Source organism: Petromyzon marinus, chromosome 78 (genome assembly GCF_048934315.1).
Source record: "Petromyzon marinus isolate PM22_M1 ecotype Great Lakes invasive population chromosome 78, UKy_Petmar_22M1.pri1.0, whole genome shotgun sequence".
NCBI classification, from domain to species: Eukaryota; Metazoa; Chordata; class Hyperoartia; order Petromyzontiformes; family Petromyzontidae; genus Petromyzon; species Petromyzon marinus.
In genome coordinates this window covers 13,123-77,901 of record NC_133744.1, presented here as the reverse complement: position 1 = coordinate 77,901, position 64,779 = coordinate 13,123, and the positions used below count along the sequence as shown (strand labels likewise).

The following is a 64,779-nucleotide window of genomic DNA, read 5'->3' as shown; positions in this document are numbered from 1 at the left end:
GTAAATGTGGATTCACTCTTCAACACACCGGTGGGCTAAAGTAGTGAATTATTTGTCTTTTGTCAACGTGACACTTTTTTTGCTGATTGGCCGTGTCGGGTGGTGGAGGGTTACGACACATTTATAAATAAACGCGATCTAACCCAAAAACCGTTATTATGTACACACCTTCTGTTGATAGCTTTGGTGATACATATTTTGTACGAGATAATAATTTCAGTATTTTATGTACCATGCCAAATCTGAATTGGATGTTTTGTTTTTACAAACATCTGGCTAGTTTATCAGTTACTCCCGCAATGTACGGTATTGAGAAGTTTTAATTACTTGGGCAGGTTCAATGCTCGTATTATTTGATTTGTTTTTTGGCATTCCTTGTGTATTTGTGCATCATTGTAACCATTGAATTGCAGTGCTTCTTTAAAATGTTTAATTTCACGTCTCAGACTATCACCATCTGACACTTTCTTAGCACGATGTACGAGCGTATTGATGAGAGCGGATTTTTTTGTGCGGAGTGATGGTGTGGCTCTACATTTACATAGGCGTCAGTGTGCCTTTTATTTCGGTAAATGCTGTGTGTCATTTAATCATTGCGACCTTGTCGGAGCAGAGTATCCAGAAATGGTAGAGTTCTGTGAATTTCCACTTCCACGGTGAACTGGATGGAAGCGGGAGTAGCTCTTCGTTTTACATTAACACTTTAAAATGTTTTCCCACCAACGTAGCCACCTCCGCGTGCCGACCTCGACTTGGCGGTGGCTCTGTGATCTTATGTCAACATGCTAATGTCTCACTTTAACAAAGCCTCTCTCTACCCCTGCCACCGATTTTCTATGCCCCACCCCCCTCTCTCTCTCTCTCCCCTTGCCTCCCCTCTCTTATCTCTGCCCTCCCCTGTCTCCCCCTGGCCCTCACGCAGCGCCCCTGCCTATCTCCACTTTCTGCCCCGCCCCCTCTCTCTTCCACCTCCATCCCCGCCCACTTACCCAGCTCAGACCTATATGACCTCTTGTCAAGGCAGCTCTCTCGCCTGTTTTAAGCAGTTTTGCTGCTGTGTCTGTCTCACCTGATGACGATTGCGTGTGCTGCGATCGAAACGTCGTGGTTTATTTTTATTTTATATTTTTTTTCCATCTTCGTGACTTTACCGAAAGAACCAAAGAGTATGGATGGATGTGTTTTGCGAGTTGAGATAATTTAGAAATTATTATAGTGTGCTTCAAGCTTCAAGCAAAATAAAACCCTCTGCTTAGTTTAGATATATGATAGATATATAGTGGTGGTCTGGCCACACGGCAAAGATACACTTAACGAATTTCTAAATCATCTCAACTCGCAAAAACCACGTTTACAAATGTATTTATTTAAACGTAGAAATGTCCGTATCAAATTCCGGTGTCTTCAGTCTGTTTATGACCGAATTCGTCATCGATGTATAACGTTTCACTCAAACTGTTTTGAGTTTTGTCAGGGAATTAACTCGGAAATCGAGTGAGGCTGCTTCATCTGGCTGTGCACGTTAAGTTGCTACTGACATCACCAACTTGCAAACGCATTATTAGATGGGTCATTTACATTTATTCGTGATTTTATCCTGGTAACTTTGAATAGTTTCGAGTCATTGTAATAATTGACTCCTTGGAAAAGTGTATCAAATAATGAAAGTATTAAAGTAGCACACTGAAAGAGAAGTCCATTGAAGTCCATGTTAATTGATTTCCTTGAAAATGTATGTACGGTCATTCTGGCACCTCATCTGCCCTGCCTCTAATTCCGACCTCATGTCCTCTGTCCATGTTTGCGTTTACATCTAAATCCTTCATTCCCCAAGATGCCAATGTCCCAATTCCTACGTGTAGCATTTTGAAATGAAGCTACATTAGATGCGTTATAAATGTTAATTGAATTATATTCGGGGTCTGCCCCTGAGGCCCCACTCTTGACAGGTTAATGGTCCAACGCGAGTTGCCTTAAAGCCTCATACACGGAGGAGATTTTCCACGTGTGACCCTAGGGCAAGGTCTTGAGAGGTCACATGGCATGGCCATCAACCGGGAAACCTCATAAAAACTACTGACAATGGCCAAAGCATTCCCCAGTATTTAACATAGTGGATTTACAGCTGATTTATATTCTTTAAACGGTATAGTTGCGTTTAGTTTATTGAGCATGAAAGTAATGACATATCTTACAAAGTTAATGTGTTCATGTTTGTATATTCTCAGGATTTGGAAATGACAACTACCCATGTAAGTGATGGCTAGGGGCACACATTTCAGTTTTTTTATGTTGATTTATTAACATCATCTCCTTCAACAGGTTCCCAAGGTACAAATATTCTCCTGTTTTTTAGTTGTGTCCCTCCGACATATGTCTGTTAGCGAACTTCTTGAATATGTATTTTGTTCACGTTTAGCCAGATCCAAACTGTGCATTCTTATTTGTAACATTATTATCATTATCCCACTGGATGTCGTCATGACTATTTTATCAGAACATTTTACGTGGTTAATTTTTACACCATTCATATTCATGCATGTGAAATGTATTATAATCTCACAGTGAAAAACCCTCATGACAGTTTCACCATGTATTCTAACATGTATTTTGGTACGTTTTTCATTGAATCCCCGTGTGGTTTTGCTATATGTTTACACATACATCAAATGCGTACGCTTTTGCGGTGAATACAGGAGACCCTTGAATATATCGCAGGTTTATCGTTCACGCGTTAGACCTCTCGCAGGGAAACTTTTTTGTATGCCAATGTAGCGATCGTGGGGGTCAGTTTAAGCTTTTTGCGGGAGATATTTTACCCGGAAGTAACATACCATTGGCTGATACCGTGGCTCAGAGCGGAGCAGTGCGGGGCGCTAGGCAGGTGGTGGCACCTCAACCTTTGCAAGTATCTCACGGACAAACACAACCCCCCCGCCGCCCGCCCGCCCCACTCATATAGCCTTAACAGATGCGAGCATCTATGAAGGCCGGCATGGCACACGAGGGGGTGGTTGGCCAGTAGCACGCCCGGCCGCTTTTCTCTCCCCCAGTAGCGATGTTGACTACACACCGCACCAGGTACTCATTTGAGGTTGAGTCAACCACGGGGACGAGTCCCAGGACCGGTTTAGAGAGGGAATCGAACTCGGGTCACCGGGGTTCGTAGCCCAGGGTGTAAACCGTAGCGCTACCTCTCCCCACTCGCGGACAAGCACACTTTGGATAATCATTATCGGTAAGTGCAGTATTTATTAATGATTTAGACTACTATTTATGGTCTAGGAATGTTTTTTTTGTATTGGGTGTTTACGTATGAGAAAATAAGAATAGGTTTTACCCCTTTTTGGCAATACAGCAGGCGTTAATATGTTCAAACACCAAATACAAATATTTTGCAAGGAATCAAGTCAGCATTAACCACACACGCAACTCGTGGTTGAACATGCAAACACACATGCTCTGATAATTTAGCCTCAAACAGTCCTAGACCAGAGAACTTTAAAAGGCGAACAGTACAAGGACATTGCCACACTCAGACCATGTATAGCTCGGAGTGAGCAGCTACAAAATGGGACCTTTTTTTCCAGTATCAAAGTATGACAAAATAAAAATAGGTCTAAACACCTCCTGTTTATTGCCAGAAAGGCTTAAACCTATTCTTATTTTTACATATTAACTTCAAAAATTTAGTTTTTTTGTTGATTTGGCATACAGTACAGTACTTAATTAAATTATGATGTGTCTATTTTTTGTTGCCGTGTATCAACCCTCATTGTTTAGGTAAAGATTGAGTATTGAATATCGCGGTTTGTCTTTCGCGATTTTTTCCAAGAACTTAACCCCAGCGATATTCAAGGGTCTCCTGTACACCGATTAATTATTAAAGATGCCATAAAAAGCAATTAAAGCTGCAAAACGGAGTTGATGATTGGCAATCGACAAATTGTTTACCCTCAGGGAGAAAGATAAAACCATATATAATGAGAGACACAATGTTAAACGAATAGGGGAATATGGTGAATATATATAGTTAAGAAAATAGACCAACTGGCAGATAAAGAGGTAGTTCTGGATGTAACATTAAAATAATTAAACTCTGCAATTCATAGTGTGAAAACAGGCAATCTCTTAGAGAATGTGATATTAATGTGGAAATCATTAAATATGCACGACCGACTTCTAGAACAACATTAATGTATTACTTTTTCTGAAAATGTGCATGCAGTAACTGAATATCCCAATCATTCATCTATTCAAAAAGGGTAATGCAGTGAAGTTAACTTAATTAATGAAAGATTGTTCATGAGAACCATGTGATGATTGACCACCAACTACTAAAACAAGCTCAGCATTAAACAACGTGGGAGATCAAATATACTCAGTGGTTTTTTCGGTAAAGTCACGTATGTAGAAATACCATAAAATTATATTAAATAATATACCGAAAAAAACAATGAGTAATTTATGCAGTCACGAATACTTTAATTCTTTATAAAAAATATACTCCTGACAATCACTTGCCCCAACATCAAATAATCCCGTTGTTTCACCTATTCACATGTTTAAAACAACCACGTTCGACAAAGCAAACCAAATATCCTCCCCATTCTCCAAGCTCTTCTCTGTAAGCTGCCTTAGCTTAAATAGTTCTTCACCATAGCCCCTCCCTGATCTAGTTCCACACTGGTTTCCTACTTGATTCTTCATCATATTCAGCAATATTCTGGCAAATACCTTACCTGTAATTCTCAAGATACTCCCCCCGTTCCCCCTAGAATTGCCGAGCTCCTTTTAAAGTCCCGTTCATATATCAGCTATCGTCGATTATGAGTGGATTGATTACCTTGTGCAACTCCTCGAACATGCTATGAACTCCTTCCTTTGGCATATCAGCAGTAATACCTCTTTCCTGCTGACTTTCCTAATTTAATTTGCTTTACACACTTCAATTGGATAAAAGCGTAATTCTTCTTCCTGATGTTTTATTTAATTATTTTATTCTAACAGATTTTGAAGGTTCCATATTTAAGTAGTCCTGTACTGTACCAGTTCCTTGGCTTTTCCCCCTCTGTGCTTCTTCAACTTAGCCTGCATGCTTTCCTTCCCATCGCTATTGTCCTTGCCAAGAAGAGTCTGCTTAACTTCTATAGCCCTACCTCTGGCTTATTTGCTTAGAGTCCGAATTTACTGAGCCATCTTCCTTACTTTATGGCTCAGAATGCCTGAAGCTGCCTCAACTAAAGCTACTTTGGGGCTTTGCAAGAGTTTATCTGCCGCTGGCTCCGACTCTCCTTCTCTGAGGTTGACAAGGACTTCAAACGAGCCTCTGCTGCTCACCTGAATTTGGAGTAGCAACTCAGGGGACCTTTGGATTTTCTGTTTAAAATAACGTTGCAGATCCTCTCGCTCGCTTACTCACCAGCATCACTTTTACTTCGTTTGTACGTGTAAAATGTATTGATTATCAAATGATATCGTCATATTTTTGGGTAATTTGATCTTCAGCGATAGTGATGTATGAATGTTGAAATTATTTCGCACTGTACGTAGCCAACCGTGCTCATCGGAGGTGGGTGATGGTTTTCGATCGAGATTGCATTTATCGCTAATGGAAATACGCACACTTTTATCAGCGAATTTGGATTTAATTGGCTGTTTAATATAATTATGCATGTATTTTGAGAGCTGGTGTGTGTTATGGCATTGTATGATTTTGCTTCTTTTTATATAGTACAAAGGCAGTAATTAAAGTTATTTTCTCTTATTAAGACTTCTCAGTAAAGATCCAAGGCAATGGATCTTTTCACGAAGAATTCAAAACAATTTTGCAGAAAGAATGCAAATTCAAAATAGATGAAGAAAGTGGCAAAACACTGGTGTTTGTCTACCCATCAAGCCGTCTTGAGGATGAAATTAAAAGAGCTGAGAAGAGATTTGGTAAGAAATCTCATTATTTACTCGTGGTTAAAATATCAGAAAACACAATACAGTTTACACCATCAATATGCACGTGTTTGTTAAGGTTTATCTCAGTGCAAGTTATTTTAGGCTCATAGAATGATAGGTATTCAAAATTTATCATCGATCAAAATAATTGTATAATTCGTGCAATGTGATGTATGTTGTTTGAGTGATTTGGTTGTGTGTTGATTTTGACGGATGTTGTAACATATCAAAAAATCGATAAGGTGGACTCTCACCTGGTTATGAATGGATATTGAATTAGCACACTCATAATGTTACGTATTCATGTATATGCATACAATTTGTCTCTGTATATAAGTTAAGAAAAAATGTAGAATCAATATTTTTACTCTTTGGTCCTATTCGGTAAAGTCACGTAGGTAAAAAAATAAACAAAAATCACGACGTTTCGGCCACAACACAAGTGGCCTTCATCAGGTGAAGGGACCAACCTGTCCAGAGGACAGCGTTGGAGTGAAGACAGCAAGCGCAGGTCGCATCCTTTAAGCTGTGAGTGGGTAAACAGAAAAAAAAACGCCTTGACAAAGGAATTATCATAAAATGTGAAGCTGTGTAAGCTCGCGAATAGAATCAAAGATGCATTAGCACCACCGTGAGAGTTTGGGATGCCACTAATTGAATGAACATACTGTACCATTAAAAATTCCTTTTAACGTTTGGTTCGATTTAGAACATCTTTCCAATGGTTGCTTAGTTTGAAGCCATCTTCTCGGTTGAAATTGTGTCCGTGTTTGTATATCTGAATTGCCTCGTGAACAAATCTCTGATAGAAACCCGTGGGTTTGCAGAGAACCTTGGTATCGGAGAAGACTATATCGTGATCACCCACAGCATTGTAACAGTGATCAGCCACGGCAGAAGAATTCGTTCGGCCGTGTTTCAAATCTGATTTGTGCTCGCGAATTCCGTCAGAGACATGTCGTTTCGTCTCCCCGATATAGCAGTCACCACAGGTGCAGATCAATTTGTAAACTCCGGGGTACTGTAAGTCAGGAATGACATCCTTCACGGAAGGGATCAGGTCATGGATTTTGTGTACTGTATTGAACCGGACCAGGATTTTGTGTTTGTTTAGAATTTTGGAGATCTTTTTAGTAACGTAGTGTGATGGTTTTGATCGGAGTATCAAGTGGTTGTTTCTGTATGGAGGGAGAACAGCTTGGCGGATGGTACGGTCAGAGTATCCATTCCTTTTGAGGGTCAGATGTACATGTTTTAATTCACTGGTCAAGTGGTGTTGGTCCGAAATGCAATGAGCCCTGTGGTATAACGTTTTGATGAGAGAATTATTTTGCGTCGGGTGGTGGTGGGAATCAGGTTTCAAGTAGGAATCTGTATGGGTGGGTTTCCTGTAGACAGAATGTCCCAATGAGCCATCAGGTCTCCTCTCAAACAGAACATCCAAGAATGGCAGTTTGCCATCTTTCTCCACTTCCATGGTGAATTTGATGGCGGGGTGTCTGGAATTAATGTGGTCTAGGAAAAGGTTCAAAGCTGGGAGGCCATGTGGCCAAATGACGAAAGTGTCTCTTCCACAGGGAAGGTCTGAGGGTGGAAGTCTGGATGGCGTCTGATTCAAATTTCTCCATGAAAACATTGGCTATCACTGGTGATAAGGGGGATCCCATGGGGGTACCCTCATTTTGTTTGTAGAAGGTGCCATTCCAAGTAAAGTAGGTATTGGTGAGGCAGTGTCTGACCAGCGCAGGTGTATCGGGGTCTAGTCCATGTAACAAATTTTCAATTATTCAATGGTATCAAGTGCTGGGACCTTGGTGAACAAAGAGACCACATCGAAGCTGACAAGGATATCGTCAGGGGACAGTACAACGTCTTTGACCATAGAGACCAATTGGGCTGAGTTAAGTACTGCTGAGGCGGTCTTGCCAGTGAAAGGCAGCAAGGTATCTGACAGAAAACGGGCTAGTCTATAGGTAGGGGAGTTGATTGTGGATACGATGGGTCGAAGTGGAGTGCCTTCTTTTTGAATCTTTGGAAGACCATAGAATCTAGGGGGTCTTGCAGCAGAAGGTTTTAGGGAGGGACGTTTAGTTGGTTCGATTAGGGAGGTCGAACTTGTGATGATCTTGTTGGTTTTTATCGCTAGGCTATTGGTAGGGTCATTTTTAATCTTTGAGTAACTTCCATCGTTGAGTAGGTTCTGGATTTTGTTGTTGTACGAATCTTTATCCATAATTACAGTAGCGTTGCCTTTGTCGGCTGAGAGGATGACTATATCACTTCTGTTTTTTAAATTCGCGAGTTCAGAGCGTTCATTTTTGCTGATGTTGCTAATGGATTTCTTAGCATTCTTAAGAATAGTGGCTATTTCAGCTGTCGCAACGTCTGCTTGGATGTGTCCTATGCCTTTGAGGGCTACATCGACCTGAGAAATGATATCATCTACAGAAATATGTTTCGGGGTGACAGCAAAATTTAGCCCTCTAGCCAGTACTGTTTTCAGATTGTCCGAAATCGGGGTGTTACTCTGATTAATGACGATTTTGTTAACGTCTAGTTTTGTTATATGTGGGACTGGGTTCTTATTCGATAGGTGGTTGAATTTAGAAATCAGGTTAGCTTTACATTTGACTGAAAGTGAATCGGCAGAAGAAGCAGTCATGTTGTCTACGTGGTTCTAATCAGAAGGTGACATTTTTTGTGCTAACGTTAAATGAGCTTGTAGGAGAGTCCTGTCTAAAGTATCGAGTTCAAAACGGAGTAGTCTTATCCTCTCTGAGATTAAAGATAGGCTGGCCTTAAACAAAATCTGTTTAGAATTCGGTGAGGATACAGCAGCAGATGTGAATGTGAAAGCGATGGGTATTACCTTGTGATCGTGGCATCTTTTGAGGAAGGTCAGCTTCTCGATAAGCTGTAACTTCTTGTCCCGTTGTCTGTTGAAAGCTCTAACAGATAGGTGAAAGCCCTCCCCATAGAGGTTATCAAATCTAGATTTGAAGCTTTCGTGACTGCAAGGATCCATACTCTTTGGTTCTATTCAGTAAAGTCACGTAGGTAAAAAATAAACAAAAATCACGACATTTCGGCCACAACACAAGTGGCCTTCATCAGGTGAAGGGACCAACCTGTCCAGAGGACAGCGTTGGAGTGAAGAAAGTCAAGCGCAGGTCGCCTCCTTTAAGCTGTGAGTGGGTAAACAGAAAAAACGCCTTGACAAAGGAATTATCATAAAATGTAAAGCTGTGTAAGCTCGCAAATAGCATCAAAGATGCATTAGCACCACCGTGAGAGTTTGGGATGCCACTAATTGAATGAATATACTGTACCATTAAAAATTCCTTTAACGTTTGGTTCGATTTAGAACATCTTTCCAATGGTTGCTTAATATGAAGCCATCTTCTCGGTTGAAATTGTGTCTGTGTTTGTAGATCTGGATTGCCTCGTGAACAAATCTCTGATAGAAACCCGTGGGTTTGCATAGAACCTTGGTATCGGAGAAGACTATATCGTGATCACCCACAGCGTTGTGACAATCTTGTCCAACGTCTAACTTTTTCTAATGTGTGGACCTGACGTCTTCTTAGACAGGAGGTTGAACTTGGAAATAAGGTTCTCTTTACATTTAGCTGACATCGAGTTGGCTGAAGAGGCTGTCATGTTATCTACATGGTCCCAATCAAATGTAGACATTTTTTTTCCGTCAATGTTAAGTGTGATTCCAAGAAAGTCTTGTCTAAACAATGGTTGCTTAGTTTGAAGCCATCTTCTCGGTTGAAATTGTGTCCGTGTTTGTAAATCTGAATTGCCTCGTGAACAAATCTCTGATAGAAACTCGTGGGTTTGCATAGAACCTTGGTATCGGAGAAGACTATATCGTGATCACCCACAGCGTTGTGACAATCTTGTCCAACGTCTAACTTTTTCTAATGTGTGGACCTAGCGTCTTCTTCGACAGGAGGTTGAACTTGGAAATAAGGTTCTCTTTACATTTAGCTGACATCGAGTTGGCTGAAGAGGCTGTCATGTTATCTACATGGTCCCAATCAAATGTCGACATTTTTTTTCCGTCAATGTTAAGTGTGATTCCAAGAGAGTCTTGTCTAAACAATGGTTGCTTAGTTTGAAGCCATCTTCTCGGTTGAAATTGTGTCCGTGTTTGTAAATCTGAATTGCCTCGTGAACAAATCTCTGATAGAAACCCGTGGGTTTGCATAGAACCTTGGTATCGGCGAAGACTATATCGTGATCACCCACAGCGTTGTGACAATCTTGTCCAACGTCTAACTTTTTCTAATGTGTGGACCTGGCGTCTTCTTAGACAGGAGGTTGAACTTGGAAATAAGGTTCTCTTTACATTTAGCTGACATCGAGTTGGCTGAAGAGGCTGTCATGTTATCTACATGGTCCCAATCAAATGTCGACATTTTTTTTCCGCCAATGTCAAGTGTGATTCCAAGAGAGTCTCGTCTAAACACAGCCGCTGCTGCAGGAGCTGTCTCACATTGACATGCTAATCTCGCACAATACAATGGCCACCCTCACAGCTCCGGTGGCACCCGGTTATCTTACACTGACATGCTCATCTTACGTTAACAGATTGACATGCTGAAATTTCTTGCAATACAATTGCCGCCTCTTCAGCACCTTAGTCGTTGGGTATATCAGCTCTCTGATCTTACATTCACATGCAAATTCCGTGGCTAGCCCCGCCCACTTAGCCTCGGGTTGCACCCATCTCAAACCTATATAACCTCTTGCTTCAACAGCAGCTCTCGCTATATTTATCCTGCCTCAGCAGTTCTCCTAACGTATTTTTCACCTGATGACGATTGCTTGCGTTGCGATCCAAATGTAGTGATATATTTTGCGTTATTTTTTTAAATTATTTTTTCTAACTACGTGACTTTACCGAATGACCCAAAGAGTATGAACGCATGATTGTTTATTGAGTTACGCAAAAAAGGCGATGATACCTCGGTTAATCAATTGTTACAAAATGCGGTTGTCCTTCAGAAGTGACCGTTCTTTAATGTTGTGAAATGTGTCTCTGTAACAAGTTCTTAAAGTCCGTAATTTATAGTTTAGTTCCATTTCATTTAGTTTCATTTATGTTGGTAGAGCCCTGTGAGCCATTCGGCTCTTGAATCGGGTGCAACCACAACAAAAAAAAAACTAAAAACATGAACAAGAAAACATCTAAAAGTGACTTTGTGACTGTGCAAACAGAAAATCCAGGAAAAAACATCAAAATATTCCTGAAATAGCACCGTACACCAACGCTGTGTGCAAAAATCCCAGTGGGATGCAAGTCAAACAACAACAACAACCACAAGACAACTTGGATTAAGGCCATCAGTCTAACTCCGTACTACAATAAACAAAAACATGGCCAAACCAGAAATCACCAAAATAAAGCCATAAATGTAACAGTGATCATAGGAACTGTGACCGAATGTTTAACAATAAACGACATAAACAACATGTAACACCAAACCGTAGAGCCACAGCTGGCTGCATGAGTCACTCCACAAACAACAGGAGCATCAGTCAGAGTATCACATTTTTCAATGCACCTTTTTAGATCAGCACACTAAATCAAAATACAGATAATACTTTGCAGCGGCCATCCGGAGCAAACCATTTTATTTTATTTTAGGCCATTGAATAGCAGTGGCAGCTAGGGGTGTACAACTCCTCTAGAGCAGTTTTGAGTGAAGATCTCATAGGTAGTGATTCAAGTTGCAGTTTATTGGCAATAGCATTCCAGACCCTGGGGGCATCAATAGCAAAGGCCCTTCCTCCGGTTTTTGTACGGCAATAGGGAATATGAAGCTGGTAGATGAGCGAAGACCTGAGGTCAAATTTGTTCTTTGAAACAGAGAGGAGATCCAGCAGCAGGTAGTCAGCGGATTTTTTTGTAAGTACATCGTGAATCAATAAGATCTGGTGCACAAGCCGTCGAACATTAAGAGATGTTAAGTTTGACCCAATGTAGAGATCACAGTGGGTGAGTCCTATATGGGCAGTTCAATGCAAATCTTAAGGCCGAGTGATAGATGGAATCAAGCTTCTTCAGTACAGTACTTGGGGCTGATTTATACACGATATCACAGTAATCAAGTAGAGGCAGTATGGTAGCTTTTATCAATTCCAAACGGAACATAGGGGGGAAGCAGTGCTTGTGTCGATACAGAAAATCTATTTTTATTTTTTTTATTTTTACCAATATAATCAATGTGATCTTCAAAATTCAGTTTTGAATCCAGGATGACCCCAAGATACTTATAGATCTTGACTTGCTCTATTTGATCATTATTTAAGGAATGTAATTTGGGAAAAAATAACTTCCTGCTTTAGTCCCGGTGAGAAGCATAGCACCTTGGTTTTGGAGGTATTCAGGACTAGTTTAAGAGCAACTAGCTGATGTTGTAGTTTGTTGAAATCACCCTGGAGCTTAGCAATCACGTCATCCGGAGAGCGGCCAGCAGTAATCAGTATCGTGTCATCTGCAAAAAAGATTTACCCTGGAATGATCCAGGTCAGTGCCCAAGTCATTGACATAAAGAGAGAACAAGAGGGGGCCGAGGATGGAACCCTGTGGAACCCCTTTTGTTATCTTATAGGAAGCCGGCCGCACGAATGGTGATTGACACCTTGCTCGTTGGAGGTCTCTCTAATTTTCATCACCCGCTTTCCCTATTACAAGTGGACCCCACCGTCCATTGTGTTCTGCGTTTACACTTATTGGCGCTATGTGACAATCATTACGACATACATATTTCCAAGCACCAAAGTATATAAAATGTTTCTCTGATGTAACTACGTTCCTGACTAACATGATGCATTACTCAAGATTAAAATGTCATTGTGAATTGATGCTGTACTAAGGCCATTTTCCATTACATTGAAATATCTGTACAATACATTGACATACATGGCTTTTTCTTATAATGCCAACATATAAAATGTACGTAGCATCATTTTAAAATCACGCCTCTTCTGTTTTGACGTGTTGTAAATGTTATTGTGTTTCAGGCTACATTGCTGCAATCGTTTTTTTGGAACAGATACATTCATCTCAGTTGAAGAATTTAATTCCAATTATACATCCTGAACAAAGATATCACGTGTTCAATATTTATTACAACCGTGACACAAACAGCATGCACGCGATTCCTCATAATACAACTGAACTGAAAAGGATGAAGATGCTTGGATCTAACACCGACTAAGCCAACGTATTTTTTTCTGCACAAATCAAATATTTATGTATGCATGTTGAACTTCTTTCGAACCGTATGTAGCCAACAATGCTAATCACAGGTGGGATCGTGTTGTTTACTACGAAGGGCATCGTTGCCTCGACTGCTTGGTTCTCTATCTTATTCAGTGCCAATGCCTGAATAAGATATTAAAGTATTCTACTATTGCCCGCCTGATTCTACTCGATGTTTTCTCTTGGATTGGTTCAAAGTAATTAAAGATTAATTCTGCCAAATAGAATTCCTCATTGGCAACAAGTCCACTGTCGGCAAAGACTCCAGTTTGAGAACTTGCTAAACTCAGACCATCACACTCTCAAAGATTTAGCGAATAATTGGAGCTTCCGATCATTCTGAGATGTTGATCTCTTCCCACGAATCTCAACTCTGCAGGACCCTCATATCTCCATGTGCGTGATATTTCTAGCATCCACCATTTCCTTACCAGCGCTGCCCCTTACACCTTTATTTGTGCGGTCGTCACATTCCCACATGCAAATCGCTCCTCTATCGCCTCCCAACTCGATGACTCATCATGATCCAACATTCCCTGCCTACCACTCCCTTCTTATCTCCCTTTTTACTCCCTTCCACACCCTCTCCTCCTACCTGGTCCCCTCTCATCTCACTCCCCTTCCACGCACTTTCCTGCCTCTCCCGTCTCATCTCACTATAGTCCCTCTACGAAGACTCCTACCTCTCCCGTCTCATCTCACTCTACTCCCCTCCCACTCGCTCTCCAGTACTGCGACCAGTGCTTTATCTTGAAGTTCCCAGTCAAACTTAGCAGTTGGCTTTCCTTCCCCCATCTATCCGTGCTGTCGACTGCCTCTCCTTGTTTTAAGGCCAGGCTTGAGACCTTCCTATTTTATTTTGTCTAACACCTCCTCTTTCTCCCTAGAGAAGAAATGCATGCGCATCTTCTTCCCCAGGACACGTATTTTTCACTGTTTTTGACTTGTATTTGTAAGCTGGATGAATCCAACTTTCATTACTTTCTATGCAGATCGTAATTTAAGTGAATAACATGATATATAAGACAGAGAGGATTTTTTTTTAATGATGACCTTGCTCTATCCAACCAATGACCCTCTTGGACTCTCATATAGAGGTGTTTAAATTAGAACATTCATTTTGGGGGGATTGCTATAGTTGTAAGCATGCAACCACTGGAGCTTCATAGCACTTATGGATAATAATTATACTCTTTGGTTATTTCAGTAAAGTCACGTAGGTGGAAATAAAATGAAATTAATCACGACGTTTCGATCACAACACAAGCAGTCGTCATCAGGTGAGACAAACACAGCAGGAGAACTGCGTCATATATTTTATTTTATTTCCACCACGGTGACTTTACCAAAAGAACCAAAGAGTATGGATTCCTGCAGTCACGGAAACTTCAAATCAAGATAGAATAATCATAGTTATCTTATTCTTGGTTCTTTCGGTAAAGTCACGTAGAAGGGAAACAATGAAATAATAAAAATATAAAACGTGACTTTACCGAAAGAACCAGAGAGTATGGATACCTGCAGTCACGGAAACTTCAAATCAAGATAGAACAATCATAGTTACCTTATCCTTGGTTTTTCGGTAAAGTCACGTAGAAGGGAAACAATAAAATAATTAAAAATATATAAAACGTGACTTTACCGAAAGAATCAGGAATATGAATACCTGCAGTCACGGAAACTTCAAATCAAGATAGAATAATCATAGTTACCTTATCCTTGGTTTTTCGGTAAAGTCACGTAGAAGGGAAACAATAAAATAATAAAAAAATATATAAAACGTGACTTTACCGAAAGAACCAGAGAGTATGGATTCCTGCAGTCACAGAAACTTCAAATCAAGATAGAATAATCATAGTTATCTTAGCCTTGGTTCTTTCGGTAAAGTCACGTAGAAGGGAAACAATAAAATAATAAAAAAATATAAAACGTGACTTTACCGAAAGAATCAGGAATATGAATACCTGCAGTCACGGAAACTTCAAATCAAGATAGAACAATCATAGTTACCTTATCCTTGGTTCTTTCGGTAAAGTCACGTAGAAGGGAAACAATAAAATAATAAAAAAATATTAAACGTGACTTTACCGAAAGAACCAGGAATATGAATACCTGCAGTCACGAAAGCGTTCAATCAAAATGTATAGTTATCTTGTTAATTTGATTATCCGCTGTATTTGATAAACCTGGCTCATGAGACAATTATAGAAAAACTGCAGCATCCGTTGGATCATGCTCACCTACATGTGGTGGAATGAAACAGGTCCCTGCAGGGTGGGCTGGTAGGACAAGTCTCTGCGCTGTCTATTGCTGATTTTACACCCCAACAGCACGAGATGTCACTTCGTTAAAGTATCGAAAGGGGACGGACGGACGGACGCATTAATCTATTGCAGGCTGGTACACTCAGTTCACAACTTCCTTCCTACCAGTACCAGTGTACATCGTGTTGATGCTGAGCAGTGCTCATTAGGAAAACCACATTCCCCGTGAGGAATGCTGTCATTGCCTTTCAAAAGCAAATGAGGTTCCACTCTCCCGATGTGTACACGCAGCTTACGCCTTCGTATGGAATTCCTTGCAATGTGCTGCTAACAACATTGTCGAAGCAAGTGAAACGGGGCTTATTATTTAGTGATACAAAATAAATGTAGGAATCATTAGCGTTATGGGATGCTCTTATCATTAATTACTCTATTTAAAATGATAGTTGTGTCATTATCCAGAGTGATTTCGTAGGTTAATAGATCAAAAAATTGATACCATTTATTTGAAAATAGGCCATTAGCTAGTTGAACATCAACTAACGTCTAAATTGGCAAGGTCCAAGGGAGTCGATCATTTTTAATCTCGTAATTATTTTTTCAAGAAATGTGCTTTGTGAAGTCTGCTATTTTTCTTCACGTACTAAAATGCACATCGTGCTTTAGGTGATGATATTATTAATTGCCATATATATTTTCATTATTAGGATAATGCACGCAAACTCCCTCACCTCATATTTTTGACAATCGTAGGATGCTCTGTGTTTTTTTGTTGTTGTTGTTGCATAATTTGATTAAGCTGTCTAATGCTGAACGAATACGTTATGAGGTCACAATCATTACACACAAAGTGCTTGGCACAAATAAACCTCAATAAAGGAGCATAAACGAGCACGTGAACTCCGGTCATCTTCATCGTGGTTTTTGGATAACCATCGAACATAGACAATAAACGCATCACACGCTTTCTGATGCCCGTTTGTGGCCAGCCAGAACACTCTTCCTGCTGATATTAGGAAGCCATTGGAACTATGCCCTTTCAAATAATCTCGGTTGAAAACTCATTTCCTTAGAAATGCTTTGTATTTAGTTTGCTGTCCCTCTCCCGCACATCCGATTATCACAGTTGCCTACGTACGGTGCGAAAAAAGTTCACAAGTGCATACATGTTGTTACCGTTAGCAATTATATCTCAGAATTAGAATGGTATTGAGAAACGACTAAGTTAATGTCTAAAGGCATGAATATCATTTCTATTATTATTAACATATTAAACTGATTATTCTTGTTATTGGAGTTATTTTTTAGTAATATATGCACATAATTGCCTCGTTATATGCAGCCTTTTGTGCTAATGATGCCCTGTTTATAACGGGCATCGCTAGATGAACGTATTCTCGAGTGTTTTAATTAAGCCTCAAACAGCCCCACGCATTTCGATCGTGCGTGCTAACAAATATTTTGAATGTAATACTGGACAAAGGTACCTCTGTGTGTTACGTTTTAATTTGGCAGTTGACTAAGAGACCTCCACAAATACACATTTACACATACGTGGTAATGACTATTGAAGCTCCCAGTTCTAATTGTCACTAAACCTATTCGAGTGAATACGCTGATAAAGTGCACCTTCTTCCAGGTCCGTAATTGGTTTGGTATAACGAGGTGATACTAAAGTTTAATTAATTTCTGATTTCTTCCAATTTTAACCTTCGCATCAGCATAACACGTATTGTCCGATGATATAATTTTATTCTGAAATTCACAAATCTTGAAATTATTTGGAAGTGTATTTACTCTGTAATGATCATATGCAAAAAAATATGTACACGTTGGAAATAAAATGGTGTGGTGTAATTACAATCATGCTTCAATGGAGTTTTTGTTCTGTCCAATGGGCCAGAAATGTTTGAATGTTTGTTACAAGGCAGTTGTGCAATGTGAGTAAGAGTGAACAGGGTAGTCACCTGGCCGAGCGGTGGTGCGTTTGTCGCTTGTTAGAGAGGTTCGCTGTTTAATCTCAGGACCTACCCAGGTTGAATCCGTGGGAAAGTAAACTATAAAAATTAGGAAACGAGTAGGTTGTAGCTATCAGAAGGGTTAAAACCATTTTAATACACCTTCTGTTGATAGCTTTGGTAATGCATCTTTAGTACCAGATATGCAGTTTTTTTGTATTTAATGAATCAAATCTCACTTGGATGTTGTTGCTCTTCAAATATCTGCCAAGTTTATCAGTTACTCCCGCAATGTGCAGTATTCTAATAGCTTTATTAGATCTTGATTTTAAGCTTTCGTGACTGCAGGCATCCATACTCTTTGGTTATTTCGGTAAAGTCACGTAAGTATAAAATGAATCAGTTTTATTTGCTTGATCAATGTCAACACTTTTGTTATTTGATTTAGTTTTGGCATTGAGTGCCCTGTTGATCCGTGTATCATTGTAACCGTCAAATGGCAGCACTTGTTAATCTCGTATGAGCGTCTTGATGAGAGAGGATTTCTGCGTGGGGGTGATTGTGTGATTCTGCAATCAGATAGGTGTCGGTGCATTTATTTTGGTAAATGCTCTTTTATTTTATTGTTTCGGCTGCGTCCGAGCAGAATTTCCAGAAATGGGAGCGTTTTCTCAACCGCCACTCCCATGATGAACTGGATGGATGGGTTTTCCAAGTGGAGATGATTTCGAAATTCGCTACGTGTATCTTTACCATGTGGCCAGACCGCCAACGTTTTATCCGCATATGTAAACCACATAGCTTGAAGCTAATGCTTCAAATTTCTTTCATTTACAGAATCGCAATTGCAGGAGACAAGGGAAAGCACACTGTTTGTTCCTGCCTTTTGTTTGTAGAAATCACATTTACACAAGAAATATGTGTTATTTAGACAGTGCTCAGCTAGTCGTGGGATATATTTGGTGAACCCTGTGTTAGTTACCAGAGAATCAAGTAATTTAATTGACACATTCACCTGGAACCCTTGTGAACAGAGAAGTCCCATCAAAACTTACCAGACAATAATATAGGGTGAAACTTAATATCTTTAATTACATTTACAAGATGTTTTGAGTTTTTAATTAACGTATTAATTAAACTAAAAATAAACATGCTCTGACAGTATTTTTTGTACTTTTTATTTATTTTTATTTGCATGCTCACCACAAGTATATGTGGTTAATGCAGACATGATTCCTTGAAAAGGTTTCGGTTTGGTCTTTTAACATCTTAACACAACTGTTTTATTGCCAGAAAGGGCAAAGCCCTATTATCATTATTTAATACTGGCAAAGGAGGTCTCATGATATAAACTAGATATCCTTATGTTACCAGGTAAGGCCGACTGAGAAATATAGCTCTTTTTTCACAAGTGACCTGGCCACAAATGATAGATTGAACGAAGTGGCTTTTCAACTGGAAATTTTCAAGGGGTGTGACTGGTAGTACACTGCAATGCTAAGGAGTCCCATTTCCTCTATTTCTGCGGTGATGGTTCTGATATGCATTTTGTCCACAAATGAACGGAGCTAATGGAGATGAACCTCAGGAAACGAGGGATAGCATCGGGCAAGCAGCATGAGAAGAGATCCAGTTGAAACGTATCGGAAGAGCCAGAAGCATCATGAAGGTCAAACTCCCTTGTTCAATAGGAACATGAAAGCAAAGGGACCTTTCACGCTCCTAGAAAAATCGAAATAGACCACTTATCTGACGTGGTGCACGTGCAAACACGGACTGTCCAGAAGCGAACCAGGGCCTCTGATTGGCGTGGGAAGGCCAGGAAGAGGATTGGCTGGAGGCAAATAATTGAAGGGATTGGAGGAGAAATACAAACGTAAAAGGTGGGGGAAACGAGAGTTGACTGACTGATGGGGGTGGGGAACAGTTGACAAACCGTTGGACATGGAGCAAAGGGATTGGCTGAGGAAATAGCGTGAGAGAACCTTCGAGAAAGTGAGCTCCAATGACATGAAATGGGACAGCACAAGGCGACGAGATGGTTGGAGAGAAGACGAAGTATGGAGAGAGGATGCTGTAAAGCAATTCGCTTGTGTCGGTCGTCGTTACACTGCCATTGCCTGCTATAGCAATGTAGATCATGTTTGCGTTGGTCCCTGAAATGTCCACTCATTCATTTCCTGTTTTTGGAAAATCATACAAGCTAAGGTAAGAAGAGATACCTTATATGCGTGGCATGAGGAAAAAATATGTGTAATCTAAATACCCTGCCACATGTGGCAGAGTTAGTTTGAGAGACGCATCAAAGAGAGCACCATGATCACTACACAGCAACTTGATGGATCATATTCTTAGCTTTTTCGGTAAAGTCACGTTGAAGGGAAACAACAAAATAATAAAATATATATAAAACAATAAAAATTCTCACGACGTTTCGACCATAACTCAAACGGTCATCTTCAGGTGTGTTGGTTTGCATAAATTTATTTATTTTTAAACGGCGCATTTATTTATTTAAAAAACGTTAGCGCCACTCGCAACGATTTGGCAGTTTATTTAGGACTAGTCCATCTATATTCTGAAAAGAGGAGGGGGGAGACGAAATTTTTTTTTTCAGAATATAGATGGACTAGTCCTTCTAAATAAACTGCCAAATCGTTGCGCGTGGCGCTGACGTTTTTTAAAATAAATAAATAAATAAATGCGCCGTTTAAAAATAAATTTATGCAAACCAACACACCTGAAGATGACCGTTTGAGTTATGGTCGAAACGTCGTGAGAATTTTTTTTCTTGTTTTATATATATTATATTATTTTTGTTGTTTCCCTTCAACGTGGTGACTTTACCGAAAAAAAACTAAGAATATGAATTACTGCAGTCACGAAAGCTTTAAATCAAAATGTGATGGACCATGTTCCAAGCTCCAAATGCAATCACCCATCTGAGCTGAGCCAGGCCTTCAATGTATGGATGGGTTTCCACCACTTATTTGCTGTTGCCGCGCCAGAACGAACTATATGATACGCTTACCTTCAAGCTACGGACCAAGGAGGGCTAGAAGCAAGGTGTAAATGATGCGTTATTGCACAGAATGTCCGTCGATGCACTGTGAGGACATCATACCTGTCAACCCCTAATCAGTGCCAACATTTTTACAGACCAATTCAGACCGTATTGGTCACCCCATGTCCTTATACATCTCAACGTTCATCCTACAAAGTCGCCATCACAAGGGAGAAACACAAACAAAGGACACTTATTTTGCGAGTATTGAAACGGCTGTAGGCCATATGGACGTAAGAACTCAATTTCACTGTACAATAATATGGGTAAACCATCAGGGTTGACACAGCATCACAGCATCATCTGCACGCATTTCGATTCGTTCACTGCGTTTGTTAGTAAGTTCTTCTCTGCTTCTGCAGTGGAAAATACGTGCAATTTTGAAGGCCCTCCAGCCAGACAGAATCTTCTTTGGTTCTTTCGGTAAAGTCACCACGTAGAATGAGAATAAAATAATAAATTGATAAAATAAAATAACACAATAATATTCTCACGACGTTTCGGCCACAACACAAGCGGCCTTCATCAGGTGAAGGGACGAGACTGTCTGGTAGGACAGCGCTGGAGTCTGTTTTAAGAACCAGGGGTCTGCGCTCAATTTGGAAAGGGGGATTACTCTTTCCCTCTGTTTTTGTGGCCCCGAGGGATCATCCCGGAATGTCAGAAACAGACTGGGCAACACGATGGAAGGAAAGTACCCCCCGTCTCTTCCTCTCTCCTCTCTCCCTCTCTACAATGTGCTTGCTATAATTGTAATCCCCCCGCCTCTCATCCGTAGGTAATGGCGGCTCGTGACATTTCTAATAGGTGGACTGTTGCGAGTTACCTCTGAAAAGATGGTGTTCTAATTAAGAAAAACCTCGTCATGTTATTGGCCTCCCTGTGAAAGTTAAATAACTCTCTTATTTTCCAGTGGAAGGCGTTTATAAACAACTAGCGGTAAGTACCCAGCGTTGCCCAGGCGAAAAATACAGACACACACATCGACTTACACGCACTTTCAATGTACATGAGTTTAGCGGAAGAGGCAAGGAACAGAATTATCATTTGTGCGCACACAAGCACATTTATTGTAATATTTACCAGGTGATTATTTTAAAAATAGGTTTCTACCAACGTGATTGACACAACAGATATATCAACGCAGAGCAAGGTGTATATAAATTGAGAGTTGTGAGCACACAAACGAAAATATGGGAATATTTGCAAAAGCAATTATCAAAATACCAGGTTTGTGTGTACATGAGTTGAGCAAAAGAAGCAAGGAATAGAAATAATTAGTTGTCTGCACGCAAACATGATACATGTACATTCATCGTGTATTTCGGTAAAGTCACGTAGATAGAAAAAGAGGGAAAAGTGTAAAAAAATATCACAATTCCATACAACAACAACCGGCATTCAGCACGAAGTGGAGGTGACGTCACCACGACGCTTGTGCCAGGCCAGGTGCACCTTGAGGCCACGTGAAGTGTCGAACGCCCGCTAGCAGGAGGTGACGGGGCAGACCCGGATGCGACGGGTCGACTGACTGAGACGACTGGCTGATGCACCACCTGTGCCCCCTACTGTGCCAACCTGCTGTGCTTTAGCCACCCGGCGCTCCGCTCGTTGTTCTGAGCGTCACTCCGCCATCCGTTGTTGTTGGAGGACCACTGCCTCCAACTGGCCAGTAGCATCCTTCACGAGCCTCCTCCACAGAGGCCGATCTTTACAGCACTGGTAGCAGTCATCGGCAAGTCCACTCAGCTCCACATCCTCCTGTACCACATCACTCCATCTCTTCTGTAGCCCGTGCCGCGCCCGTTTAGCTCCGACGATCCGGCCGAACAAAAGCTGTTTAGGCATGCGGTGTCTGGGCAAGCGGGCTACATGACCCAGCCAACACAGCCTTGCCTGCTGTAGGAGCTCACCGATGGGACTTTGTCCACATCTTTAAAGGATTTGTGAGCTCACAATCCAGCCTGGTAAGACCCAGGATGGATCATAGTGAGGCCAGCCTAAATGTTTCTAACCGGCGAAGATGTTCAATTAGGGGGGGTCCACGTTTTGCAAGCGTAGACAAGGGAGGAAATGACTGTGGCCGAGAAGACCTGAAGCTTCCACACAGCATTACGCAACCGATGAAAAGACAATGCCGCTCGACTGATTCGGAGTGAGACCTCTGCTGTTAAACCGGAGCCGGTCATGAGCACACTGCCCAGGTATGGGAAACTCTCCACTCTCTCCACAACTGCCCTATCACCAATTGGGAGTTGTGGGGGTGGAGTGTCTGATGGTACTAAATACCCAGGCAGGTGCCTAGTTTTAGTGGGGCTGATGGTAAGGTCCCACCTCTTAGTAGCAAGCTCCAGGTTCAGCAGCAGCGCCTCCAACTCCTCGTTTAAGTGAGCAGCAATTACCAGATCATCGGCATACATAACATAATTGAGCAATAGGGAGCCATTCCTTGACCGCACCCAGGCATCGATCAGCCTCCCATAGTATCTGTACCAGATGGAGATTCCTCAGGTACAGCTATTGAAGGCTTCACGAACTACGTGAAAAAAATAGATACTCTTTGGTTATTTCGGTAAAGTCACGTAGCAGGTATAAAGTAGCATAAAATAAATTAAATCACGACGTTTCGGGCGCAACACAAGCGTCCGTCATCAGGTGGGTCAACCACAGCAAGAAACAAATTTCTGTAGTGGGCAAAAGGGGGTGCTGCTCTAACAAGAGGCTATATAGGTGAGAGAGGGGGGAGGAGCCAGGGAGGAGAGATGGGAGGGTGGGGGGTGTAGGGTAGAGTGAGCTGCAAATTCCTATGCGAGTGAAAAAAAAAATTGTCGGGGCTGGGCAGAGAGTAGGGCTGGGGGTAGGGAAGCTGAAGAAACTGGAGTTGCGGATTTGCAGGCAAACTGTAAAGCAGCTAAGGTTTGACCTGGTTAATAACATCCTTCCAATGATTGCTCAATTTGTACCCATCTTCTCGGTTGAAGTTATGTCGATGTTTATATATCTGGACGGCTTCATGGACAAACCTTTGATAGTAGCCCGAAGGTTTGCAGAGCACCTTGGTCTCGGAAAAAAAAACAATATCATGAGAGCCCACAGCGTTGTGGCAGTGATCAGCCACGGCGGAGGTGTTCGAGCTGAAATTGCGACCATCCTTAAAAATGCTAAGAAACCCATTAGTAACATCAGCAAAGACGAGCGATCTGAACTCGCAAAATTGAAAAAGAGGGATGACATAGTCATCCTCTCGGCTGACAAGGGCAATGCTACTGTCATTATGGATAAAACCACATACGACAACAAAATCCAGGACCTTCTTAATGATGGCAGCTACACCAAAACCAACAAAGATCCTACTAACAACCTGACTACAAAAAAACAACAATATCATAAAATTTTGATTCAAAGCTTTCGTGACTGCAGTAATTCATATTCTTAGCTCTTTCGGTAAAGTCACGTTGAAGGGAAACAATGAAATAATAAAATATATATTATTTTATTGTTTCCCTTCAACGTGACTTTACCGAAAGAGCTAAGAATAACAATATCATTACCAGTTCAACTTCTGTGATCGAACCAGTCAAACGGCTCTCCCTAAAAACCTACTGCTACTAGAACACCCAGATTCTGTGGTCTTCCTAAGATCCATAAAGAAGGCACTCCGCTTCGGCCCATCGTTTCCACTATCAACTCACCTACCTACAAACTGGCCCGTTTTCTGTCTGATACCTTGCTTCCATTCACAGGCAAGACTACCTCAGCAGTACATAACTCAGCTCACTTGGTCTCTCTAATCAAGGGCATTTCACTGTCCCCAGATTATTTTCTCGTCAGCTTTGATGTAGTTTCTCTGTTCACCAAGGTTCCTGTGCCTGACACCTTAGCAATAATTGAAGATTTAGTCTAACATGGACTGAACCTTGAGGTTCCTACTCTGGTTAGGCACTGCCTTACCAACAATTACTTCACCTGGAATGGTACTTTCTACAAACAAAATGAAGGTACCCCCATGGGTTCCCCCCTATCACCAGTGATAACGAATGCTTTCATGGAGAAATTTGAAACAGATGCCATCCAGACATCCACCCTACGTCCTTCCTTGTGGAAGAGATATGTGGATGACACTTTCATCATTTGGCCACATGGCCTGCCAGCATTGAACCAATTTCTCAACCACATTAACTCCATACACCCATCAAATTCACCATGGAAGTGGAGAAGGATGGTAATCTACCATACCTGGATGTTATGTTTGAGAATGTATCTGATGGCTCGTTGGGACACTGTCTACAGGAAAGCCAACCACACAGATTCCTATCTGAAGCCTGATTCCCACCACCATCCGGCACAAAATAATTCCATCAAAACACTACACCATAGGGCCCACTGCATTTCTGACCAACACCACATAACCAGCGAACTGGAACACGGACACCAGGCTCTTAAGATGAATGGGTACTCGGACCACATTATTCGCAAAGCTGTATCTCCAAACATGGAGAAACAACCCCCTGAGACGCTGATCAAAACCATCACGTTACGATACCATAGCAGGCGTTACCAAAAAGATTTCCAAAATCTTAAACACAAGATCCAGGTCTGATTCAGTACAGTACACAAAATCCGTGATCTAATCCCACCTGTAAAGGATGTCATTCCTGACATGCAATATCCTGGAGTCTACAAACTAAGTTGCTCCTGTGGTGATTGCTACATTGGGGAAACGAAACGACGCGTCTCGGACCGTGTTCGCGAGCACAGGGTCAGATCTGAAACACGGCAGAACCAACACCTCCGCCGTGGCTGATCACTGCTACAACACTGTGGGCTCTCATTATATTGCTTTTTTTTTCCGAGACCAAGGTGCTCTGCAAACCTTCCGGGCTACTATCAAAAGGTTTGTTCATGAAGCCATCCAGATAAATAAACATAGGCGTGACTTCAACCGAGAAGATGGATACAAATTGAGCAATCATTGGAAGGACGTTATTAACCAGGTTAAACCTTAACGGCTTTATGGTCTTGCCTTCATATCCGCATCTCCACCCTTTTGCTTTTTCGCTCCTCCTTTTGCCCTGTGGTCCTTTCTAGCTGCTCTTCATCCAGCAGCACTCCACTCCCCACTCCACCCCCCCCTATGTCTGACCTATATAGCCTCGTACTACGGGAGTCCTCCTACCCACTTCCAACAGCCGTTTCTAGCTTTGGTTGTTCCACCTGATGACGGACGCTTGTGTTGCACCCGAAACGTGGCGATTTAATGTATTTTATACCTACCAACCAAAGAGTACAGTTAAGTCTGTGGGTCTCTGTGTGGTGAGTCTGTGGGTCTGTTTGGTGAGTCTGTGGGTCTCTGTGTGGTGAGTCTATGGATATGTGTGGTGAGTATATGGGTCTCTGTGTGGTGAGTCTATGGGTCTGTTTGGTGAGTCTGTGGGTCTCTGTGTGGTGAGTCTGTGGGTCTCTGTGTGGTGAGTCTGTGGGTCTCTGTGTGGTGAGTCTATGGGTCTGTTTGGTGAGTCTGTGGGTCTGTATGGTGAGTCTGTGGGTCTCTGTGTGGTGAGTCTATGGATATGTGTGGTGAGTCTATGGGTCTCTGTGTGGTGAGTCTGTGGGTCTCTATGTGGTGAGTCTATGGGTCTCTGTGTGGTGAGTCTATGGATCTGTGTGGTGAGTCTATGGGTCTGTTTGGTGAGTCTGTGAATCTCTGTGTGGTGAGTCTATGGGTGTCTGTGTGGTGACTCTATGGATATGTGTGCTGAGTATATGGGTCTGTTTGGTGAGTCTATGGGTCTGTGTGGTGAGTCTATGGGTCTCTGTGTGGCGAGTCTGTGGGTCTCTGTGTGGTGAGTCTATGGGTCTCTGGTGAGTCTGTGGGTCTCTATGTGGTGAGTCTAAGAGTATCTGTGTTGTGAGTCTATGTGTGGTGAGTCTAAGAGTATCTGTGTTGTGAGTCTATGGGTCTCTGTGTAGATGAGTCTATGAGTGAGTGAGGCAAGTCAGACCAAGGTCCCAAGGAAATTTAATATCAACGTTACAAACGCCGGGTACAGAAACACCTCCACTATCTCCATAACGCTCCCATCACCCATGGGGCATGGAAGGTGGCGGTGGAGGTTTTGATGATCCAAAATACCCATGCAGGTGCTTGGTTGTGGTGCTGCTGATGGCAAGGCCTCCACAGTCTCTTCGTGGCACGCTCCAGGTTCGGCATTAGTCTCCAACTCCTTTCTTTGAGTGAGTAGCAATCACCAGATCATCAGCGTACACAGCAATGTTGACAAATATGGAGGCCATCCTTTGGCGAGTGTGTAAGTGTGTGGGTGAGTGAGTGTTAGAAACATTTAGGCTGGCCTGCCTACGATCCATCCTGGGTTTAACCAGACTGGATTGTGTGAGGAGCTCACAAATCCTTCAAATATCTGGGCAAGGTCCCATCGGTGAGCTCCTCCGGCGGGCAAGGCTGCGATGGCTGGGCCATGTAGCCCGCATGCCCAGCCACCTCATGCCGAAACAGCTTTTGTTCGGCCGGATTGAGGGGGTTAAACGGGCGTGGCACGGGCTGGAGAAGAGATGGAGAGATGAGGTACAGGAGGATGTGGAGCTGAGTGGACTTGCCGATGACTGGTATCAGGGGTGTCAAGATCGGCCTCTGTGGAGGAGGCTCGTGAAGGACGCTACTGGGCAGTTGGAGGCAGTCGCTCTCCAACAACAACGGAGGGCGGAGAAGCGACGCTCACAACAAAGTGCAGAGCGCCGGGTGGCTAAAGCACAGCAGGTTGGCACAGTAGGGGGCACAGGTGGTGCATCAGCCAGTCATCTCAGTCAGTCGACCCGTGGCACCTGCTGGGTCTGCCCCGTGACCTCCTGCCAGCGGGCGTTCGACACTTCACGTGGCCTCAGGGTGCACATAGCCTGGCACAAGCGTCGTGGTGACGACGCTTGTGCCTGTGTGTCTGCCTGTGAGTGTGTCTGTGCCAGTGTGTGTGTGTGTCTGCCTGTGTGTCTGTGTGTCAGCCTGTGAGTGTGTGTGTCTGTACCATATGTGTGTCTGCCTGTGAGTGTGTCTGTATCACATCTGAGTGTGTCTGTGTGTCTGCCTGTGAGTGTGTCTGTGTGTCTGCCTGTGAGTGTGTCTGTGCGTCTGCCTGTGACTGGGTCTGTGTGTCTGCCTGTGAGTGTGTCTGTGTGTCTGCCTGTGAGTGTACCACCTGTGAGTGTACCACCTGTGAGTGTACCACCTGTGAGTGTGTGTGTGTCTGTGTGTCTGCCTGTGTCTCCAAGTGTAACTCTGTGTCTGCTTCTGAGTTTATCTGTATCACCCATGCGTCTGCTTGTGAGTTTCCCTGTGAGTCTGTCTGTATCTGTGAGTGTGTCTGTGTCTCTGCCTGTGAGTGTGTCTGTGTGTCTGCCTGTGAGTGTGTCTGTGTGTCTGCCTGTGAGTGTGTCTGTGTGTCTGCCTGTGAGTGTGTCTGTGTGTCTGCCTGTGAAGGTGTCTGTGTGTCTGCCTGTATCTGTACCACCCCTGAGTCTGCCTGTGTCTGTACCACCTGTATCTGTACCACCTGTGTGTCCACCTGTATCTGTACCACCCCTGAGTCTGCCTGTGTCTGTACCACCTGTGTGTCTGCCTGTGAGTGTGTCTGCGTGTCCGCCCGTATCTGTACCACCCCTGAGTCTGCCTGTGTCTGTACCACCCCTGAGTCTGCCTGTATCTGTACCACCCCTGAGTCTGCCTGTGTCTGTAACACCTGTGTGTCCGCCCGTATCTGTACCACCCCTGAGTCTGCCTGTGTCTGTACCACCCCTGAGTCTGCCTGTGTCTGTACCACCCCTGAGTCTGCCTGTGTCTGTACCACCCCTGAGTCTGCCTGTGACTGTACCACCTGTGTGTCTGCCTGTGACTGTACCGCCTGTGCGTCTGCCTGCGTCTGTACCGCCTGTGTGTCCGCCTGTATCTGTACCACCTGTGTGTCTGCCTGTGACTGTACCACCCCTGAGTCTGCCTGTGTCTGTACCACCGGTGTGTCCGCCTGTAGCTGTACCACCCCTGAGTCTGCCTGTGTCTGTACCGCCCATGAGTCTGCCTGTGTCTGTACCACCTGTGTGTCCACCTGTGTCTGTACCACCCCTGTGTCTGCCTGTGTCTGTACCACCTGTGTGTCCACCTGTGTCTGTACCACCCCTGAGTCTGCCTGTGTCTGCACCGCCTGTGTCTGTACCACCCCTGAGTCTGCCTGTGTCTGCACCGCCTGTGTCTGTACCACCCGTGCGTCCGCCTGTGTCTGCACCGCCTGTGCGTCCGCCTGCGAGTGTGTCTGCGTGTCCGCCCGCGTCCGTCCAACGCTACCACCGGTGGCTCCAATTGCCGCGTTGGTGTGGCTGCTGTGCGTCTCTCCGCCTGTCTCTTCGTGGTGGCTGTCGTGGTGTTGGTGTTGGTGGTGTTGGTGTTGGTGGTGTTGTTGGTGGTGTTGGTGTTGGTGGTGATCGTCGGTGGTGCGGTACTGCCTCTGGGGGTGCACGATGGTGCGGTGCTGTCTCAGGCTGTCCGGCTTCTCGAACATCTTGCCACACTCATCGCACATGAAGTGATAGGTGGGACAGAGGTTGTGTTTGCGCATGTGCCAGTTGAGGGAGGCCTTCTGCCTGCAGCGGAACCCGCAGAGCTGGCACCTGGGGCAGAGGCAAGGCGGAGAGAGAGAGACACCATGGAGAGAGACACGGAGAGAGACACGTGGAGAGAGACACCATGGAGAGAGAGACACGGAGAGACACACGGAGAGAGACATGTAGACAATGAGAGACACCATGGAGAGAGACACACGTGGAGAGAGACACCATGGAGAGAGAGAGACACGGAGAGAGACACGTGGAGAGAGACACCATGGAGAGAGAGACACACGGAGAGAGACACGTGGAGAGAGAGAGAGACACGTGGAGAGAGAGAGAGACACACGTGGAGAGAGACACCATGGAGAGAGAGAGACACACGGAGAGAGACACCATGGAGAGAGACACCATGGAGAGAGACACACGGAGAGAGACACACGGAGAGAGACACCATGGAGAGAGAGACACGGAGAGAGACACGTGGAGAGAGACACCATGGAGAGAGAGAGACACGGAGAGAGACACGTGGAGAGAGACACCATGGAGAGAGAGACACACGGAGAGAGACACACGGAGAGAGAGAGACACCATGGAGAGAGACAGACACACGGAGAGACACCATGGAGAGAGACACCATGGAGAGAGAGCGACACACGGAGAGAGAGACACCATGGAGAGAGCGACACACGGAGAGAGACATGGAGACAAGGAGAGAGAGACACACGGAGAGAGACACACGGAGAGAGAGACACGGAGAGAAACACGTGGAGAGAGACACCATGGAGAGAGAGAGACACACACGGAGAGAGAGACACGGAGAGAGAGACACGCGGAGAGAGACATGGAGACAAGGAGAGACACCATGGAGAGAGACACACGGAGAGAGAGACACCATGGAGAGAGATACACGGAGAGAGACATACGGAGAGAGACACACAGAGAGAGACACACAGAGAGAGACACACGGAGAGAGAGAGACACGGAGAGACACCATGGAGAGAGAGAGACACACGGAGAGAGACATGGAGACAAGGAGAGACACCATGGAGAGAGAGACACGGAGAGAGACACACGGAGAGAGATACACGGAGAGAGATACACACGGAGAGAGACACGTGGAGAGAGAGACACGGGGAGAGACACACGGAGAGAGATACGTGGAGAGAGAGACACGGGGAGAGAGACACACGGAGAGAGACACACGGAGAGAGAGACACGGAGAGAGAGACGTGGAGAGAGAGACACACGGAGAGAGACACCATGGAGAGAGAGAGACACACGGAGAGAGACATGGAGACAAGGAGAGACACACGGAGAAAGAGACACGGAGAGAGAGAGACACGGAGAGAGAGACACACGGAGAGAGAGACACGTGGAGAGAGAGACACGTGGAGAGAGACACACGGAGAGAGACACACGGAGAGAGACACACGGAGAGACACACGGAGAGAGACACACGGACAGAGACACACGGAGAGAGAGACACGGAGAGAGACACACGGAGAGAGAGACACGGAGAGAGAGACACCATGGAGAGAGACACACGGAGAGAGAGACAACGCGGAGAGAGACACCATGGAGAGAGAGAGAGACACGGAGAGAGACACACGGAGAGAGAGACACACGGAGAGAGAGACACACGGAGAGGGACATGGAGACAAGGAGAGACACCATGGAGAGAGACACGGAGAGAGAGACACGAGGAGAAAGACACACGGAGAGAGACACGGAGAGAGAGACACACGGAGAGAGACATGGAGACAACGCAGAGAGACACCATGGAGAGAGACACGGAGAGAGAGACACGGGGAGAGACATGGAGACAACGCGGAGAGACACCATGGAGAGAGAGACACGGAGAGAGACACCATGGAGAGAGACATGGAGACAAGGAGAGACACCATGGAGAGAGAGAGACACACGGAGAGAGACATGGAGACAAGGAGAGACACCATGGAGACACGGAGAGAGACACACGGAGAAAGAGACACACGGAGAGAGACATGGAGACAAGGAGAGACACCATGGAGAGAGACACAGAGAGAGACACACGGAGAGAGACACACGGAGAGAGACACACGTGGAGAGAGAGACACCATGGAGAGAGACATGGAGACAAGGAGAGACACCATGGAGAGACACACGGAGAGAGACACACGGAGAGAGACACACGGAGAAAGAGACACGGAGAGAGACACGTGGAGAGAGACACCATGGAGAGAGAGCGACAGCATGGAGAGAGAGACACCATGGAGAGAGACACCATGGAGAGAGACACGTGGAGAGAGACACCATGGAGAGAGACACCATGGAGAGAGACACGTGGAGAGAGACACCATGGAGAGAGCGACAGCATGGAGAGAGAGACACCATGGAGAGAGACACATGGAGAGAGACACCATGGAGAGAGCGACACCATGGAGAGAGACATGGAGACAAGGAGAGACACCATGGAGAGAGAGACACGGAGAGAGACACGTGGAGAGAGACACCATGGAGAGAGCGACACCATGGAGAGAGAGACACGTGGAGAGAGACACGTGGAGAGAGACATGGAGACAAGGAGAGACACACGGAGAGAGAGACACGAGGAGAGAGACACACGGAGAGAGAGACACGGAGAGAGAGACACACGGAGAGAGACACCATGGAGAGAGACACGGAGAGAGAGACACCATGGAGAGAGAGCGACACACGGAGAGATACACGGAGAGAGAGACACGGAGAGAGAGACACACGGAGAGAGACACACGGAGAGAGACACACGGAGAGAGAGACACACGGAGAGAGACACCATGGAGAGAGACACGGAGAGAGAGACACCATGGAGAGAGAGACACGTGGAGAGAGACATGTGGAGAGAGAGACACGTGGAGAGAGACATGGAGACAAGGAGAGACACACGGAGAGAGAGACACGGAGAGAGACACACGGAGAGAGACATGTGGAGAGAGAGACACGTGGAGAGAGACATGGAGACGAGGAGAGACACCATGGAGAAAGAGACACATGGAGAGAGAGACACACGGAGAGAGACACACGTGGAAAGACACATGGAGAGAGACACACGGAGAGAGAGACACGTGGAGAGAGAGACATGGAGAGAGACACACGGAGAGAGACACACGGAGAGAGACACACGGAGAGAGACACGTGGAGAGAGAGACACGGAGAGAGACACACGGAGAGAGACACACGGAGAGAGAGACACGGAGAGAGACATGGAGACAACGCGGAGAGACACCATGGAGAGAGAGACACGGAGAGAGACACACGGAGAGAGATACACACGGAGAGAGACACGTGGAGAGAGAGACACGGGGAGAGACACACGGAGAGAGACACGTGGAGAGAGAGACACGGGGAGAGAGACACACGGAGAGAGACACACGGAGAGAGAGACACGGAGAGAGAGACGTGGAGAGAGAGACACACGGAGAGAGACACCATGGAGAGAGAGAGACACACGGAGAGAGACATGGAGACAAGGAGAGACACACGGAGAAAGAGACACGGAGAGAGAGAGACACGGAGAGAGAGACACACGGAGAGAGAGACACGTGGAGAGAGAGACACGTGGAGAGAGACACACGGAGAGAGACACACGGAGAGAGACACACGGAGAGAGACACACGGAGAGATACACGTGGAGAGAGAGACACCATGGAGAGAGAGACACGGAGAGAGAGAGACACGGAGAGAGACACACGGAGAGAGAGACACGGAGAGAGACATGGAGACAACGCGGAGAGACACCATGGAGAGAGACACACGGAGAGAGACACACGGAGAGAGAGACACCATGGAGAGAGAGACACGGAGAGAGACACACGGAGAGAGAGACACGTGGAGAGAGACACACGGAGAGAGACATGGAGACAAGGAGAGACACCATGGAGAGAGACACACGTGGAGAGAGACACGTGGAGAAAGAGACACGGAGAGAGAGAGACACACAGAGAGAAAGACACGGAAAGAGACACACGGAGAGAGACACACGGAGAGAGACACACGGAGAGAGAGACACGGAGAGAGACATGGAGACAAGGAGAGACACCATGGAGAGAGAGACACACGGAGAGAGACACACGGAGAGAGACACCATGGAGAGAGACACGGAGAGAGACACACGGAGAGAGAGAGACACGTGGAGAGAGACACACGGAGAGAGACACACGGAGAGAGACATGGAGACAACGCGGAGAGACACCATGGAGAGAGAGACACGGAGAGAGACACACGGAGAGAGAGACACGTCGAGAGAGAGACACACGGAGAGAGACACGTGGAGAGAGAGACACGTGGAGAGAGACATGGAGACAAGGAGAGACACACGGAGAAAGAGACACGGAGAGAGAGACACACGGAGAGAGACACACGGAGAGAGACACACGGAGAGAGACATGGAGACAACGCGGAGAGACACCATGGAGAGAGACACACGGAGAGAGACACACGGAGAGAGACACGTCGAGAGAGACACACGGAGAGAGACATGTGGAGAGAGAGACACGTGGAGAGAGACATGGAGACAAGGAGAGACACACGGAGAAAGAGACACGGAGAGAGAGACACACGGAGAGAGACACCATGGAGAGAGACACACGGAGAGAGACATGGAAATAGAGATACGGAGGTGTACCGCGTGCGGTGTACAGTGTGTGGTGTACAGTGTGTGGTGTGTGGTGTACAGTGTGTGGTGTGTGGTGTACAGTGTGTGTTGTACTGTGTGGTGTACAGTGTGTGGTGTACAGTGTACAGTGTGTGGTGTACAGTGTGTGGTGTGTAGTGTACAGTGTGTGTTGTGCTGTGTGGTGTACAGTGTGTGGTGTACAGTGTACAGTGTGTGGTGTGCGGTGTGTGGTGTGTAGTGTACAGTGTGTGGTGTACAGTGTGTGGTGTACAGCGTGTGGTGTATAGTGTGGTGTGCTGTGTGTGGTGTACAGTGTATGGTGTGCTGTGTGTGGTGTACAGTGTGTGGTGTGCTGTGTGGTGTAGAGTGTGTGGTGTACAGTGTGTGGTGTGCTGTGTGTGGTGTACAGTGTGTGGTGTACAGTGTGTGGTGTACAGTGTGTGGTGTGCTGTGTGGTGTACAGTGTGTGGTGTGCTGTGTGTGGTGTACAGTGTGTGGTGTGCTGTGTGGTGTACAGTGTGTGGTGTGCTGTGCATGGTGTACAGTGCGTGGTGTGCTGTGCGTGGTGTACAGTGTGTGGTGTACTGTGCGTGGTGTACAGTGTGTGGTGTGCAGTGTGTGGTGTACAGTGTGTGGTGTGCTGTGTGGTGTACAGTGTGTGGTGTGCTGTGTGTGGTGTACAGTGTGTGGTGTGCTGTGTGGTGTACAGTGTGTGGTGTACTGTGCATGGTGTACAGTGCGTGGTGTACTGTGCATGGTGTACAGTGTGTGGTGTGCTGTGCGTGGCGTACAGTGTGTGGTGTGCTGTGTGGTGTACAGTGTGCGGTGTGCTGTGTGTGTACAGTGTGTGGTGTGCTGTGTTGTGTACAGTGTGTGGTGTGCTGTGTGGTGTACAGTGTGTGGTGTGCTGTGCGTGGTGTACAGTGCGTGGTGTACAGTGTGTTGTGTACAGTGTGTGGTGTGCTGTGCGTGGTGTACAGTGTGTGGTGTGCTGTGTGTGGTGTACAGTGTGTGGTGTGCTGTGTGGTGTACAGTGTGTGGTGTGCTGTGCATGGTGTACAGTGTGTGGTGTGCAGTGTGTGGTGTACTGTGCGTGGTGTACAGTGTGTGGTGTACAGTGTGTGGTGTACTGTGCGTGGTGTACAGTGCGTGGTGTACAGTGTGTGGTGTACTGTGCGTGGTGTACAGTGCGTGGTGTACAGTGCGTGGTGTACTGTGCGTGGTGTACAGTGTGTGGTGTACAGTGTGTGGTGTACAGTGTGTGGTGTACAGTGTGTGGTGTACAGTGTGTGGTGTGCTGTGCGTGGTGTACAGTGTGTGGTGTGCTGTGCGTGGTGTACAGTGTGTGGTGTACAGTGTGTGGTGTGCTGTGTGTGGTGTACAGTGTGTGGTGTACAGTGTGTGGTGTGCTGTGTTGTGTACAGTGTGTGGTGTGCTGTGTGGTGTACAGTGTGTGGTGTGCTGTGTGGTGTACAGTGTGTGGTGTGCTGTGCGTGGTGTACAGTGCGTGGTGTACAGTGTGTGGTGTACTGTGCGTGGCGTACAGTGCGTGGTGTACAGTGTGTGGTGTACAGTGCGTGGTGTACAGTGTGTGGTGTACAGTGCGTGGTGTACAGTGTGTGGTGTGCTGTGTGTGGTGTACAGTGTGTGGTGTACTGTGCGTGGTGTACTGTGCGTGGTGTACAGTGTGTGGTGTACAGTGTGTGGTGTACAGTGTGTGGTGTACAGTGCGTGGTGTACAGTGTGTGGTGTACAGTGTGTGGTGTACAGTGTGTGGTGTGCTGTGCATGGTGTACTGTGCGTGGTGTACAGTGCGTGGTGTACAGTGCGTGGTGTACAGTGTGTGGTGTACAGTGTGTGGTGTACAGTGTGTGGTGTACTGTGTGTGGTGTACAGTGTGTGGTGTACAGTGTGTGGTGTACTGTGCGTGGTGTACTGTGCGTGGTGTACAGTGCGTGGTGTACAGTGCGTGGTGTACAGTGTGTGGTGTACAATGTGTGGTGTACAGTGTGTGGTGTACTGTGTGTGGTGTACAGTGTGTGGTGTACAGTGCGTGGTGTACAGTGTGTGGTGTACAGTGTGTGGTGTACAGTGTGTGGTGTACAGTGTGTGGTGTACCATACTCACTGTAGAGGCTTCTCACCGGTGTGAATGCGAATGTGCACGTTGAGGTTGCGTTTGTTTTTGAAGCTGGTGCCACAAGTCTCACAAGTGAAGTTCCTCTCCTCTGGCAACAACAACAACCACAACAACCACCACAGTCAACAACAACCACAGTCAACAACAACAACCACAGTCAACAACAACAACCACAACAACCACCACAGTCAACAACAACCACAGTCAACAACAACAACCACAACAACCACCACAGTCAACAACAACCACAGTCAACAACAACAACAACCACAACAACAACCACCACAACAACCACAACAACAACCACCACAGTCAACAACAACAACAACAACCACAACAACAACCACCACAGTCAACAACAACAACAACCACAACAACAACCACCACAGTCAAAAACAACAACAACAACAACAACCACAACAACCACCACAGTCAACAACAACAACAACCACAACAACCACCACCACAGTCAAAAACAACAACAACAACAACCACAACAACCACCACAGTCAACAACAACCACCACAACAACCACCAGTCAACAACAACAACAACCACAACAACAACCACAGTCAACAACAACAACAACAACCACAACAACAACCACCAGTCAACAACAACAACAACAACCACAACAACAACCACCACAGTCAACAACAACAACAACAACCACAACAACAACCACCACAGTCAACAACAACAACAACCACAACAACAACCACCACAGTCACCAACAACAACAACAACCACAACAACCACCACAGTCAACAACAACAACAACAACCACAACAACCACCACCACAGTCAACAACAACAACAACCACAACAACAACCACAGTCAACAACAACAACCACAACAACCACCACAGTCAAAAACAACAACCACCACAGTCAACAACAACAACAACCACAGTCACCAACAACAACAACAACCACAACAACCACCACAGTCAACAACAACCACAACAACAACCACCACAGTCAACAACAACAACAACCACAACAACAACCACCACAGTCAACAACAACAACAACCACAACAACAACCACCACAGTCAACAACAACCACAGTCAACAACAACAACCACAGTCAACAACAACCACAACAACAACCACCACAGTCACCAACAACAACAACAACCACAACAACCACCACAGTCAACAACAACAACCACAACAACCACCACCACAGTCAAAAACAACAACAACAACCACAACAACCACCACAGTCAACAACAACCACCACAACAACCACCACAGTCAACAACAACCACCACAACAACCACCACAGTCAACAACAACAACAACTACAACAACCACCACAGTCAACAACAACAACCACAACAACCACCACAGTCAACAACAACAACAACCACAACAACAACCACAGTCAACAACAACAACAACAACCACAACAACAACCACCACAGTCAACAACAACAACAACCACAACAACAACCACCACAGTCAACAACAACAACAACCACAACAACAACCACCACAGTCAACAACAACAACAACAACCACAACAACCACCACAGTCAACAACAACCACGTGGTTCTGGACAGTGTTTGTCTCTCCCTGTGTCTCTCTCTCTCTGTGTCTCTCTCTCCCAAAATCTCTCTCTCCCCGTGTCTCTCTCTCTCCCCGTGTCTCTCTCCCCGTGTCTCTCTCTCTCCCCGTGTCTCTCTCCCCGTGTCTCTCTCCCCGTGTCTCTCTCCCCGTGTCTCTCTCTCCCCATGTCTCTCTCCCCGTGTCTCTCTCTCTCCCCGTGTCTCTCTCCCCGTGTCTCTCTCTCTCCCCGTGTCTCTCTCTCTCCCCCCGTCTCTCTCTCTCTCTCTCTCTCCCCGTGTCTCTCTCTCTCTCCCCGTGTCTCTCTCCGTGTCTCTCTCCGTGTCTCCCCGTGTCTCTCTCCCCGTGTCTCTCTCCCCGTGTCTCTCTCCCCATGTCTCTCCCCGTGTCTCTCCCCCCGTGTCTCTCTCCCCGTGTCTCTCTCCCCGTGTCTCTCTCCCCGTGTCTCTCTCTCCCCGTGTCTCTCTCCGTGTCTCTCTCCGTGTCTCTCTCCGTGTCTCCCCGTGTCTCCCCGTGTCTCTCCCCGTGTCTCTCTCCCCATGTCTCTCCCCGTGTCTCTCCCCCCGTGTCTCTCTCCCCGTGTCTCTCTCTCCGTGTCTCCCTCCCCGTGTCTGTCTCCCCGTGTCTCTCTCCCCGTGTCTCTCTCCGTGTCTCTCCCCGTGTCTCTCTCCCCGTCTCTCTCTCTCCCCGTGTCTCTCTCCCCGTGTCTCTCTCTCTCTCTCCCCGTGTCTCTCTCTCTCCCCGTGTCTCTCCCCGTGTCTCTCTCCCCATGTCTCTCTCCCCGTGTCTCTCCTCGTGTCTCTCTCCCCGTGTCTCTCTCCCACTCCCCGTGTCTCTCTCCCACTCCCCGTGTCTCTCTCCCCGTGTCTCTCTCCCACTCCCCGTGTCTCTCTCCCCGTGTCTCTGTCTCTCTACCTGAGTGAACGTTCTCGTGCTGTCTCAGATGCCGAGAGGCACGGAAAAGTTTCCCACAGCCAGGGAAGGGGCAGACGAGGCCCTGGGTCTCCCCATGCCTCCGAATGTGCTTCTGTGTGGGGACACGGGGAGAGAGACACGGGGAGAGAGACACGGGGAGAGAGACACGGGGAGAGAGACACGGGGAGAGAGACACGGGGAAAGAGACACAGGGAGAGAGACACGGGGAGAGAGAGAGACACGGGGAGAGAGACGGGGAGAGAGAGAGACGGGGTTAGAGAGACACGGGGAGAGAGACACGGGGAGAGAGACACGGGGAGAGAGACACGGGGAGAGAGAGAGACGGGGAGAGAGAGAGACGGGGTTAGAGAGACACGGGGAGAGAGACACGGGGAGAGAGAGACGGGGAGACAGACACGGGGAGAGAGAGAGACGGGGAGAGAGAGAGACGGGGTTAGAGAGACACGGGGAGAGAGACACGGGGAGAGAGACACGGGGAGAGAGACACGGGGAGAGAGAGAGACGGGGAGAGAGAGAGACGGGGTTAGAGAGACACGGGGAGAGAGACACGGGGAGAGAGAGACGGGGAGAGAGACACGGGGAGAGAGAGAGACGGGGAGAGAGAGAGACGGGGTTAGAGAGACACGGGGAGAGAGACACGGGGAGAGAGACACGGGGAGAGAGACACGGGGAGAGAGAGAGACGGGGAGAGAGAGAGAGACGGGGTTACAGAGACACGGGGAGAGAGACACGGGGAGAGAGACACGGGGAGAGAGACACGGGGAGAGACACGGGGAGAGAGACACGGGGAGAGAGACACGGGGAGAGAGACACGGGGAGAGATACGGGGAGAGACACGGGGAGACACGGGGAGACACGGGGAGAGAGACACCGGGAGACACGGGGAGAGAGAGACACGGGGAGAGACATGGGGAGAGAGACACGGGGAGAGAGACATGGGGAGAGAGACACGGGGAGAGACACGGGGAGACACGGGGAGACGCGGGGAGAGAGACACGGGGAGAGAGACACGGGGAGAGAGACACGGGGAGAGAGACACGGGGAGAGACACGGGGAGAGACACAGGGAGAGAGAGACACGGGGAGAGACATGGGGAGAGAGACACGGGGAGAGAGACACGGGGAGAGAGACACGGGGAGAGACATGGGGAGAGACACGGGGAGACACGGGGAGACGCGGGGAGAGAGACACGGGGAGAGAGACACGGGGAGAGAGACAAGGGGAGAGAGACACGGGGAGAGAGACACGGGGAGACACGGGGAGAGAGACACGGGGAGAGAGACACGGGGAGAGAGACACGGGGAGAAAGACACGGGGAGAGAGACACCGGGAGACACGGGGAGAGAGACACGGGGAGAGACACGGGGAGAGAGACACGGGGAGACACGGGGAGAGACACGGGGAGAGAGACACGGGGAGAGAGACACGGGGAGAGAGACACCGGGAGAGAGACATGGGGAGAGAGACACGGGGAGAGAGACGCGGGGAGACACGGAGAGACACGGGGAGAGAGACGCGGGGAGAGAGACACGGGGAGAGAGACACGGGGAGAGAGACACGGGGAGACACGGGGAGAGAGACATGGGGAGAGAGACACGGGGAGAGAGACACGGGGAGAGAGACGCGGGGAGAGAGACACGGGGAGACACGGGGAGAGAGACATGGGGAGAGAGACACGGGGAGAGAGACACGGGGAGAGACACGGGGAGAGAGACGCGGGGAGAGAGACACGGGGAGAGAGACACCGGGAGACACGGGGAGAGACACGGGGAGAGAGAGACACGGGGAGAGAGACACGTGGGGAGAGACACGGGGAGAGAGACACGGGGAGAGAGACACTGGGAGACACGGGGAGAGAGACACGGGGAGAGACACGGGGAGACACGGGGAGAGAGACACGGGGAGAGAGACACGGGGAGAGAGACACGGGGAAAGAGACACCGGGAGACACGGGGAGAGACACGGGGAGACATGGGGAGACGCGGGGAGAGAGACACGGGGAGAGAGACACGGGGAGAGAGACACGAGGAGAGAGACACGAGGAGAGAGACACGGGGAGAGAGACACGGGGAGAGAGACACGAGGAGAGAGACACGGGGAGAGAGACACGGGGAGAGAGACACGGGGAGAGAGACACGGGGAGAGAGAAACGGGAAGGGAGACATGTGAGTGTGTAGTGAGAGAGTGGTGATTGGTGAGTGGGGAATGAGTCAGTGGTGAGTGAGTAGTGAGTGAGTGGTGAGTGAGTGGTGAGTGAGTAGTGAGTGAGTGGTGAGTGAGTGGTGAGTGAGTGGTGATTTGTGAGTGGGGAATGAGTCAGTGGTGAGTGAGTAGTGAGTGAGTGGTGAGTGAGTGGTGAGTGAGTAGTGAGTGAGTGGTGAGTGAGTGGTGAGTGAGTGGTGAGTGGTGAGTGAGTGGTGAGTGAGTGGAGAGTGAGTGGTGAGTGAGTGGTGAGTGAGTAGTGAGTGAGTGGTGAGTGAGTGGTGAGTGAGTGGTGAGTGAGTAGTGATTGAGTGGTGAGTGAGTGGTGAGTGAGTGGTGAGTGAGTAGTGAGTGAGTGAGTGGTGAGTGAGTGGTGAGTGAGTGGTGAGTGAGTAGTGAGTGAGTGGTGAGTGAGTGGTGAGTGAGTGGTGAGTGAGTAGTGAGTGAGTGGTGAGTGAGTGGTGAGTGGGTGAGTGAGTGAGTGGTGAGTGAGAAGTGAGTGGTGAGTGAGTGGTGAGTGAGTGAGTGGTGAGTGAGTGGTGAGTGAGTGGTGAGTGATTGGTGGGTGAGTGAGTGAGTGGTGAGTGAGTGGTGAGTGAGTGAGTGAGTGGTGAGTGAGTGGTGAGTGAGTGGTGAGTAATTAGTGAGTGAGTGGTGAGTAGTGAGTGAGTGAGTGGTGAGTGGTGAGTGAGTGGTGAGTGAGTGGTGAGTGAGTAGTGAGTGAGTGGTGAGTGAGTGGTGAGTGAGTAGTGAGTGGTGAGTAGTGAGTGAGTGGTGAGTGAGTGGTGAGTGATGAGTGAGTGGTGAGTAGTGAGTGAGTGGTGAGTGAGTGGTGAGTGAGTGGTGAGTGAGTGAGTAGTGAGTGAGTGGTGAGTGAGAGGTGAGTGAGTGAGTGGTGAGTGAGATGGTGAGTGAGTGGTGAGTGAGTGAGTGAGTAGTGAGTGGTGAGTGGTGAGTGAGTGGTGAGTGAGTGGTGAGTGAGTGGTGGGTGAGTGAGTGAGTGAGTGGAGTGAGTGAGTGAGTGAGTGGTGGTGAGTGGTGAGTGAGTGGTGAGTGGGGAATGAGTCAGTGGTGAGTGAGTAGTGAGTGAGTGGTGAGTGAGTGGTGAGTGAGTAGTGAGTGAGTGGTGAGTGAGTGGTGAGTGAGTGGAGAGTGAGTGGTGAGTGAGGAGGTGAGTGAGTGGTGAGTGAGTGGTGAGTGAGTGGTGAGTGAGTGGTGAGTGAGTGGTGAGTGAGTGAGTGGTGAGTGAGTGGTGAGTGAGTGGTGAGTGAGTGAGTGAGTGGTGAGTGGGTGGTGAGTGAGTAGTGAGTGAGTGAGTGATTGGTGAGTGATTGGTGAGTGAGTGGTGAGTGAGTGGTGAGTGAGTGGTGAGTGAGTGAGTGATTGGTGAGTGAGTGGTGAGTGAGTGAGTGAGTGAGTGAGTGAGTGGTGAGTGAGTGGTGAGTGAGTGGTGAGTTAGTGAGTGAGTGATTGGTGAGTGATTGGTGAGTGAGTGGTGAGTGAGTGGTTGGTGAGTGGTGAGTGGTGAGTGAGTGAGTGGTGAGTGGTGAGTGGGTGAGTGAGTGGTGAGTGAGTGGGAGTGAGTGGTGAGTGATTGGTGAGTGAGTGGTGAGTGAGTGGTGAGTGAGTGAGTGAGTGGGAGTGAGTGGTGGAGTGAGGTGAGTGGAGTGAGTGAGTGGTGAGTGGGTGAGTGAGTGGTGATGTGGTGAGTGAGTGGTGATGAGTGGTGAGTGAGTGGTGAGTGGTGAAGTGTGAGTGGTGAGTGGTGAGTAGTGAGTGAGTGGTGAGTGAGTGGTGAGTGGTGAGTGAGTGGTGAGTGAGTGGTGAGTGAGTGGTGAGTGGTGAGTAGTGAGAGTGTGTGAGTGAGTGGTGGAGTGGTGAGTGAGTGGTGAGTGAGTGGTGAGTGAGTGAGTAGAGAGTGGGAGGTGGGTGGTGAGTGAGTGGTGAGTGAGTGGTGAGTGGTGGAGTGGTGGTGAGTGAGTGGTGAGTGAGTGGTGTGGTAGTGAGTGGTGAGTGAGTGGTGAGTGAGTGGGTGAGTGAGTGGTGAGTGGTGAGTGAGTGGTGAGTGAGTGGTGAGTGAGTAGTGAGTGAGTGGTGAGTGAGTAGTGAGTGGTGAGTGAGTGGTGAGTGAGTGGTGAGTGAGTGGTGAGTGGGTGGGTGTGGTGAGTGAGTGGTGAGTGAGTGGTGAGTGAGTGAGTGGTGAGTGAGTGGTGAGCGAGTGGTGAGGTGAGTGAGTGGTGAGTGAGTGGGAGTGAGTGAGTGGTGAGTGAGTGGTGAGTGAGTGGTGAGTGAGTGAGTGGTGAGTGAGTGGTGGTGAGTGGTGAGTGAGTGAGTAGTGAGTGGTGAGTGAGTGGTGAGTGAGTGGTGAGTGAGTGGTGAGTGGTGGGTGAGTGGTGAGTGAGTGGTGAGTGAGTGGTTGAGTGGTGAGTGAGTGGTGAGTGAGTGGTGAGTGAGTGGGAGTGAGAAGTGAGTGAGTGGTGAGTGAGTGGTGAGTGAGTGGTGAGTGAGTGAGTGGTGAGTGAGTGGTGAGTGAGTGGTGAGTGAGTGGTGAGTGAGTGAGTGGTGAGTGAGTGGTGAGTGAGTGGTGAGTGAGTGAGTAGTGAGTGGTGAGTGAGTGGTGAGTGAGTGGTGAGTGAGTGGTGAGTGAGTGAGTGGTGAGTGAGTGGTGAGTGGGTGGTGAGTGAGTGGTGAGTGAGTGGTGAGTGAGTGGGTGGGTGAGTGAGTGAGTAGGTGAGTGAGTGGTGAGTGAGTGGTGAGTGGATGGTGAGTGAGTGAGTGAGTGGTGAGTGAGTGGTGAGTGGGTGAGTGAGTGGTGAGTGAGTGAGTGAGTGGTGAGTGAGTGAGTGGTGAGTGAGTGGTGAGTGAGTGGATGAGGTGGTGAGAGAGTGGTGAGTGAGTGGGTGAGTGAGTGGTGAGTGAGTGGTGAATGGTGAGTGAGTGGTGAGTGAGTGGTGAGTGAGTGGTGAGTGGTGAGTGAGTGAGTGGTGAGTGAGTGGTGAGTGAGTGGGTGGTGAGTGAGTGAGGGGTGAGTGAGTGGTGAGTGAGTGGTGAGTGAGTGAGTGGGTGAGTGAGTGGTGAGTGAGTGGTGAGTGAGTGGTGAGTGAGTGAGTGGTGAGTGAGTGAGTGGTGAGTGGGTGAGGAGTGGTGAGTGGGTGAGTGAGTGAGTGAGTGGTGAGTGAGTGAGTGAGTGGTGGGTGAGTGGTGAGTGAGTGGTGAGTGAGTGGTGAGTGAGTGGTGAGTGTTTGTTCAGTACACCTCCAAGTCACTCTCACGCCTGAATCTTTGGGAGCAACCTTCATTTCCACAGCAGATGGAGACACAGAGGTCCCCTGGGGTCACAGAGGTCAACAGGTCAGGGGGTCACGGGGTCTAAGAGTGAATAAGTCGTAATATTCGTATTGTTTTTTTTCTGTAAAGTTACGTAGGTAAATTAAAATAAATGAAAACTGAATGTGTTTTATTTTTACCCTACGTGCTTACCGAAAAAACCAAAAGAGTATGAATCCTTGCAGTCATGAAAGCTTCAAATCTAGAATTAAGTCTCAGTAAGTTAATGAGTGAGTTTATGATTGAGTGATTCTATGAGTGAGTCTATGAGTGAGTCTATGAGTGAGTGAGTGAGTCTATGAGTGAGTCTATGAGTGAGTGAGTCTATGAGTGAGCCTATGAGTGAGTGAGTCTATGAGTGAGTGAGTCTACGAGTGAGTGAGTCTATGAGTGAGTGAGTCTATGAGTGAGTGAGTCTATGAGTGAGTGAGTCTATGAGTGAGTAAGTCTATGAGTGAGTCTATGAGTGAGTCTATGAGTGAGTGAGTCTATGAGTGAGTGAGTCTATGAGTGAGTGAGTCTATGAGTGAGTGAGTCTATGAGTGAGTGAGTCTATGAGTGAGTAAGTCTATGAGTGAGTCTATGAGTGAGTCTATGAGTGAGTGAGTCTATGAGTGAGTCTATGATTGAGTCTATGAGTGAGTGAGTCTATGAGTGAGTGAGTCTATGAGTGAGTGAGTCTATGAGTAAGTGAGTCTATGAGTGAGTGAGTCTATGAGTGAGTCTATGAGTGAGTCTATAAGTGAGTGAGTCTATGAGTGAGTGAGTCTATGAGTGAGTGAGTCTACGAGTGAGTGAGTCTATGAGTGAGTGAGTCTATGAGTGAGTGAGTCTACGAGTGAGTGAGTCTATGAGTGAGTGAGTCTATGAGTGAGTGAGTCTATGAGTTAGTGAGTCTATGAGTGAGTGAGTCTATGAGTGAGTGAGTCTACGAGTGAGTGAGTCTATGAGTGAGTGAGTCTACGAGTGAGTGAGTCTATGAGTGAGTGAGTCTACGAGTGAGTGAGTCTATGAGTGAGTGAGTCTATGAGTGAGTGAGTCTACGAGTGAGTGAGTCTATGAGTGAGTGAGTCTACGAGTTAGTGAGTCTATGAGTGAGTGAGTCTACGAGTGAGTGAGTCTATGAGTGAGTGAGTCTACGAGTGAGTGAGTCTATGAGTGAGTGAGTCTATGAGTGAGTCTACGAGTGAGTGAGCCTACGAGTGAGTGAGTCTATGAGTGAGTGAGTCTATGAGTGAGTCTATGAGTGAGTGAGTCTACGAGTGAGTGAGTCTACGAGTGAGTGAGTCTACGAGTGAGTGAGTCTATGAGTGAGTGAGTCTATGAGTGAGTGAGTCTATGAGTTAGTGAGTCTATGAGTGAGTGAGTCTATGAGTGAGTGAGTCTACGAGTGAGTGAGTCTATGAGTGAGTGAGTCTACGAGTGAGTGAGTCTACGAGTGAGTGAGTCTATGAGTGAGTCTACGAGTGAGTGAGTCTACGAGTGAGTGAGTGAGTCTACGAGTGAGTGAGTCTACGAGTGAGTGAGTCTACGAGTGAGTGAGTCTATGAGTGAGTCTATGAGTGAGTCTACGAGTGAGTGAGTCTACGAGTGAGTGAGTCTATGAGTGAGTCTACGAGTGAGTGAGTCTACGAGTGAGTGAGTCTATGAGTGAGTGAGTCTATGAGTGAGTGAGTCTACGAGTGAGTGAGTCTACGAGTGAGTGAGTCTACGAGTGAGTGAGTCTATGAGTGAGTCTATGAGTGAGTCTACGAGTGAGTGAGCCTACGAGTGAGTGAGTCTATGAGTGAGTGAGTCTATGAGTGAGTCTACGAGTGAGTGAGTCTACGAGTGAGTGAGTCTATGAGTGAGTGAGTCTACGAGTGAGTGAGTCTATGAGTGAGTCTACGAGTGAGTGAGTCTACAAATGAGTGAGTCTATGAGTTAGTGAGTCTATGAGTGAGTGAGTCTATGAGTGAGTGAGTCTACGAGTGAGTGAGTCTATGAGTGAGTGAGTCTACGAGTGAGTGAGTCTACGAGTGAGTGAGTCTATGAGTGAGTCTACGAGTGAGTGAGTCTACGAGTGAGTGAGTGAGTCTACGAGTGAGTGAGTCTACGAGTGAGTGAGTCTACGAGTGAGTGAGTCTATGAGTGAGTCTATGAGTGAGTCTACGAGTGAGTGAGTCTACGAGTGAGTGAGTCTATGAGTGAGTCTACGAGTGAGTGAGTCTACGAGTGAGTGAGTCTATGAGTGAGTGAGTCTATGAGTGAGTGAGTCTACGAGTGAGTGAGTCTACGAGTGAGTGAGTCTACGAGTGAGTGAGTCTATGAGTGAGTCTATGAGTGAGTCTACGAGTGAGTGAGCCTACGAGTGAGTGAGTCTATGAGTGAGTGAGTCTATGAGTGAGTCTACGAGTGAGTGAGTCTACGAGTGAGTGAGTCTATGAGTGAGTGAGTCTACGAGTGAGTGAGTCTATGAGTGAGTCTACGAGTGAGTGAGTCTACAAATGAGTGAGTCTACGAGTGAGTGAGTCTATGAGTGAGTGAGTCTATGAGTGAGTGAGTCTATGAGTGAGTCTATGAGTGAGTGAGTCTACGAGTGAGTGAGTCTACGAGTGAGTGAGTCTATGAGTGAGTGAGTCTATGAGTGAGTGAGTCTATGAGTGAGTGAGTCTACGAGTTAGTGAGTCTATGAGTGAGTGAGTCTACGAGTGAGTGAGTCTATGAGTGAGTGAGTCTACGAGTGAGTGAGTCTATGAGTGAGTGAGTCTATGAGTGAGTCTACGAGTGAGTGAGCCTACGAGTGAGTGAGTCTATGAGTGAGTGAGTCTATGAGTGAGTCTACGAGTGAGTGAGTCTACGAGTGAGTGAGTCTACGAGTGAGTGAGTCTATGAGTGAGTGAGTCTATGAGTGAGTGAGTCTATGAGTTAGTGAGTCTATGAGTGAGTGAGTCTATGAGTGAGTGAGTCTACGAGTGAGTGAGTCTATGAGTGAGTGAGTCTACGAGTGAGTGAGTCTACGAGTGAGTGAGTCTATGAGTGAGTCTACGAGTGAGTGAGTCTACGAGTGAGTGAGTGAGTCTACGAGTGAGTGAGTCTACGAGTGAGTGAGTCTACGAGTGAGTCTATGAGTGAGTCTACGAGTGAGTGAGTCTACGAGTGAGTGAGTCTATGAGTGAGTCTACGAGTGAGTGAGTCTACGAGTGAGTGAGTCTATGAGTGAGTGAGTCTATGAGTGAGTGAGTCTACGAGTGCGTGAGTCTACGAGTGAGTGAGTCTACGAGTGAGTGAGTCTATGAGTGAGTCTATGAGTGAGTCTACGAGTGAGTGAGCCTACGAGTGAGTGAGTCTATGAGTGAGTGAGTCTATGAGTGAGTCTACGAGTGAGTGAGTCTACGAGTGAGTGAGTCTATGAGTGAGTGAGTCTACGAGTGAGTGAGTCTATGAGTGAGTCTACGAGTGAGTGAGTCTACAAATGAGTGAGTCTACGAGTGAGTGAGTCTATGAGTGAGTGAGTCTGTGAGTGAGTGAGTCTATGAGTGAGTCTATGAGTGAGTGAGTCTACGAGTGAGTGAGTCTACGAGTGAGTGAGTCTACGAGTGAGTGAGTCTATGAGTGAGTCTATGAGTGAGTGAGTCTATGAGTGAGTGAGTCTATGAGTGAGTGAGTCTACGAGTGAGTGAGTCTATGAGTGAGTCTATGAGTGAGTGAGTCTATGAGTGAGTGAGTCTACGAGTGAGTGAGTCTATGAGTGAGTGAGTCTACGAGTGAGTGAGTCTATGAGTGAGTCTATGAGTGAGTGAGTATATGAGTGAGTGAGTCTATGAGTGAGTCTATGAGTGAGTGAGTCTATGAGTGAGTCTATGAGTGAGTGAGTCTACGAGTGAGTGAGTCTACGAGTGAGTGAGTCTACGAGTGAGTCTATGAGTGAGTAAGTCTACGAGTGAGTGAGTCTACGAGTGAGTGAGTCTACGAGTGAGTGAGTCTACGAGTGAGTGAGTCTACGAGTGAGTCTATGAGTGAGTCTATGAGTGAGTGAGTCTATGAGTGAGTGAGTCTATGAGTGAGTGAGTCTATGAGTGAGTGAGTCTATGAGTGAGTAAGTCTACGAGTGAGTGAGTCTATGAGTGAGTCTACGAGTGAGTGAGTCTATGAGTGAGTCTACGAGTGAGTGAGTCTATGAGTGAGTGAGTCTATGAGTGAGTGAGTCTATGAGTGAGTGAGTCTATGAGTGAGTGAGTCTACGAGTGAGTCTACGAGTGAGTGAGTCTACGAGTGAGTCTATGAGTGAGTCTATGAGTGAGTGAGTCTATGAGTGAGTGAGTCTACGAGTGAGTGAGTCTACGAGTGAGTGAGCCTACGAGTGAGTGAGTCTACGAGTGAGTGAGTCTACGAGTGAGTGAGTCTATGAGTGAGTGAGTCTACGAGTGAGTCTATGAGTGAGTGAGTCTATGAGTGAGTCTATGAGTGAGTGAGTCTACGAGTGAGTCTATGAGTGAGTGAGTCTATGAGTGAGTCTATGAGTGAGTGAGTCTACGAGTGAGTGAGTCTACGAGTGAGTGAGTCTACGAGTGAGTGAGTCTACGAGTGAGTGAGTCTATGAGTGAGTGAGCCTATGAGTGAGTGAGTCTATGAGTGAGTGAGTCTACGAGTGAGTGAGTCTACGAGTGAGTGAGTCTACGAGTGAGTGAGTCTACGAGTGAGTGAGTCTATGAGTGAGTCTATGAGTGAGTCTACGAGTGAGTGAGTCTACGAGTGAGTGAGTCTATGAGTGAGTCTACGAGTGAGTGAGTCTACGAGTGAGTGAGTCTATGAGTGAGTGAGTCTATGAGTGAGTGAGTCTACGAGTGAGTGAGTCTACGAGTGAGTGAGTCTACGAGTGAGTGAGTCTATGAGTGAGTCTATGAGTGAGTCTACGAGTGAGTGAGCCTACGAGTGAGTGAGTCTATGAGTGAGTGAGTCTATGAGTGAGTCTATGAGTGAGTGAGTCTACGAGTGAGTGAGTCTACGAGTGAGTGAGTCTATGAGTGAGTGAGTCTATGAGTGAGTGAGTCTATGAGTGAGTGAGTCTACGAGTGAGTGAGTCTACGAGTGAGTGAGTCTATGAGTGAGTCTATGAGTGAGCCTACGAGTGAGTGAGTCTACGAGTGAGTGAGTCTACGAGTGAGTGAGTCTACGAGTGAGTGAGCCTACGAGTGAGTCTATGAGTGAGTCTACGAGTGAGTGAGTCTATGAGTGAGTCTACGAGTGAGTGAGTCTACGAGTGAGTGAGTCTACGAGTGAGTGAGTCTACGAGTGAGTGAGTCTACGAGTGAGTCTACGAGTGAGTGAGTCTACGAGTGAGTGAGTCTACGAGTGAGTGAGTCTACGAGTGAGTGAGTCTATGAGTGAGTCTATGAGTGAGTCTATGAGTGAGTGAGTCTACGAGTGAGTGAGTCTACGAGTGAGTCTATGAGTGAGTCTATGAGTGAGTGAGTCTATGAGTGAGTCTGAGTGAGTCTATGAGTGAGTCTATGAGTGAGTGAGTCTACGAGTGAGTGAGTCTACGAGTGAGTCTATGAGTGAGTCTATGAGTGAGTCTACGAGTGAGTGAGTCTACGAGTGAGTGAGTCTACGAGTGAGTGAGCCTACGAGTGAGCGAGTCTACGAGTGAGTGAGCCTACGAGTGAGTGAGTCTACGAGTGAGTGAGTCTACGAGTGAGTGAGTCTACGAGTGAGTCTATGAGTGAGTCTATGAGTGAGTCTACGAGTGAGTGAGTCTACGAGTGAGTGAGTCTATGAGTGAGTGAGTCTATGAGTGAGTCTATGAGTGAGTCTATGAGTGAGTGAGTCTATGAGTGAGTCTATGAGTGAGTCTACGAGTGAGTGAGTCTACGAGTGAGTGAGTCTACGAGTGAGTGAGTCTACGAGTGAGTCTACGAGTGAGTGAGTCTACGAGTGAGTGAGTCTATGAGTGAGTCTATGAGTGAGTCTATGAGTGAGTGAGTCTATGAGTGAGTGAGTCTACGAGTGAGTGAGTCTACGAGTGAGTGAGCCTACGAGTGAGTGAGCCTACGAGTGAGTGAGCCTACGAGTGAGTGAGTCTACGAGTGAGTGAGTCTATGAGTGAGTGAGTCTATGAGTGAGTGAGTCTACGAGTGAGTGAGCCTACGAGTGAGTGAGTCTACGAGTGAGTCTATGAGTGAGTGAGCCTACGAGTGAGTGAGCCTACGAGTGAGTGAGTCTACGAGTGAGTGAGTCTACGAGTGAGTGAGTCTATGAGTGAGTCTACGAGTGAGTGAGTTTACGAGTGAGTGAGTCTACGAGTGAGTGAGCCTACGAGTGAGTGAGTCTATGAGTGAGTCAGTCTACGAGTGAGTCTACGAGTGAGTGAGTCTACGAGTGAGTCTACGAGTGAGTGAGTCTACGAGTGAGTGAGTCTATGAGTGAGTGAGTCTACGAGTGAGTGAGTCTACGAGTGAGTCTATGAGTGAGTCTACGAGTGAGTGAGTCTACGAGTGAGTGAGTCTATGAGTGAGTCTATGAGTGAGCCTATGAGTGAGTGAGTCTACAAGTGAGTCTACGAGTGAGTGAGTCTACGAGTGAGTGAGTCTACGAGTGAGTCTATGAGTGAGTCTATGAGTGAGTGAGTCTACGAGTGAGTCTATGAGTGAGTGAGTCTACGAGTGAGTGAGTCTATGAGTGAGTGAGTCTACGAGTGAGTGAGTCTACGAGTGAGTGAGTCTATGAGTGAGTCTACGAGTGAGTGAGTCTATGAGTGAGTCTACGAGTGAGTGAGTCTACGAGTGAGTCTACGAGTGAGTGAGTCTACGAGTGAGTGAGTCTATGAGTGAGTGAGTCTACGAGTGAGTGAGTCTAGGAGTGAGTCTATGAGTGAGTCTACGAGTGAGTGAGTCTACGAGTGAGTGAGTCTATGAGTGAGTCTATGAGTGAGTCTATGAGTGAGTGAGTCTACAAGTGAGTCTACGAGTGAGTGAGTCTACGAGTGAGTGAGTCTACGAGTGAGTCTATGAGTGAGTCTATGAGTGAGTGAGTCTACGAGTGAGTCTATGAGTGAGTGAGTCTACGAGTGAGTGAGTCTATGAGTGAGTGAATCTACGAGTGAGTGAGTCTACGAGTGAGTGAGTCTATGAGTGAGTCTACGAGTGAGTGAGTCTATGAGTGAGTCTACGAGTGAGTGAGTCTACGAGTGAGTCTATGAGTGAGTCTATGAGTGAGTGAGTCTATGAGTGAGTGAGTCTACGAGTGAGTGAGTCTACGAGTGAGTCTATGAGTGAGTCTACGAGTGAGTGAGTCTACGAGTGAGTGAGTCTATGAGTGAGTCTATGAGTGAGTCTATGAGTGAGTGAGTCTACAAGTGAGTCTACGAGTGAGTGAGTCTACGAGTGAGTGAGTATACGAGTGAGTCTATGAGTGAGTCTATGAGTGAGTGAGTCTACGAGTGAGTCTATGAGTGAGTGAGTCTACGAGTGAGTGAGTCTATGAGTGAGTGAGTCTACGAGTGAGTGAGTCTACGAGTGAGTGAGTCTATGAGTGAGTCTACGAGTGAGTGAGTCTATGAGTGAGTCTACGAGTGAGTGAGTCTACGAGTGAGTCTATGAGTGAGTCTATGAGTGAGTGAGTCTACGAGTGAGTGAGTCTATGAGTGAGTCTATGAGTGAGTCTACGAGTGAGTGAGTCTATGAGTGAGTCTACGAGTGAGTGAGTCTATGAGTGAGTGAGTCTATGAGTGAGTGAGTCTATGAGTGAGTGAGTCTATGAGTGAGTGAGTCTATGAGTGAGTGAGTCTATGAGTGAGTCTATGAGTGAGTGAGTCTACGAGTGAGTGAGTCTATGAGTGAGTCTATGAGTGAGTCTATGAGTGAGTGAGTCTACGAGTGAGTGAGTCTACGAGTGAGTCTATGAGTGAGTCTACGAGTGAGTGAGTCTATGAGTGAGTGAGTCTATGAGTGAGTGAGTCTACGAGTGAGTCTATGAGTGAGTGAGTCTACGAGTGAGTGAGCCTACGAGTGAGTCCGTGAGTTACTTTTGCTCCCTCGGCCGTCGTCGCGTTCTGAGTGTTGAATCCGTGGACTCACGACCGCCCAGTCTCCTGCGGAGCCTGCAGTGAATACACACCGCACAGACACAGACAAAGCTCCCCCAGGAAGCCTCGCACAGCGCTGTAGGGGCAAGTGCCGTAATGAGTAGCGACCTCGCAGACAGCTAACCCCCGTGTCCCCGCGTCCCTCTGATACCTCTCACTTGACGTGCCTCCATCGCTGATTTTGCAGAGCGCTGCACACACGGGGACACGGACACACGTTTAGACAGACGGACACAGAAACACAGAGAGACTCAGGGAGACAAAAAGACATGCGCATACGGAGACGCGGGGGACACAGAAACACAGCAGCAGCAAATATAGGAATACAATTCCTCCCTGTGTCTCCCTGAGTCTCACCGTGTCTCCCCGAGTCTCCCTGTGTCTCCCAGTCTCCCTGTGTCTCCCCAAGTCTCCCCGTGTCTCACTGTGTCTCCCAGTCTCCCCAAGTCCCACCGTGTCTCCCCGTGTCTCCCCGTGTCTCCCCGTGTCTCACTGAGTCTCTCCGTGTCTCACTGTGTCTCTCAGTGTCTCTCCGTGTCTCCCCAAGTCTCCCCGTGTCTCCCCGTGTCTCCCTGAGTCTCCCCGTGTCTCTCCATGTCTCCGTGTCTCCCCGTGTCTCACTGTGTCTCCCCATGTCTCCGTGTCTCCCCGAGTCTCCCCGTGTCTCCCAGTCTCCCCAAGTCTCACCGTGTCTCCCTGAGTACCCCGTGTCTCCCCGTGTCTCACTGTGTCTCCCCGTGTCTCCCCGTGTCTCCCCGAGTCTCCCCGTGTCTCTCCATGTCTCCGTGTCTCCCTGTGTCTCCCCGTGTCTCCCTGTGTCTCCCCGTGTCTCTCCATGTCTCCGTGTCTCCCCAAGTCTCTCCATGTCTCCCAGTTTCCCCGAGTCTCACCGTGTCTCCCCGTGTCTCCCCGTGTCTCCCCGTGTCTCTCCATGTCTCTCCCAGTCTCCCCGTGTCTCCCTGTGTCTCCCCGTGTCTCCCCGAGTCTCGCTGTGTCTCCCCGTGTCTCCCCGTGTCTCCCCGTGTCTCCCTAAGTCTCCCCGTGTCTCCCCAAGTCTCCCCGTGTCTCCCCGTGTCTCCCCGAGTCTCCCCGTGTCTCCCCGTGTCTCCCCGAGTCTCCCCGTGTCTCCCCGTGTCTCACCGAGTCTCACCGAGTCTCTCCATGTCTCACCGTGTCTCCCCGTGTCTCTCCATGTCTCCATGTCTCCCCGTGTCTCCCTGTGTCTCCCCGTGTCTCCCTGTGTCTCCCCGTGTCTCCCCGTGTCTCACCGTGTCTCCCCGAGTCTCCCCGTGTCTCCCCGTGTCTCCCCGAGTCTCCCCGTGTCTCCCCGTGTCTCTCCATGTCTCCATGTCTCCCCGTGTCTCCCCGTGTCTCCCCGTGTCTCCCCGTGTCTCACCGAGTCTCACCGAGTCTCCCCGTGTCTCCCTGTGTCTCCCTGTGTCTCCCCGTGTCTCCCCGTGTCTCCCCGTGTCTCCCTGTGTCTCCCCGTGTCTCCCCGTGTCTCACTGTGTCTCTCAGTGTCTCCCCGTGTCTCCCCGTGTCTCACTGTGTCTCCCCGTGTCTCACTGTGTCTCACTGTGTCTCCTTGAGTCTCACTGTGTCTCTCAGTGTCTCTCCGTGTCTCACTGTGTTTCTCCGTGTCTCCCCGTGTCTCCCCAATTCTCCCTGTGTCTCCCCGTGTCTCCCCGTGTCTCACCGAGTCTCCTCGTGTCTCTCCATGTCTCCCAGTCTCCCCAAGTCTCACTGTGTCTCCCCGTGTCTCCCCGTGTCTCACTGTGTCTCCCTGTGTCTCCCCGTGTCTCACCGTGTCTCCCTGTGTCTTCCCGTGTCTCTCCAAGTCTCACCGTCTCTCCCTGTGTCTCCCTGTGTCTCCCCAAGTCTCACCGTCTCTCCCTGTGTCTCACCGTCTCTCCCTGTGTCTCCCTGTGTCTCCCCAAGTCTCACCATCTCTCCCTGTGTCTCACTGTGTCTCCCTGTGTCTCCACGTGTGTCCCCAAGTCTCCCCGTGTCTCCCCGTGTCTCCCCGTGTCTGTGTCTCCCTGTGTCTCCCTGTATCTCCCCGTGTCTCCCTAAGTCTCCCCGTGTCTCCCCGCGTCTCACCGAGTCTCCTCGTGTCTCTCCATGTCTCGCAGTCTCCCCAAGTCTCACTGTGTCTCCCCGTGTCTCCCCGTGTCTCCACGTGTCTCCCCAAGTCTCACCGTGTCTCCCCGTGTCTCCGCGTGTCTCCCCAAGTCTCCCTGTGTCTCCCCGTGTCTCCCCGTGTCTCCCAGTCTCTCCATGTCTCACTGAGTCTCCCCGTGTCTCTCCATGTCTCCCAGTCTCCCCAAGTCTCACCGTGTCTCCCTGTGTCTCCCCAAGTCTCACCGTGTCTCCCTGTGTCTCTCTGTGTCTCCCTGTGTCTCCCCGTGTCTCCCCAAGTCTCCCCGTGTCTCCCCGTGTCTCTCCATGTCTCCCAGTCTCCCCAAGTCTCACCGTGTCTCCCTGTGTCTCCCCAAGTCTCACTGTTTTTCCCGTGTCTCCCTGTGTCTCCCTGTGTCTCCCTGTGTCTCCCCGTGTCTCCCCAAGTCTCTCCGTGTCTCTCCGTGTCTCCCCGTGTCTCTCCGTGTCTCCACGTGTCTCCCCGTGTCTCCCCGTGTCTCACCGTGTCTCTGTGGAGCCACAGACAGAGTGATAATGTCCGGTTCCAGCTGCAGAGAAGGGAGACAACGACCCTCAGTTAACCTCGCCAGTAATGTAACCCATTGCCTGAGTGGGTGGGGAAGTGAGTTGTGAGTGGTGGGTGAATGGATCGGTGAGTGGGTGAGTGAGTGAGTGAGTGGATGGGTGGGTGACTGAGTGGGTAAGTGGGTGAGCGATTGGGTGGATGAGTGGGTGAGAGATTGGGTGGGTGAGTGATTGAGTGAGTGGATGGGTGGGTGACTGAGTGGGTGAGTGGGTGAGAGATTGTGTGGGTGAGTGGGTGAGAGATTGTGTGGGTGAGTGGGTGAGAGAGTGAATGAGTGGGTGAGTGATTGAGTGAGTGGATGGGTGGGTGACTGAGTGGGTGAGTGGGTGAGAGATTGTGTGGGTGAGTGGGTGAGAGATTGGGTGGGTGAGTGATTGAGTGGGTGAGAGAGTGAATGAATGAGTGGGTGAGTGGGTGAGTGGGTGAGTGAGTGAGTGAGTGGATGGGTGGGTGACTGATTGGGTGAGTGGGTGAGAGATTGGGTGGGTGAGTGAGTGAGTGAGTGGATGGGTGGGTGAGTGGGTCAGAGATTGGGTGGGTGAGTGGGTGAGAGATTGGGTGGGTGAGTGATTGAGTGGGTGAGAGAGTGAATGAGTGGGTGAGTGGGTGAGAGATTGGGTGGGTGAGTGATTGAGTGGGTGAGAGAGTGAATGAGTGGGTGAGTGAGTGAGTGAGTGGATGGGTGGGTGACTGATTGGGTAAGTGGGTGAGCAATTGGGTGGATGAGTGATTGAGTGGGTGAGAGAGTGAATGAGTGGGTGAGAGATTGGGTGGGTGAGTGATTGAGTAGGTGGGTGAGTGGTGAGTGAGTGGATGGGTGGGTGACTGATTGGGTAAGTGGGTGAGCGATTGGGTGGATGAGTGGGTGAGAGAGTGACTGGGTGAGTGGTGAGTGGGTGAGTGAGTGGTTGAGTGGGTGCGTGCATGGTTGAATGAGTGCTTGAGTGGTAAGTAGTGAGTAGTTGAGTAAGTGGTGAGTGTATATTTGCACCTTTATATCCAGTAATGGATTCTTGACATTCTGTAGAAACAGAGAGACAGTAAGTCACTAACTCACCAATCACTCACCCACTCACACACCCACCTGCACACCCACTCACCCACTCACACACCACTCACACACCCACTCACTCACCCGAACACACACTCACTCGCCCACTCACTCGCCCACTCACTCGCTCACCCTCCCTCTCGCTCACCCTCCCTCTCACTCACCCGCCCACTCACTCGCCCACTCACTCGCCCACTCACTCGCCCACTCACTCGCCCACTCACTCGCCCACTCACTCGCCCACTCACTAACCCACTCGCTCACCCTCCCTCTCACTCACCCACCCATTCACTCACCCACCCATTCACTCACCCACCACTCACTGACCCGCTCACCGTGTAAGCATTAGTGAGTGGAGGTGGTGAGGGAGGTGAGTGGGCAGGATGTCCGAGTGGAGATGGAGTGACACTCCAGCGGAATGAGTGTCCAGAATCACAGCGCCAGGAGACAGACTGGAGAGACTCAGGGAGACACGGAGAGACACGGTGAGAATCGGGGAGACACGGGAAGACTCAGGGAGACACGGGGAGACTCATGGAGACGCGGGGAGATTCAGGGAGACACGGGGAGACGTGGGGAGACTCAGGGAGACACGGGGAGACTCAGGGAGACACGGGGAGACTCGGGGAGATGCGGGGAGACTCAGGGAGACACGGGGAGATTCAGGGAGACGCGGGGAGACACAGGGAGACTCATGGAGACACGGGGAGATTCAGGGAGACACGGGGAGACTCGGGGAGACACAGGGAGACTCATGGAGACAGGGAGAGACACGGTGAGACACGGTGAGACACGGGGAGATTCAGGGAGACACGGGGAGACGTGGGGAGACTCAGGGAGACTCATGGAGACACAGGGAGACTCAGGGAGACAGTGAGAGACTCATGGAGACAGGGAGAGACTCATGCAGACAGGGAGAGACGCGGGGAGACACAGGGAGACTCATGGAGACACGGGGAGACTCAGGGAGACAGGGAGAGACACGGGGAGACAGGGAGAGACGCGGGGAAACACAGGGAGACTCATGGAGACACGGGGAGACTCAGGGAGACAGGGAGAGACACGGGGAGACAGGGAGAGACGCGGGGAGACACAGGGAGACTCATGGAGACACGGGGAGATTCAGGGAGATTCGGCGAGACTGAGGGGGACACAGGTAGATTCGGGGAGACTCGCAGAGACACGGAGAGACACGGTGAGCCACGGGGAGACTCGGAGAGACTCCGGGAGGCTCAGGGAGACTCGGGGAGATTCAGGGAGACTCGGGGAGACTCAGGGAGACTCGGGGAGACGCGGGGAGACACAGGGAGACTCATGGAGACACGGGGAGATTCAGGGAGACACGGGGAGACACGGGAAGACTCAGAGAGAATCTGGGAGACTCAGGGAGACACGGGGAGACACAGGGAGACACGGGGAGACTCAGGGAGACTCGGGGAGACTCAGGGAGACATCAGGGAGACACAGGGAGACTCGGGGAGACGCGGGGAGACTCGGGAAGACACGGTAGGCATCAGGGAGACTCAGGGAGACGCGGGGAGACTCAGGGAGACACAGGGAGACACGGGGGGACGTGGGGAGACTCGGGGAGACTCGGGGAGAGGTGGGGAGACACGGGGAGACATGGTGACTTTATTAACAGAATAATTGGGTGAGTGGGTGAGTGGTGAGTGAGTGGGTGATTGAGTGGGCGAGTGAGTGGTGTGTGAGTGATGAGTGTTCAGTTAGTGGTGAGTGAGTTATGAGTGGTGAGTGAGTTGGCGAATGAGTGGGTGGGTGTGTGAGTGGGTGAGCGAGTGGGTTCGTGGGTGAGTGAGTGGGTGAGTGGTGAGTGAGTGAGTGAGTGGTGAGTAAGTGAGTAGGTGAGTGAGTGGGTGAGTGGGTGATTGAGTGAGTAGGTGAGTGGGTGATTGAGTGAGTGAGTGGGTGAGTGAGTGAGTGAGTGGCTGAGTGAGTGGGTGAGTGAGTGAGTGGCTGAGTGAGTGAGTGAGTGGGTGAGTGGGTGATTGAGTGAGTGAGTGGGTGAGTGAGTGAGTGGGTGAGCGAGTGGGTTCGTGGGTGAGTGAGTGAGTGGTGAGTGAGTGAGTGAGTAGGTGAGTGAGTGAGTGGGTGAGTGGGTGATTGAGTGAGTGAGTGGGTGAGTGAGTGAGTGAGTGGGTGAGTGAGTGAGTGGGTGAGTGAGTGGGTGAGCGAGTGGGTTCGTGGGTGAGTGAGTGGGTGAGTGAGTGGGTGAGTGAGTGAGTGGGTGAGCGAGTGGGTTCGTGGGTGAGTGAGTGGGTGAGTGAGTGGGTGAGTGAGTGAGTGGGTGAGCGAGTGGGTTCGTGGGTGAGTGAGCGCATGAGATTCTGGGTGCGTCCTGTATGAGTGGTGAGCACCAGCTGAGTCCGCTCACCGGGTGAGGAGTGGTGGTAGTGAGGAGGAGAGGGAGGTGGTGACAGGTGAGGGCGTGGCTGTGAGTCCACGCCACCAGCGCCACGAGGCTTGGGATGGTGTCTACACGGAGACACTCACCGCTCACTCACCACTCACTCACCACTCACTCACCACTCACTCACCACTCACTCACCACTCACTCACCGCTCACTCACTCACCACTCACTCACCACTCACTCACCACTCACTCACCACTCACTCACCACCACTCACTCACCACTCACTCAACACTCACTCACCACTCACTCACCGCTCACTCACCACTCACTCACCACTCACTCACCACTCACTCACTCACTACTCACTCACCACTCACTCACCACTCACCACTCACTCACCACTCACTCACCACTCACTCACCACTCACTCACCACTCACTCACCACTCACCACTCACTCACCACTCACTCACCACTCACTCACCACTCACCACTCACCACTCACTCACCACTCACTCACCACTCACCACTCACTCACCACTCACTCACCACTCACTCACTCACCACTCACTCACCACTCACGCACCACTCACTCACTCACCACTCACTCACCACTCACTCACTCACTCACCACTCACCGCTCACTCACCGCTCACTCACCACTCACTCACCACTCACCACTCACTCACCGCTCACTCACCACTCACTCACCACTCACCACTCACTCACCACTCACTCACCACTCACTCACCACTCACTCACTCACCACTCACTCACCACTCACTCACCACTCACTCACCACTCACCACTCACTCACCACTCACTCACTACTCACCACTCACCACTCACTCACCACTCACTCACCACTCACTCACTCACCACTCACTCACCACTCACTCACCACTCACTCACCACTCACCACTCACTCACCACTCACTCACCACTCACTCACCGCTCACTCACCGCTCACTCACCGCTCACTCACCGCTCACTCACCACTCACTCACCACTCACTCACCGCTCACTCACCGCTCACTCACCGCTCACTCACCGCTCACTCACCACTCACTCACCACTCACTCACCACTCACTCACCACTCACTCACTCACTCACCACTCACTCACCACTCACTCACCACTCACTCACCACTCACTCACCGCTCACTCACCGCTCACTCACCACTCACTCACCACTCACTCACCACTCACTCACCACTCACTCACCGCTCACTCACCGCTCACTCACCACTCACTCACTCACCACTCACTCACCACTCACTCACTCACCACTCACTCACTACTCACTCACCACTCACTCACTCACTCACCACTCACTCACCGCTCACTCACCACTCACTCACCACTCACTCACCACTCACTCACCGCTCACTCACCACTCACTCACCACTCACTCACCGCTCACTCCCCGCTCACTCACCACTCACTCACCACTCACTCACCACTCACTCACCACTCACCACTCACTCACTCACCACTCACTCACTCACTCACCACTCACTCACCACTCACTCACCACTCACCACTCACTCACCACTCACACTCACTCACTCACCACTCACTCACTCACCACTCACTAACCACTCACTCACCACTCACTCACCACTCACTCACTACTCACTCACTCACTCACCACTCACTCACTAACCACTCACTCACTCACCACTCACTCACTCACCACTCACTCACTACTCACTCACTCACTCACCCACTCACTCACTCACCACTCACTCACTCACTCACCACTCACTCACTCACCACTCACCACTCACCCACTCATTCACTCACCATTCACTCACCTCCTCATTCACCACTCACTACTCACTCACCACTCACCCACCACTCACTCACCCACCCACTCACCACTCATCCACTCGCCCACCCACTCACTCACCACTCACTCTCCCACTCACCACTCACTCGCCCATTCACTCACTCACCACTCACTCTCCCACTCACCACTCACTCGCCCATTCACTCACTCACCACTCACCACTCACTCTCCCACTCACCACTCACTCGCCCATTCACTCACTCACCACTCACTCTCCCACTCACCACTCACTCACCCACTCATTCACCACTCACTACTCACTCACTCACTCACCACTCACTACTCACTCACCACTCACCCACCACTCCCTCACCCACCCACTCACCCACTCATTGCCCCACCCACTCACTCACCACTCACCCACTCATACACCCACCCACTCATCCACTCGCCCACCCACTCACTCATCACTCACTCTCCCACTCACCACTCACTCGCCCATTCACTCACTCACCACTCACTCGCCACTCACCACTCACTCCCTCACCCACCACTCGCCCACCCACTCACTCACCACTCACTTTCCCACTCACTCACTCACTCACCACTCACTCACCCACTCATTCACCACTCACTCGCCACTCAACCACCACTCACTCACCCACCCACTCACCCACTCATTGCCCCACACACTCACTCACTCACCACTCACTCACCACTCACTCACCACTCATCACTCACTCACCACTCACTAACCACTCACTCACTACTCACTCACTCACCACTCACTCACCACTCACCACTCACTCATTCACTCACCACTCACCACTCACTCACCACTCACTCACCACTCACTCACCACTCACTCACTCACCACTCACTCACCACTCACTCACCACTCACCACTCACTCACCACTCACTCACCACTCACTCACCGCTCACTCACCACTCACTCACCACTCACTCACCGCTCACTCACCACTCACTCACCACTCACTCACCGCTCACCACCGCTCACTCACCACTCACTCACCACTCACTCACTCACCACTCACTCACTCACCACTCACTCACTCACCACTCACTCACCACTCACTCACTCACCTCACCACTTCACTCAGCACTCACTCACCACTCACTCACCACTCACTCACCGCTCACTCACCGCTCACTCCACCGCTCACTCACCACTCACTCACGCGCTTCACTCACCACTCACTCACCACTCACTCACTCACCACTCACTCACCACTCACTCACCACTCACTCACCGCTCACTCACCACTCACTCACTCACCACTCACTCACTACTCACTCACCACTCACTCACTCACTCCACCACTCACTCACCGCTCACCACCCCTCACACACCACTCCACCACTCACTCACCGCTCACTCCCGCTCACTCACCACTCACTCAACACTCACTCACCACTCACTCACCACCTCATTCACCACTCACCACTCAATCACTCACCACTCACTCACTCACTCACCACTCACTCACCACTCACTCACCACTCACACTCACTCACTCACCACTCACTCACTCACCACTCACCCACCACTCACTAACCACTCACTCACCACTCACTCACCACTCACTCACTACTCACTCACTCACTCACCACTCACTCACTAACCACTCACTCACTCACCACTCACTCACTCACCACTCACTCACTACTCACTCACTCACTCACCCACTCACTCACTCACTCACCACTCACTCACTCACTCACCACTCACTCACTCACCACTCACCACTCACCCACTCATTCACTCACCATTCACTCACCTCCTCATTCACCACTCACTACTCACTCACCACTCACCCACCACTCACTCACCCACCCACTCACCACTCATCCACTCGCCCACCCACTCACTCACCACTCACTCTCCCACTCACCACTCACTCGCCCATTCACTCACTCACCACTCACTCTCCCACTCACCACTCACTCACCCACTCATTCACCACTCACTACTCACTCCACTCACTCACTCACCACTCACTACTCACTCACCACTCACCCACCACTCCCTCACCCACCCACTCACCCACTCATTGCCCCACCCACTCACTCACCACTCACCCACTCATACACCCACCCACTCATCCACTCGCCCACCCACTCACTCATCACTCACTCTCCCACTCACCACTCACTCGCCCATTCACTCACTCACCACTCACTCGCCACTCACCACTCACTCCCTCACCCACCACTCGCCCACCCACTCACTCACCACTCACTTTCCCACTCACTCACTCACCACTCACTCACCACTCACTCACTCACCACTCACTCACCACTCACTCACCACTCACTCACAACTCACTCACCACTCACTCACCACTCACTCACCGCTCACTCACCACTCACTCACCGCTCACTCACCGCTCACTCACCGCTCACTCACCGCTCACTCACCACTCATTCACCACTCACTCACCGCTCACTCACCGCTCACTCACCACTCACTCACCACTCACTCACCACTCACTCACTCACCACTCACTCACCACCACTCACTCACCGCTCCCACTCACCGCTCACTCACCGCTCACCACTCACTCACCACTCACTCACCACTCACTCACCGCTCACTCACCACTCACTCACCGCTCACTCACCACTCACTCACCACTCACTCACCACTCACTCACCGCTCACTCCCGCTCACTCACCACACACTCACTCACTCACTCACCACTCACTCACTCACCACTCACTCACCACTCACTCACCACTCATCACTCACTCACCACTCACTAACCACTCACTCACTACTCACTCACTCACTCACCACTCACTCATCACTCACCACTCACTCATTCACACTCACCACTCACCACTCACTCACCACTCACTCACCACTCACTCACCACTCACTCACTCACCACTCACTCACCACTCACTCACCACTCACTCACCACTCACCACTCACTCACCACTCACTCACCACTCACTCACCACTCACTCACTCACACCACTCACTCACTCCCACTCACTCACTCACTCACTCACTCACCACTCACCACTCACTCACACTCACTCTCACCACTCACCACTCACTCATCACTCACTCACCTCACCACTCACTCACCACTCACTCACTCACCACTCACTCACCACTCACCTCACCACTCACTCACCACTCACTCACCACTCACCACTCACTCACCACTCACTCACCACTCACTCACCACTCACTCACCGCTCACTCACCACTCACTCACCGCTCACTCACCTCACTCACACTCACTCACCACTCACTCACCACTCACCACTCACCACTCACTCACCACTCACTCACTCACTCACCACTCACTCACTACTCACTCACTCACCACTCACTCACTCACTCACCACTCACTCACCACTCACTCACCACTCACTCACGCTCACTCACCCTCACTCACCGCTCACTCACCGCTCACTCACCGCTCACTCACCACTCACTCACCACTCACTCACCACTCACTCACCACTCACTCACCGCTCACTCCCACTCACCACTCACTCACCACTCACTCACCACTCACTCACCGCTCACTCACCACTCACTCACGCTCACTCACCACTCACTCACCACTCACTCACCACTCACTCACCACTCACTCACCGCTCACTCCCCGCTCACTCACCACACACTCACTCACTCACTCACTCACCACTCACTCACTCACCACTCACTCACCACTCACTCACCACTCACTCACCACTCATCACTCACTCACCACTCACTAACCACTCACTCACTACTCACTCACTCACTCACCACTCACTCACCACTCACCACTCACTCATTCACTCACCACTCACCACTCACTCACCACTCACTCACCACTCACTCACTCACCACTCACTCACCACTCACTCACCACTCACCACTCACTCACCACTCACTCACCACTCACTCACCACTCACTCACTCACCACTCACTCACCACTCACTCACCACTCACTCACTCACTACACCACTCACTCACCACTCACTCACTCACTCACCACTCACTCACCACTCACTCACTCACTCACCACTCACTCACCCACTCACTCACCACTCACTCACCCACTCACTCACCACTCACTCACCACTCACTCACTCACTCACCACTCACTCACCACTCACTCACCACTCACTCACTCACTCACCACTCACTCACCACTCACTCACCACTCACCACTCACTCACCACTCACTCACCACTCACTCACCACTCACTCACCGCTCACTCACCGCTCACTCACCGCTCACTCACCGCTCACTCACCGCTCACTCCCAACACTCACCACTCACTCACTCACTCACTCACCACCACTCACTCACCACTCACTCACCGCTCACTCACTCGCTCACCACTCACTCCCACTCACTCACCACTCACTCACCGCTCACTCACCCACTCACTCACCGCTCACTCACCACTCACTCACCTCACCTCACCACTCACTCCCCGCTCACTCACCACACACTCACTCACTCACTACTCACTCACTCACCCACTCACTCACCACTCACTCACCACTCACTCACCACTCATCACTCACTCACCACTCACTAACCACTCACTCACTACTCACTCATCACTCACCACTCACTCACCACTCACCACTCACTCATTCACTCACCACTCACCACTCACTCACCACTCACTCACCACTCACTCACTCACCACTCACTCACCACTCACTCACCACTCACCACTCACTCACCACTCACTCACCACTCACTCACCACTCACTCACTCACCACTCACTCACCACTCACTCACCACTCACTCACCACTCACTCACTCACTCACCACTCACTCACCACTCACTCACTCACT

At 49.0% G+C, this 64,779-nt stretch overlaps 1 protein-coding gene and 2 long non-coding RNA genes across 3 annotated transcripts; 1 reads left to right on the top strand and 2 right to left on the bottom strand.

Moving 5' to 3' along the window:
• Positions 1–5,438: 5,438 nt before the first annotated feature.
• LOC142907343 (uncharacterized) lies at positions 5,439–17,349 on the top strand. Its single transcript, XR_012930952.1, has 2 exons — positions 5,439–5,940; positions 12,988–17,349. It is a non-coding gene; the product is annotated as an uncharacterized LOC142907343 (long non-coding RNA).
• Positions 17,350–26,516: 9,167 nt separating this feature from the next.
• Positions 26,517–43,902, bottom strand: LOC142907342 (uncharacterized). The gene is made up of 5 exons (XM_076056761.1): positions 43,860–43,902; positions 38,382–38,493; positions 35,882–35,981; positions 27,753–29,184; positions 26,517–27,707 (listed from the first exon to the last, which is right to left on the bottom strand). Exons 4-5 carry the CDS (start codon positions 29,130–29,132, stop codon positions 27,525–27,527), a joined length of 1,563 nt encoding a protein of 520 aa, XP_075912876.1. The 5' UTR covers positions 29,133–29,184; positions 35,882–35,981; positions 38,382–38,493; positions 43,860–43,902; the 3' UTR covers positions 26,517–27,524.
• Positions 43,903–44,115: 213 nt separating this feature from the next.
• Positions 44,116–58,417, bottom strand: LOC142907341 (uncharacterized). The gene is made up of 6 exons (XR_012930951.1): positions 58,165–58,417; positions 56,108–56,224; positions 55,713–55,742; positions 54,638–54,683; positions 52,148–52,187; positions 44,116–52,011 (listed from the first exon to the last, which is right to left on the bottom strand). It is a non-coding gene; the product is annotated as an uncharacterized LOC142907341 (long non-coding RNA).
• Between the last annotated feature and the right edge of the window lie 6,362 nt (positions 58,418–64,779).

Excerpts from the sequence above, each read along its gene's own strand:
- LOC142907342 (XM_076056761.1), bottom strand. The coding sequence starts at position 29,132 with ATGCGCAAACACAACCTCTGTCCCACCTATCACTTCATGTGCGATGAG. Across the intron at positions 27,708-27,752 it reads AGACACACACACACTCACAG|GCAGACACACAGACACACTC; the intron begins GTGGTACACTCA and ends GTACACTCACAG.